The 72,089-nt window shown below is 37.5% G+C and overlaps 5 protein-coding genes across 6 annotated transcripts in view; 3 read left to right on the top strand and 2 right to left on the bottom strand.

Moving 5' to 3' along the window:
- The window catches only part of LOC145775692 (fidgetin-like protein 1), an 11,192-nt gene extending 7,229 nt beyond the window's left edge, over positions 1-3,963 (bottom strand). For both annotated transcript variants that reach the window (XM_082587034.1, XM_082587035.1), the window contains exon 1: positions 3,737-3,963. In XM_082587034.1, the coding sequence (XP_082443160.1) occupies positions 3,737-3,953 (217 nt within the window). In that variant the 5' untranslated portion in view covers positions 3,954-3,963. The remainder of the gene's footprint in view (positions 1-3,736) is intronic.
- Positions 3,964-12,968: 9,005 nt separating this feature from the next.
- Positions 12,969-25,388, top strand: LOC145775716 (fascin-like). Its single transcript, XM_082587070.1, has 8 exons — positions 12,969-13,175; positions 15,287-15,520; positions 15,663-15,925; positions 17,110-17,255; positions 19,444-19,597; positions 20,909-21,055; positions 24,119-24,243; positions 24,611-25,388. The coding sequence occupies exons 1-8, from the start codon at positions 13,002-13,004 to the stop codon at positions 24,817-24,819; spliced, it is 1,452 nt and encodes a 483-aa protein (XP_082443196.1). The 5' UTR covers positions 12,969-13,001; the 3' UTR covers positions 24,820-25,388.
- Positions 25,389-31,431: 6,043 nt separating this feature from the next.
- Positions 31,432-38,827, bottom strand: LOC145775364 (E3 ubiquitin-protein ligase Siah1-like). The gene is made up of 6 exons (XM_082586651.1): positions 38,761-38,827; positions 38,244-38,304; positions 35,869-36,079; positions 35,384-35,593; positions 34,169-34,362; positions 31,432-32,662 (listed from the first exon to the last, which is right to left on the bottom strand). The coding sequence occupies exons 2-6, from the start codon at positions 38,291-38,293 to the stop codon at positions 32,476-32,478; spliced, it is 852 nt and encodes a 283-aa protein (XP_082442777.1). The 5' UTR covers positions 38,294-38,304; positions 38,761-38,827; the 3' UTR covers positions 31,432-32,475.
- A 6,561-nt stretch (positions 38,828-45,388) lies between these two features.
- On the top strand, positions 45,389-47,620 carry LOC145775810 (AP-4 complex subunit beta-1-like). Its single transcript, XM_082587182.1, has one exon. The coding sequence runs from the start codon at positions 45,389-45,391 to the stop codon at positions 47,144-47,146; it is 1,758 nt and encodes a 585-aa protein (XP_082443308.1). The 3' UTR covers positions 47,147-47,620.
- An 86-nt stretch (positions 47,621-47,706) lies between these two features.
- LOC145775557 (ketosamine-3-kinase-like) lies at positions 47,707-53,052 on the top strand. The gene is made up of 3 exons (XM_082586855.1): positions 47,707-47,906; positions 49,608-49,762; positions 50,587-53,052. The coding sequence occupies exons 1-3, from the start codon at positions 47,761-47,763 to the stop codon at positions 51,201-51,203; spliced, it is 918 nt and encodes a 305-aa protein (XP_082442981.1). The 5' UTR covers positions 47,707-47,760; the 3' UTR covers positions 51,204-53,052.
- The last annotated feature ends 19,037 nt before the right edge of the window (positions 53,053-72,089 follow it).

The raw sequence follows: 72,089 nt of genomic DNA, 5'->3' as shown, positions 1-72,089 counted from the left end.
ATTATTAAAATTGGACAATCGGTACCAGAGTTATGACCGTTTAAGTACCCAAATTATGCAGTCACGCATGACTGATTTTTGTTAATTTATTGCCAAATGATACTAGAAAAATGGTGAAAGTTGCTGTCAAGGGGTTTTTGGGGGTAAGGAGTTCAAAAAATATATTGAAAAGTGTCTCAGAGCAACAAAAAAAAAGTTATTAAAAAATTGATACGAACAGTCATGCATGAATGATTTTGTCGCAGTTGCTTCATTCCTACAACGAGATGTATTCCTTAGGCACCACAAACGTTAAATGCCTGGAGTCATATACAGTATAACGTGGAACCGATCATCTCAATGTAGCTAATATCTGGGTACCCATTGCACTTGATGTTAGAATACACGCTTCATTGCTCGGAAAGAGCTCTGATCAAGTGCAAGATGGTCACAGTCCGCCACAATTTCAATAGCATCTCTTACCCAGCATAATGTAGTCTATGTATCTAAATCATGTGGCAAAAATGGATTAAGTCAGCTGAACTTAACGATAACCTTCTGTAATGCATTTCAGGTTTCACTATTGATCAGTTAGCGTTTTCTACTTGTATCTTGTATGATTATATAACGTATTGTATACACTTCTGCTGTCTGATATTCCGTGTGTATTCATGTATCCATCATGGAGCTGAGGAAGAGTAAAATGAACAATGGTGGTTTGCTTGGTAATTTGCAGCCTTTAAAACATTTTAAGGACAATTTAGACCTCCTACTGGAGATGTTCTTCAGAAATACATATATCATCTTCAATTAAATCCTCGTAACCACCAGAGTGGGAAGCTCACAGCTTGGGATACAGCAGTATGTCCAGCAAAAGTATGGCAGCCTGCTTGCATTCCACTGATGACAAAACAAAATATCCAAAACAAAATTGGTCGTTTGGTTGATGAATACAAGAAATACATACATGACAAAAAGGAATCTGCTGCCTTAATTAAATTTCGAGAAACACTGACAACACGATTTATGATATCTGCTAAGAATGTCGAAAATCTTATTAACAAAAACAAAACATTGCTACCAGAAGATAAGGCAGAAGATATACAGTTTCTTAAATTACTTGAAACAAACCAACCAGCATCTCTTGGACCCCTTGATAGAAAGAGGTTGAAACGCTTCACAAATTATGCATTGAAGAATCGAATAAAGGTAATAAAGTATGATGTATGTTTATTCCCAGTATGCTTAACAGCCCAATGATTTTTAAAGTAACATACCTATTAATTTTTGATACTGATGCATAAACAAGACGTTTTTTACAGATAAATGCAGATTCTCAGCCATCTACCTCAGGACTTAATTTCCTCTCCTCGTCATCTTCCCAATAAATTAAGTCGAATCTGCACTGAGAATCTGCATTTATCTGTAAAAAATGTCTTGTTTATGCATCCGTATCAAAAATTAATAGGTATGTTACTTTAAAAATCATTGGGCTGTTAAGCATACTGGGAATAAACATGCATCATACTTTATTATCTTTATTCGATTCTTCAATGCATAATTCGTGAAGCGTTTCAACCTCTTTCTATCAAGGGGTCCAAGAGATGCTGGTTGGTTTGTTTCAAGTAATTTAAGAAACTGTATACCTTCTGCCTTATCTTCTGGTAGCAATGTTTTGTTTTTGTTAATAAGATTTTCGGCATTCTTAGCAGATATCATAAATCGTGTTGTCAGTGTTTCTCGAAATTTAATTAAGGCAGCAGATTCCTTTTTGTCATGTTTGTATTTCTTGTATTCATCAACCAAACGAATAATTTTGTTTTGGATATTTTGTTTGTCAACAGTGGAATGCAAGCAGGCTGCCATACTTTTGCTGGACATACTGCTGTATCCCAAGCTGCGAGCTTCCCACTCTGGTGGTTACGAGGATTTAATTGAAGATGATATATGTATTTCTGAAGAACATCTCCAGTAGTTGGTCTAAATTGTCCTTAAAATGTTTTAAAGGCTGCAAATTACCAAGCAAACCACCATTGTTTATTTTACTCTTCCTCAGCTCCATGATGGATACATGAATACACACGGAATATTAGACAGTAGAAGTGTATACAATACGCTATAGTAATCATGCAAGATACAAGTAGAAAATGCTAACTGATCAATAGTGAAACCTGAAATGCATTACAGAAGGTTATCGTTAAGTTCAGCTGACTTAATCCATTTTTTGCCACATGATTTAGATACATAGACTACATTATGCTGGGTGAGAGATGCTATTGAAATTGTGGCGGACTGTGACCATCTTGCACTTGATCAGAGCTCTTTCCGAGCAATGAAGTGTGTATTCTAACATCAAGTGCAATGGGTACCCAGATATTAGCTACATTGAGATGATCGATTCCACGTTATACTGTATATGACTCCAGGTATTTAACGTTTGTGGTGCCTAAGGAATACATCTCGTTGTAGGAATGAAGCAACTGCGACAAAATCATTCATGCATGACTGTTTGTATCAATTTTTAATAACTTTTTTTTTGTTGCTCTGAGACACTTTTTAATATATTTTTTGAACTCCTTACCCCCAAAAACCCCTTGACAGCAACTTTCACCATTTTTCTAGTATCATTTGGCAATAAATTAACAAAACTCAGTCATGCGTGACTGCATAATTTGGGTACTTAAACGGTCATAACTCTGGTACCGATTGTTTAATTTTAATAATTTTTTTTTTTAATTTTTCAGCAGAAGAAATGCTTTCAGATAATCTAGATATCAGGATACTAGGTTAAAAGTAAAGGGGTTTTAAAGGAGATTTTTGTAATTTTTATGAAAAGTTGTTGCTAAGCAACAGCGAATAACTTCCCAGACGTTGATCGAAAAAAATTTTTATGCATATTTTTGAAATCAGCATTGAAAACCCATGCAGAAAAGTCACAATATAGATGAAAACAAAAAAAAGTCCGGGGATTGGGGAGGTCTAATACTCAGCTTGCATTGACGACATTTTGTTAGCTTGCAACAGCTAGGTTATATACTCATTTGAATAGATTTTCTATTTAAAACAAACAATATGATACAACACTTTTGACGTCTCGTATATAATGTGTTATGTAGACAAGGTAATTGACTTACTCGAACCACATGTATTAAGGGTATGTTCAGTGGCGTATGCAGGATTTTGTTGCTAGGGGAGGGGGCATTTGATATAATTTGACATTTTTGATCAAGAATAGCCTAATGTTACTTCATAGTCTCTTTAGGGTAACGTAGACAATTTGGTGGTAAAATGTAAACTTTTATATAGTTATATATGATTTGACACACTGAATAGAACCTAAATATTCTGATGCCTCAGCTCACAGTGCACACACCTATTTGGCAGGCACCTAAGAACGTGGACCCCTCATAATACCTTTAAATAACAAAACCAACAAACAAAAAACACCATAAATCTTATGTTAATTTCAAACAGTTACTTGTAATTGAACACAAACTATTAACACTTAGAAAGTTGCTATTTTTCCATGCTGGTTGCAATAAAAACACATTGTTTCAAAGCTCAGGTGTTGTCAGCGTTAGGATTATGGTTAAAATTAGGATTTTTTCTTTGCACAGGACTTAATTTTCCAAATCACCAGTTTTGTCTTCAATGGCTTTGCATTTTTCTTAAATTAAGGAATCTGACAACACTAGTAATCTGGGAAAATAGCCACTGCCTAATGCTTAATAGTAAATCTACAATGTGAAATATTCACCATCTACAACTTTATAATAGGATTTTGCTTCTTCATCCAACAGTATATTTGCAAACTGTTCATCTGTGTTGCTGTTGTTTATAGCGACATGAATTTGAGCAACATTATTTCGATGAAAATTTGCAACATCAGTGGACTGATCGTCTGAAGTTTTGTCTTGAAAGTTGCGCTGTTGCCACAAATGCAAATGTTCAAGGCAGCTTTTAGCTTTATTCATACTTGTATGTTATAAAACTCCATATTAGGCTCAACGAAACTGAAACAGTAAATAAATACTGTTGCTCATTCGCAAAAAGTGGAGTAAGATGCACTAAGAATTTATGCAAGAAGTTATGAAGCCATTCAATTCAATACACAGAAGTCCAGTTCAAAAACAAACAAAAAACAAGTTAGATTAAATTAAACTATTATACACCAAAACTTCAGCTTTCACAAGTCAAACTTCCTTCTTTTGTGCCATGCCTGACTGCCTGTTCCAGGCGTTCATGCATACCTAGCTCTTTCCATTTATCCCAGTATTTGATTGTATAAAAACCAGTTGTGGTTGTAAAGTAAAGATGATCCTTGAGGTTATTGAGAAAAGTGAGATGCTGTTTTCCACGAGCTCGTTTTCCTTTGATCTTTCCACAAAAAAAAAGTTTGTTCTAATGGCAGTGGTGCCGAAGTTAGTTGAGGATTGGGGGGATAAATCAACATTTTATCAAATTTTAATTGATTTTGAACATTGGGGGGGATGCATAATTGCATATTTTTATAGGCTACACAATTTTAGTGGTACCGGTATTAAGTGCATTAAACAATCACTGGACCTCGGTAAATTAGCTGCTAACAGCATAACATACAGATAAGAAATCATAGAGATAAAAGTGACTACCAGTGCTCTTGTGAATGACTGCTGCAAGATTAAGAAACAAGCAAAGAAAAATTGGTACCTCCAGCGGGATTCGAACCTATGACTTTCCAATGAATATTATACTTAGTTTTTCCAAAAAAAAAAAACAGAAGTTAATATATATTTTTCTTCTTGTCCTCTCCTTCACTAGAATCACTATACTGAGTGCACTATAGGACAAAGTGACTAGTCAGAAAACTGAAAACAATGCTACAGAAGAAACATCTGCTAAGTTATAACAAAAATAATAACTTTCAAACACATCACAAGAACTTGGTACGGTACCGGTACAACCGAACATATTGCATCTTATGGTAGTGCGCAATGCGCATTGAAAACTCATTAGCAATGCCATTTATGCTGATCAGCATCAATGACTTTAAGAATATTTTGTTGAATGTTGCAAACAATGCTAGCATTCAACCTTTTCTGTCCCAAAATATTTCTCAGCTAATCTACAAAGATTGGAAAACGACCTCTCACAAGCAGCAGAGCTTACCGCCTTACCGAGCAAACTAAGAAGATCTTAATCAGCTGGAGTACTTGAGAATAGAGAGGTTTTTCCAACTCTGACAATGCCTGGTAAGCTCTTTTAGCATTGTACGGAGATTTTGCTTTTGTTGCTTTTCTGAATGAATCAATTTGATAACCCATCGATTGTCTATTCAGCTCTGGATAATTTTTGATCATTTCAGGAACTAAACCAGTCTTGAAAATTTGTGCAAGTTCTTTATATATTATATACTTTGCCGAATTAGAATTCAGGCTACTTTCAAACCGTTCGGTCATTTCAGAGATAAGTCTTTCTATAAACTGATTATAAAGTATTTTATAATGCAGTTGAGTGTCGTCGAGCCTCCACCCAATCTTTCAGGGAGTCTTCTTTGCTGTGGTGCTTGCAAGGGCGTGATAAAATTAGCAGTAAATTTTTCCAGAAATGAAACTGCATTTTTGTATTTGTTCTCAAACTCCAAATCATGATATTTCTCTTGAGTGATTTTCAGGGTCTGAAACAGCTCTTCACAAAAGTCAATATTAAGCTTTTCTCATTGCAATGTGATACTAAATTGCTCCATAAGTGCCAAAGCACTGCAGAGCATGGAATGATACAAAGCACGCATTTAAATTAACTAGACGAAATTCGTTTCTAGCACTAGTTGCAACGTTCATCTGATAAAATTGAAAGTACAATTAACAACAAGATGGTTTATTGCTTCACTGACTTTGTTGATGCGATTATCGTAAAAGTAGAACAGAAGACACTATGGTTACGAGCTGCGATTAAACGCAGGACTGCAGGAGATTAATACAATGAGTGTCCCAGTAAAGTGAGGAAGTAATTTTATGACTTTGCTGTAGCCTACACTCTATCTTATGCTATCCCTATTGCAATTACAGAAATTATTATTCATTGGAGACAATTATTACTGTTACTGGTACTATTACAATAAAAAAAATTCTTTTCGTAAGTGAGAGTGAGAGTGAGACGTTAATCGGTGGGAGATTGGGAGAATGTCTTATTTTTGTTTTTATTTTTCCCGCAAAATGACGCAACACAACAGATTTATCTTTATAGAATTATGTAGGGGGAAATTCATTCATGATAAGTTGAGTTCTATTTTTTCTGTTATTTGCTATCATCTCTATTTGTTAACGAAAGACAATCAAAGATTTATTGCGTTTTACATGGGAAAATTGACTACAACGTTTACCTAGCGAGACTGCAACTGTAAGGTCTCAAGCCTCAAGGTCTTCTCCCTTTTGGTGTAATTATTCAATATCAGCTATTAATCGTCTGAAAGTCGCATATAAAAACTCGTTCAGAATTTTGTTCAAATTGCCTAAAATTTGCAGCATTAGTCACATCCAAGTAAACCACAACGTGAACACTTTTTATGCCCTGCTACGGAAGAGCATTGCTAGCTTTGTAAATCGGTGTTGCAGCTCTTCTAACTCCTTATCAAAGCGTTAATGAACTCTGCGTGTTTCGCTCATTCAATGTATTTACAACATTATAACCGTACAATGCTTGTTGTTTGGTTTTCAATTATTTTATTTGTATGTGTGTGCTGGCGTGTTTCTATGGACCTCTATCTTCTGGTCTGAACCAAATAAATAAATAAATAAATTGTTTTATTTAAGGAGATGGTGAATGGATGATTGCCCCTGATAACACCAGACTACTAATGAGCGTGACGATTAGGCTACTTCAATGACGAGTGGTAGCTTGTGAATCTCAATTTATTTTATTTTCGTGAGTTCGGATTGTCGATGGACGATGAATCAGAGATATCCCTGCGATGAATGACCAGAAAAACGTGTGACACTTGAAGGCACAGACATAAGATTCAGAAATTAAACGAGACCGCACTTAACAAACAAATCTGGTTGCAAATTGGTTAATGATGCGACCGAATGTCAGAACATAATAATAACCATTAACCAGTATCGGATGCGACGGATCGGAATGATGATCCGAATGATTGAAAGTCTGAATTACAAATAAAAAAAATGATAATCTGGAAAAATCTTCTCATCTTCTTGATCTGGAAAAATAAATAATGCCTAACACTGGTTTGTCAAGTATTTACTGTATAGCAATGATTCTCAATCGCGGCCCTCAGCCATTCTTCTTGCGACCTTCATCGATGCAGCAAAAAAGATTATTTGTTCTAGAAGAACTGCCCAAAAAGGAGAGAATACCTGGCTGTCACGTAACTTACGTGCTAGTAAAGAAATATCCTGTAATAACATTTTTCCACACTACGAACACAGAGCAATTAGCTGTGTTTAACAGGGAGTTAAGCCTACGCCAACGTTTAACATTTGTGAGGAATTTTTCCTTTACGTTCCATTTACAGTACCGTACAACAAAAGTGATAGGCTATTTATGTTTCTTGAATGTCGTTCAATTCTTTTAGTAGCTAATTTGAACCCGTCAAAGCTGTGCTCAGTTGCAACAGATGAGTGCCCTTCCAATGTTAGGGAAGAATCAAGGTCTTTATGGATTCGTTAACACATGGATGAAGAAGATAATGTTACCCTCGTGATGTGGCACTACTGCATTTTACACCAAATATCTTTGCAGGGGCGGATCCAGAGGGGGGCGATTGGGGCGATCGCCCCCCCTAAAACCTAAGAAAGTAGCTTTATTTTTCATTTATATGTAGGCTATAGGCTACGATTTGGAAAACGACATATCGAAAGCAATGTTGAATAAGTCTTTCGCCATGTTCAAAGATTAGGTTAGTTAGGCTAAGGTAGGCTATAATAATAACATAGTATTGAGGGCTCCAACTCGTGTCCGAGCATTGGTTTGTCTTCAAATCGAATTTGGCTTTGGATGGTGATGTCGTATGTGGCTTTGGAGGCCCAGTCTATGATGGAAAAGACGTGGGCAAAAGGCACATTGTATGGAGGGCGTGGTAGTTTTAGTTTTTCTTTTCTAATCTTTCGTTTTTCTTGGCCATTTTGTATTCCCTGGTTCTTGGACATTTTGCCTTCCCTGGTTCTTTTTCTCCAGAGCGATCTGTCACTAACATAGTAGCCTATAAGCAGTGCTATTTTCGTAAAAAAAAGCACAGGGCACACTGTCAGATTTGCCAAAATGAAAAATAATACACAACTCGCAAAATAGGCTACTAAGCTTTGTTCTACCATAACATGAATTATCAAAATTGGACGAGAGGTACAAAATTGTTTATTTTTAGAAATCCAGAGGGTATACTATTCGAAAAAGCAGAGAGTATACCCTCGAATACAGCACTGAGTATAAGGCTATTATTTCGTCACATTAGTCTAATTACCGAACGAAATTACTAAAATTTAAAAAAGTTTCCAAACTTTTTGCCGGCACTAGAGCATAGCCGCAACTTTGGCGGTCATACGTGGAACTAAAGCCATTGGAATTCTTACATATGTTTTGAGTTGAAGAAGTGTAATTATGCGAGGTTAATTTGTAAGCTTATTTTTGTAGAGCATTTAATATGATATCTCTCTTTTAGTCTTAAAGGAGCTGAGGATTGAGGAGCGACACCATAATGAAACTATATTGCAGTAGGCTATTACATGCTTTAAAAGTTGTCAGCAACATTAAACGACGCAGATCGCAAGAAACCTTGGATTTTTATATAAAAGAGTGACAGGTTGTGTTTCGAAAGAACCGTTAGAGCATGGTTGTGATGCCAGTTTTGTTAGCACTGAAACTGAACTGACTGGGGAATGTTCTGCTGCCGTCGCTAATGTCAGTGATAGGCCTACCAATAAGACTTCCATTATTCGACAGAATGACGTAGGATGCCACATTGATTCGATTTCTAATATTGATGACTTAACAAAATGCGAGTTTCTAAAGAAACCCTGGAGACCTTCACATGATTTTAATCTGCCATTTTCTACTCGTCATAAAAAAGGAAAGGAAGAAAAAAGATACTGGAACTAGTCCCACTTGGATAAATTTTCATGGTTGGTTTATTCTGATGCCAAAAAAGGACTATTTTGTAAATATTGCAGCTTATTTGTTATTGGCCACGTGTTGAAGGATCTCACAAGCACGTAGGCCTACCCCTTCAAAAACTTGTTACAAAGCCTTTGACTGTTTTTGCGAAGCTTCTTGAAAAAGATGGCGATCTAACAACTCACGAGAAACAGCAGTACCATAGAGATGCAGTGGAAGGGGGTAAAGATTTTCTGAAGACCTTCCACACACCAAGACAACACATTGCGAACCAGTTATAACAACCTCAATGTCTATAGCCTATCAATATTATGCTGTGACATTGCGAAGATAGAATTAATTACCTGTTATTATCTTTCGGTGGCCAATTTTTAAATTGCTGTGGAACAATCAAGAGTGAAACCATCATCTCAACTATAGGCCTAAATACGGCTAGGTTGTTCAGGCTTTAAGTTCAACTTGACATGGCAAGGGCACATCAGCCCTTTATCCCTTCCTTTTTGTTTAACAACAGCATTGTTGAGTTTTTTTTTTAAGTTATAGAATTTCTTATAATTAGTGTTCGAAGTGCTCTCAGAACGCACCAAATTCAACCTAAATTTTCTAGGGGAGACCTCCCGTCGTTGTTCGTGCCAGGCTGATCACTTGTCTGAATGTCAATGACATCGCCCCCCCTAACGTTAATACCTGGATCCGCCCCTGTATCTTTGTTAATTTATTGAAGATGTCTAATGCGATAAAAATCCCAAGATGGTCAGTAAATTGGATTCGCGCTAAACCCCTTGATCATTGCAAATTTTAAAAAATTCTGGCAGATAGTAATGCTGATTGCTGACTATGCAGAGGTGCTCATGTGCATTGCCGTTCGATGGCTAAGCCAGAGCAACAATTAAGTCAACGAATAATTCGAAAGTAGGCCTACACTAAGCTTATTACTGTTAGGCTACTAGCGACATGATTGATGAGATTGAAAGTCGCATTAACGGTATCAACTCTTTCCTGCCCTGATGAAAATATTTGCAACACCCATGGCATTTGGCAATAAACGCAGCAACTGACCCCGGCGATTTTCAGCTGGAGTTGCTTGATTTGCAGTCAGATGTGAAACCAACACAAGCATTCAAATGTGATTAGCCTATTTACTTCACTTTTGGAGTCGAATCCCAAAAGGAAAGTATCCCAACTGACTTGATAGCCAATTTTACATAGACGACGTACCCAGACACAGTGGCGTAGCTAGGGGGGCGGGGGGGGCACGTCTGGGGGCAGCACTTTCAGACTACGATTTTTGATTTTGATTATAATCTGATAAAAAAACGCATTTCATTTTTACATGCTTTTTCTTGAAAGGGCAGCAAAATCTAAATCCGCCCCGGGCGGCACATTCCGGCACATTCCCTAGCTACGCCACTGCCCAGACAACCACTTCTTCTGGTCCAGATCTTTACCAGATCGGGTTCGGATCTGACCAAATCTCTACCAGATAAAGTGAATGTTTAGGAAGTCTGCTTACGTAGCCTAACCCAATAAACAACGCGTGTTGAAGGTACGTTCAGAATTATTAAAAAGAAACTGTAAGCAAGCAAAGTGTAGGCTACTAGTGAGTAAAGGCAGAACATTATAAGTAGGAATAAGTAAAAATCGTAATCATTCAAAGGTTTTAGTTTGTAGGCTACTTAGTCGACTTTTCTTTAAATAGGCTTTCAAATCAGTAGGTTATATTGGCGTTGGCTACCTGGGATGAGAGAGTTGGATTGAGCCACGGATTTAGTATTTGCTTAGTAGGCTAAATAGCAAAGATTGTTAATAATTCCTTTTTGACAGAGCAATCCAAAACATATCACACGCCGTAGTAGCCTAATCTACTTCGTTAATTGCTGAAAAAAATATAAAGGAAGAGTAACAGGCCAATTCCCCCAATCCCCCATGCTCCCTACGCTTTGTGATCTGCCATAGGCCTATGTCATGCATAAGTGATATGTCATTTCATTTCTGCCGTGAATTAAATTTTTGTTACCATAGTTTAACATGGTCTCACGATTTATTTATTTTTTTATTAACTCCGCCCCATGAAAAGTTTCTGCATAGTCTACGCCACTGGCTCCACAGCCCTCCAGATTGTGTTAACCAATGGACGTCTGACGTCTTTTATTTTGGAAAGGATAAGTTCTACTGAGACTCCTGCAAGTCAGTAGTTGTGAACTGACCAAGCGACAACTGAGCAAGTGACAACTGAGCTAGCAACATTTGAGCTAGTGACTGAAATTGGTAAATGATGAAACTAAGTAAGTAGGCTAACAACTGAGCAAGCCATAATTTGGAATGATACTTGATACAAGTCAGTAAAATGAGTTTGGCAAGCGATGACAAAGCAAGTGCGGCGTGAGTAAGTAAATTTCATTTGCTGACTTGGCGTTAGCTGAAATGTAATATTGCTGAGTAGAAGCACTTGCTGAGTTGTCGCATGCTGAGTGGTCCGACGACCCTTTCGACTCCACCCAAGATTTGGTAAATTGGCCAACTTTGTCAAACCTTGCATCCTACAGTAAATTAGAGTTATCACAGACTTTTTTTCGTTTAATCGACGTCTAGAACTAGATTTCACAAACTCGTGACCCAGTGCTCATCACGAGTATATTCAAGCTTCCTTTTTTGTTTTCTGTAATGATGTTAAATATAGTTAACGTTGTCACAGAATGCCGGTATCTCGACTCAAAACGTTTTCAATCACTCCAGAGTCATTGACCTGAAAGCTGATTCAATTTTTTAAGATTTTCTCTTTCTTTGTTCAACAAATGCTTATGTAAATCAGACTAAAATTAAGACCAAACCAGACGCAATCTAATTTAATTTCATCAATACTGAAGCATTCAAAATAAGAGGTGAGCTGAAGAAAGATTAGCAATGACAGTGGTGTGATGATTGCCGTGACTTATCAAATTCGCTTGTATCGATTTCTTTCAGCACAGATTAGTTGTTTTGTAATTAAAAACTTTGCGATGTGTTTTGCCTGGAATAGCGCCACGCAGACGAATTTCTTTTCAAACAGAAAATTAAAGAAGTTTATTGTAGAAAAAACTCAAAAATTGTTATTCTCATCACCGCTTTGCCATTCAAAATCTTGAGTGAATTTTAATAATTTATGTTCGTGGTTGTTCGGCTAGTTTGCCAGTGTTTAAAAGGTGGCAGCATGCAAGCCACTGCTTGCCAGGTGGGAAGGTAACTAAGTTTGTGGTTAGATCAATAATGCTAGACGTTGAATCAATGTAGTAAGTCAAATTATAAATTTAGCATGCGGCGGCATGAAAAGACAGCGTCACATTATATTCCCGAGAGAAGCAAATACTTACTTCCTACGCCGGCTGTCGGCTATACAATTTACACAGATTCAGTTGTTTTAAATATTGTTTTGTGCGGCTTTCAATTTATTCGATTCTGTTTTAAAATGTTTTACAATGTAAGTGTGAATTCTGATACGTGTAGCATCGCACATACTACGAAAGAAGCATTAGTTCTCTTTCAGGAATCTACTAATGACAAAACATTTTTTGAAGAATAGTTTAAACTCACAATGAACATGTTGCAGTTTTCTTGCTAGTGCCAATACATCCAAAGTTTATGTTAGATTATGTCAACTGATATTGAGCTGCACTTTTTCGCATGGACTTTCAAAGTCAGAAGATGCATTTACAAAGAAATTTGTGTTTAAAACGTCAAACATCAAGCGCTGATGAACAGTTTGATTGGCAGACCTATATTTTTTCTGGTAATATTTTGTGGTTTGTACCAACAAACGCTTTGCATGTTACAAAGTATCATTTCAGAAGTTGATGTATTTTTAAACGAGGTGGTTCAAAAGACCTACTTGTTTCTTTTAGGTTTTTAGCTTCAAGATTTAAATTTTATTTTTTTCTATCATGAGTGAATTAAGTGAAGCTCTGCAGTTCACATTTGGACTGAAAAACTCAAGTGGAAAGTATTTAACAGCTGAAACTTTTGGTTTTAAAATAGCCGCGAGTGGAGCAAGTCTAAAAAAGAAGCAAACTTGGAGCTTGGAACAAGAAGCTGATGGCACAGATGTTTACTTCAAAGTGAGTGCCAAAACCTATATTTTTTTGGTCTTATTTGTGTGTTTATTCCAGGGCTGAGGAGTCTGGAGAAAAGTATACGACTCCAACTCTTCGGTTTTTAACGGGCCATCTCCGGCTTCAGCGCTGCCAGGTTTTTCTGAAATTAGTCCTTTTAAATTTAAAAAAATAATAATTTCATTAAACTTGTAATCAAAGTTGCAACGGCGACTTTCACAAAACTGACAAGAACCAACATTTCTATTTTTTGGTAAAGGTCTGGAGCGCAATACTGAGAATAACAAACAATAAGTTGAAAAAGTGTATTGCAACCAATAATGTTATTGTTTATCGTTTTTTATCAAACCGGAGTCGGAGTTGGCCGTTTGTTTCAACGACTCCGACTCCGGACACGCCAAAATCCCACCAACTCCAACTCCACAGCCCTGTTTACTACACACTAACCGTGTGTTCTGCTTTAGTAGACTATTAGGCTGTCACTCAATATGTAGCCTTTCACTCTTCCATTTATTATTCTAATCAGGGGCGTATCCTCAATGGAAGCAAGGGAAGCATTGCTTCCCCTGTCAAAATTGAAAAAAGAGAAGCTGATATTTTTCAGTAAAACGATTTCGTGATTTCTTTACCTAAATGCGATTTAGAACGGTTTTTAACTCATGCCCCCGTATGATTTTGAACTCGGTTTTAATTTTAAAAAAGTTGGAAGCCAACGGAAGCGAAGATTCGTATTGCATCCGTTGCTCTCGTTTTTGCAATAAGAAGAAACAAGTTTGAAAGAAAGGAAAAAAGCAGCGCAAAGTTTTCGCAATTTACGTTTCTTTTAACTAATCGCTGGAAGCGATTTAAAAATTGCTTCCAGTCGCGGAGTTGCCAGATTAGCCAAATTCCGCGAATTAGTTTTTTTTTAAAATAACTTTTCAAAATGCATAATAATCAATATTTCTCTAATATTGTAACCTTACCAGATGAAACCATATTCAACATTGTTCAATACATGTTCTATACTTGTTTAATACTCGTAATGTGGCGGATCAAAACTCATCCGCTACTTTTATAGGCTAACTTGCTATTTTTTGGGCTACTTTCAGAATTATTTTTGCTACAATTTATTAAAATCCACTACAAGTTATAAAATATATATGTAAATTTTATTATTTTTGATAGAAACAGGTAAATATATCCATTTGGCCTTTTTTGTCTAATATTTTCCTTGTTTTGGCCTTTTCTTTGTATTATTTTGGCTTTAAGACTTTTTCATAGTTTGGCAACTCTGCTCTGTTGGAGGTTGTGCCAGTGAGCTCTGTAATGAGAAAATCTAGGGCACTGTTATGGTTATAATATCGGCCTTGTAAGCAAAAGTTTGAGCCAAATGTTGGCTTTACACTGTTATCCTGGCTGGATAGACTTTGGAATAAGACAGGATATGTGAGGTCTAAGCTAGACTTGACTTTGTAGCTGAGTTTTTGGTGTTCTCTAATTATAGTCGCATTTTTGCCCGTTTGTGTGTAAGAGCTACCTTTAATAAGTTAATAGCTGTTTATCTGCTAATAAATTTCATACAAAAATTACCCTAAAAGTGTTTCCAGAAAGCATTATAATTCATTATTTGAGTGTAATTTTGCAAAAATTTTCCGGGGGAGCATGCCCCCGGACCCCCCTAGAAAACACGTGCCTTCGGCACGCTCTATTCCCCCACGAGTTTTATTGCTTCCCTTGCTCAACCAACCAGGATACGCCACTGATTCTAATAGCAGTCTATATCACTCAAGTAGGCTACAAGTGCGTTGAAATTGTTGAGAAATTGATATTCTTTCTAATTTTTTTTTTTTTTGACTTCCTGCTTTCCTGACCACTCAATTGGAAAACCGGCTTTCCAAACGAAGAAGCGATAGAAAGATCAAGCGACGACTTTTCGAAGCTCGTCATGAGCAACACATCACACGAACATCGCTTCATCGATCATGAGGCACCTGATGGATGAGCTTGCTTTCGGGCAACAGCGCAGAAATCTCAAGCGAAAACTTTACATTGGTTTATGGGCATTTACATAGGCCACTGTTAGTCGTGTTTTTACAAGACGGTAGTCTGTAATACGCATTGTTTTAACATTTCAGAGTTTCTTGGGCCGGTATCTTGGAGCAGATAAAAATGGTGTCGTTACTTGCGACACAGAGGAACCTGGAGAAGAAAATGCTTTTCAAGTAGAAGCTACTAGTGATGGAAGGTGGGCCATTAAAAGCTCTAAACACGGAAGATACTTCGGTGGCAACGCTGATAACTTATCTTGCTATGAAAAAACCTTGGGACCAGCATACTTATGGATTGTCCACTTGGCCATGCATCCACAGGTTAGAGAAATTTACCCACAGTAGAGCAGTGAAATAAACGTGCTACTTTTTAAAGTAAAATTAAATACCATCAAGCTAGATTGAAATCTAACCATCTGTAGGCTATCAAGGTTTTATCAGTCTGTTCCAAATTCATTTTTAGGTGACACTTTACAACTCTAGACGTAAGAGTTACGCACACGTAAATGAAGAAGCTGATGAAGTGCAAATGACGAAACGGACACCATGGGGAACAAGTACTTTAATCACGATTGTCTTTCATGGCAAGGGATACGCTCTCGTTACATCTGATAACCGATATCTAGCCAATGATGGTTCACTGAGAAAAACAATAGAAGACGAAACTTTGTTTTTGGTTGAATTTTATGCAGGAAATATTGCATTCAAGTCTATTGCTGATGGCAAGTGAGTCTACGTTAATGTAAAGGAAGCAGTAGGCTTACATTTTCATCAGCATTTCGATAATCTCATTATAGTTAGGGTAGGTTACGTTTATGCGTCAATACGTGGCCGCGTTTATGCTACCGATTATCATACACTTTTAAACAAATGACAAAGGAGGCCAGTTGGTTCAAAAGCAGTAGCCTATGTTAGATAGCCAACTTACTATCCTTATAATTGGTAACATACACCCAAACCAAGTGCTCAACCTCGATTTGATGAAAACGTGTTTGGAAGCATGCATTTTGCATGTATTACTGTATAACTTAATATATAAAATAGCGGACTGATAGGCTACTCTAAATATAACAAAACTTAATCAAGTTTGCAGACATAAATATGCCACTAGACCAGCGGTTCTCAACCAGTGGGCCATGGCCCACTGATGGGCCAGGGAAACATTTTGAGATGGGCCACAGACCAATATAAAAAAAGATATATTTAATTAAGAATTTAGTTTCATTCATTTGTTATCATTTGAGTTTTGTGCAAAGGTGTGTGTTTTGTACCCACGTATCAGTAAAGAATGGATCAAAGTGCTGTTGCCTTTCAGCAGTAGCCTACGTATTTATGTGAAGTAGGCTTTTCCACTTTGTTGCAGATGGAAACAAAGGCTCGAAACCGATTAAATGTGGAAGATGGTATACGTTGTGCCCTCTTTTTAACCCCTCCAAACATTGGTGTGTTGGTCGATAATGTTCAGCAGCAACTAATGCACGGTTGAATAAATAATCTATCTTAAAATATGTTCTGCTGTTTTTTGTTCTAACTAAACCTATTTTATACTTTTTTCTTTCATAAAAATTTATTGGGCCGCAGAACTTTTATGGCAACGAAAATGGGCCACGTAAGAAAAAAGGTTGAGAACCACTGCATTAGACTAAATGGTATTTGAATTACAACAACGTTAAATTTTATTTGTACAAGTTTAGGAAAATAGCCCTAAGAATTTATTTGAGGCGAAAAAAAACGTTTGGGATGGTTACTGGTTATTTGAGATACAGTATAACATATTAAGTAATTACAACGTTTTTACTAGCATATCATCAATCACCGATTGTGTACGCCCATACAAAAAAGTAATGTAAAAAATATAATTATAAATTTATAATGTATTGGCCTTGGTAACATTGTGTTGCTTTATTTAGATATTTAGCTCCAAATGGACCACAAGGAGCTCTTCAATGTCGCAAAGGCTCAGCAGGAAAAGACGAGTATTTTGCTCTTGTAGACTCCAACCCACAAATTACTTTATTTTCGAAATCTAAAGGAAAATATGTTTCGGGAAGACAAGGTAGCCTATTAGAGATTTTTGTTATGCTTTTAACGAATGCGTTTTTGTTAAATTCTATAAGATCTCGTGGGCTCAGTGGCAGAGTCATTTACAATTCGCCGTTTATTTTTGTAATCCTCCATTCGATTCCAGCTTGGGCATACTAAAGTACTAAACATATAAAGAATATTACAGTTTGTTTTCTTAGTTGAAAGTCGGGTCGATAGTGTCTTCTTAGTTTACATCCTAAATTTAACACCTGATTTGAAAAACATATCGTCTCTGAAAACATTATAACAGACACAGCTTCTCCTTGAACATCACTTTTCAGGTCGCCAGACGTAAAAGAAACTTACAAGTTTTTCTTGATGCCTTGACTGGTGTTTAACATTGCATTAACACTTGCAGAGCGACAATAAATAAATCACACCCACAATTATTTGTTAAACAATGGTAATCACTTACTTCTGGCCTATTGTATCGGAACCCTTCTCACTTTTCTTGAAATGCTTTTCACAGTTCCATAGCTGACTATGACATGGCCAGCCTACACATGACTTTGTGGTAAAATGAATGGGATAGAACGCAAAATATGTTCCAGCAAGGAAGAACTGGCCCTGGCATGTCAGAAGGCAAAATGGTGCAAAAACACCGTTTCCCACAGTTTAACATTGACAAAACTAATTCCATTTGACAACGTTGAATTAATTTAATCACACAGCCTAAGCTTGCCTTTCAGAATGTTTAGATATCAAAATTACGCTTATAGTTGTTGATATTTTGTCGTTAAATTGCATCTATTGTGGTATTGCAAGCTAAGTGGCTCGAAAGAAGACACCAATCACGAAATTCCACTTTCGTGATAATTTAAAACGTTAAATATAATTAGATATACCTCAGCTTGTCAGATTTGATTTGAAGTTCTGTGCATGATTTGATTGAATGTCTCAGATGACAAATTACGTTGGCAAGTAAGTTAGTTAATTTTGGTGACTGATTGAGCTCGACTGGTCGTATTGTAAATACGATGAATAAGCGTATTAATTAATCGTCATTTCAATGACGTAATGTCAATGACGTCAATGAGTTAAGTCAGATTTCTACACAATCCACGTTGAAAAGTTTAGGTCACGTAACTGTAACATAGACTAAAATTTGCTCCAGACTGGTACCACTCAAACATACCGTTAGCATGATGATTGTAATGACCTAGTGCTTAATATTCAAAGTAACTTATGTGCCTTGAATTTTAAACCTTTCACCAAGAACGAATTACAATAAATTTGAGAAATTCGTTCTTTTCGTGGTTTCTAAATAACTTCATTTACATTATTTATTCGGAATAGGCTTAACATTTTGTTGACACCACCTTTTTCCACAACGATATTTTAACTTTTTCAACATGCACAAACAGTTTACAAAAATAAGTTTGATTTGGTGCTGCTTTGTTGATGTGTTAACTTATTCTATTCTCATTGGCTTACTTCCCTGAACGGTCTATAAACGTTGACCAAGTGAAAGTTATTATTTGCTATTACATTTACTTGTCGACATGAGAAAAATATGAAATAAACCGCCCGAAACCAACAAAACGCCCGCAACCAAGGTAAACGCCAAAAAAGCGTACAAGAATAAATATCTCATTGTGTTTTTTGTCAGGGCTGTGAGGGATTTTGGTGTATCCGGAGTCGGAGTTGGCCAGTTATAGCCTACTGTAAACTGAGGAGTTGGAGTCGTGTATTTTTCGCCTGATTCCACAGCTTTGTCAGGGCTGTGAAGTCGGAGGGATTTTGACGAGTCAGAAGTCGGAGTCGTATAATTTTCGCCCGACTCCCAAGCCTTGTTTTTTGTAACTTATTAGCGGGAAAGTGTTTCTGAGCGGTGACAATGGATAACAAATCAAAATGGAAAATGAGATTACGCAAAAGTAACGCAATAGCCTACACATGCAAGTCCGCATCATTTTAAATCAAAGTAACAAACTAAAATACAGTATGTTATTACCCTAAGCGTCAAGCACAACATTACTGGCTTTAGCTTTCCCTAGTTGTAGGATTATTTTGTGAATTTCACTACACCAGAGATGGTATAAAACGTGAAAGTCTGCCACATCAGCAACGCCCAAGCTCATCTGCGGTGTGACATTTCCTTATATGGACAGTATTGTTCGTGATGAAAGAAGTAATCAATTTAACACGTGACGCAACAGGTCTTCAGCTTTCGGCCAACCAAATAGAAGGGGGGGAGAGTGAAACATTTCAACTGGAAATGGATGCAAACAAAGACGGCGTTTACTTCAGAAACGACAAAGATAAATACTGGAGATTATCTGGACAAGGCATAAGCGCTGACGTTGATAACACGTAAGTCGCCACTCGTAAAAAAGTTAAACCATAAAAAAATAAGTTACATCTCAGGTCCTTCAATAGCGATTCTAAAAAAAAAATTGGGAGGGGCATTAAATTTTCAACAAACTAAAATTTTATTTGTAAAACAAAATGAACAATGCAAAAGTAAAAGGTCCGCAAAATAAAACATTATCCTAAAGCAAGGGTCGGGGGAGAGAGGGACTTTATCCCTCAAAATTTTTAAAAAAATGTAACCTTATTGTAATGAGGTTTTGGGCATTTTAAGACGCAGTAGGCTAGGCTGCCTGATTTTTTTTTTTTTTATTAAGACGCAGTTTTCAAATTTGAACAAACTCTTAAAAAAACGACTTCTTCAAGTTAAGTTTCAAATCACTTTTATATCGTGGAATATGCATTATTTTCTAAGTTTTTATACAACACATAAAAATTTCTTCCTTTTTAATCCATAGCGTAAGCCCTGCGTGCTCATTGAGGTGGAAAAGGGAAAAACCTAGAACATCACATAACTCAGGCGAAAGAGAAATTGAAAAAGAAAACTAATCGGGAAAAAATGATGGTTTGCGAAAATGAGAGAACTTGTATACCTGGGACTGGTGTATAAGTCCCCCCCCCACCCCCCTTGGTAACTCATGACAAAGACAGGACTCAATGGACATGGCTCTTTCGCCTTAGTTGTGTGATGTTCTAGGCGTTACCTTTGATAAGATTAATAAATGTGATTGAGCGAGCGAAGCGAGAAAAGTTTGCAAAAAGGGAAAAAATGAAATGTTTTTTTTAATTTTTGTGGGGGAGGGGGAAGTGGAGTGGCACGTGATCAAGTGCACCCTCCTGAATCCCTGAATCCGCTATTGCTCACATTGCTGAGTCAGGCCTGTGCTGAACTTTTTTTTCACTCATAGTTAAACATTATCACGTCATTAATCAATTTATGTTTTCTATCGAGTTAGTCTAGTAACTTTCCACAAAATAGCTTAAAAATGGCATTTTAAATCGGAAATGCGAAAACTGTTTCCCGGAGATGCGTTCGGATGTTACATTATTTGTGTATGGATCATTTTTAGAGTTAGCTGCAACTTAGCGTAATAAGCTGTGCTGTACATTCCCAAGGCTTTTAATCAACATTGTAGTTTGCACGTAGCTCAATTATCAGCTTTGAGCCATTCTAGACGGAGATGCGAGAACTAGTTGGTTCTCATTTGTACAGTAAGCTTGCTGGCATCAATCCAGCAAAAACTTAAGCATTTTAACATTTAGCATTAAACATTTAGCCAGACAAAGAAATCAACAAATGTGCCGTGCTTACAGATCACCGGAAGCATGCTTTCAAGTAGAGTGGCACGGACGATTTATCAACCTGAAGGCTTCAAACGGGAAATACGTACATGTGCTCCCTTCAGGGCATCTCGCAGTCAGCGAAGCCCCGGAAGACTTCATTTTTCGACTAACTAATCGGTATGGATGATGGTAAACTATGGAAACTAATAATAACAGTAGACTGTTTTTAAAAGTAATAGGCTACTGTGATAAGATTATAACAACGGTAGTAAACGATTATAACAAGTGCAGTGAACGCAGTGCCGGTCTTTGGGGTGTGCGAACCGTGCGATCGCACAGGGCCCGCAAATTAGGGGGCCCGCAATTTACTCAGAAAATGCAGTAATTTTTGTCATTTCCAATGGAAAAAATTTAATTCGATTCACAAGCAAGTACCGGTATCCTTGAAGTCAGTTGCGGCTTTAAGTTGAGGCAAGTACTGAGATTGTCGCGTCGGGCCACCTTTACAAGCTCACATGCTTTTAGGTCACCCACGACATTTCACTATGTGCCAAATAGTTAACATTGCAGTGTGACAACAAAATTTCATTTTGTGGCAATCGCGTTTAAATAAAATACATGTTACTTTCAATACAAAACCATCGCTATTATGCCATATAGGCTATATGTAGTTTTAAAACTAAACATTTCAAGAGCCCGGATTTTTAAGCGCCATGTATCAAATTGCTTAATATTCTATAAATTCAGGAAACTTCACTCTTGTGAAAATTTAAATGCATGTTACTTCCAGTATTAAACTATCATTATTATGCCCTATGCATGTAATTTTTAAAATCTATTATTGAGGGGCCCAGTTTTTTTCAAAACGCCATGTACCAAATGTGTAACATTGCTCAGTGACAACATAAACCAAAAATTTCAATCTAGTAGCAACTGTTCAGTTCAGTTTATTTTTTGTTTTGTTGGCGAAAAAGAAAGACACAAAAAGCAAAAACACAATAAACACAAATAATTCGCACCACAAGGATGGTAGCGAAAGACCAAAAGGTCACCAAAGATCTTATCCTTTTGAACATGATCTTATCCTTTTGACAAAAAACATGATCTTATCCTTTTGCTATGCCACTGGACAGCACCATTTTACAGTAATATTCATACCCAAATTTTTGTGGAACATGCTCTCAGAATGCACCAAAATCAAAGTAATTTTTCAAAATTGTCTGGGGGAGGCCCCCCAGACCCCCCCGCCTATGGGTGTCGCCTTCGACGAACACGCCGTCAGGCTTCGCCTGCCGGCCGTCAAAACCCCCTCTCCCCTTTCAAAATACCTGTCTACGCTACTGAATTGGATCATTGTCATTGGGGCCCGCAAAACATATTCCGCACAGGGCCCGAAATACCCTAAGACCGGCACTGAGTGAACGTAACAGTAAAGCTTCCTTAAACCAAACAATTTTAACACACCGATTTTAAATTTGAAGTCCACTATTAAACATCGTTTATTACAACCATAGCCTTCTTCTTCTCTCGTTTGACTTGTAGTAGCTTAGATTGGCAATGCCTCCTCGTGCCGTACGAGTACGAACCATAGCCGTACGAGACCAAACCATTTTGGGGGGCAGAACGTAAATTTGCCCAAATCTGCACGCTTTTATAGAAGTTGCCCAAATATAATGTATGCGATGCATGATAACAGTGAAAAACTAACATAACAAGATCACCAGCTAGCTAGAATTCCTTACCCAAGTAATCAAGATAGAACAACTAAATTCATCTTTGAATATACCTTGCTTGTGCATTGCTCGATGCTTCTGCACTTTGGCATGGTAGGTAGGAGTAACATTTAGGAGTATTATATACTTCAGCAGTAGCATTTTAAATGTTGGTGAAATTAATATGACACAGTTGCATATACAAACTAAATATTTATTTTGGGGCGCAACTGCATCATTTTGGATAGTTTTATAAAAGTAACCAAACAAAGCTAAGCAACACCACAACATTAACATTACATTTAACAGGTAGCTACAGTATAACATTTTTTCGTTAAATGTTGTGGTGTTGCTTAGCTATGTCCATTTATGGTTGAAAAAGTACTGTAACCTCTCCACCGGAATTGTTTTATAAAAGTATTCACCAGATTTATATAAATTCATATTTTGTAGTTGCCCAAATCGAGATGATGCATTTATGGATATTAGGTCTATGAAAAAAATTAAAGACTTTGTAAATTTTGATGCCGAGGCAACTGCATCATGCCAATTTGGGCAGTTTTATAAATAGACTATGATCAGATAATTTCCTATTTTTTTGTTGCCCAAATCTAAACGATACAGTTATGTAAATGGGAAAAATTAATGAATTTGTTCATTTTGGGAAAACTGCCTCACGCTAATTTGGGCAGTTGCATAAACAGACTAATCAGATAATGTCGTGTTTTCAGCTGCCCAAATCAACACGATGCATTTGTAAAAATTAATAAAATTAGCTATAGCAAATTTTGTGTTTTGATTTGGGCAGATTCACAAAAGTATTAGAGACATATTTTGGTGGCTGCCCAAATTGGCATGATGCAGTTGGTTAAATGCATTTCGTACTACAGTTTGATCACCATACAATACATCAATACGGGTGCGCCAAATGAAAATTTTGCGGCATATTTCTTGTGCAAATATGAGGCTGTAGCCTACGTACCGTACTTACTTTGATAGGTAAAAGATATGAATTTGTAGTTTTTCTTAATTCATGCAATTTTGATTTTTGATTTCTTAATTCATGCAATTTTTTCTTAATTCATGCCAACAGTAGCAATTTTTGCCCTAATAATTGCAAGATTTTGCCCGAATTTGCGACGTTTTGAAACAACAGGAGGGGCAGCTGCCCCCCCCCCCCTGCCCTCCTGGCTCGTACGGCTATGATTACAACAACTGGCTTTTTCAAAATTTGTTTTGAAAATTAAATTGAACTGTAATAAGTCATCACCATCCGATATTAGATTGTTAAGTTATTGTATACAATTCTTATCATAATTCTAGCCTATTGTTTTTACTGTTGTAGCCTTGTAAATAATCTAAATCTTTTCAGTTTCTTTGTAATCATGCGAAAACAACAGCTTAAAACGAAGCGACAATACTGTGGCGTAGCTTACGTTATTTTAACTTAAGCTATTGCTGTTCAGAGAAGTTTTTCTTAGTTTTGTCTAAAGACTTGCGCCAACCATGGTACCAACTTTTAATACAGGCCTCTGATTGTATTCCGAGGGGAATATGGTTTCATTGGTGGCAAAGGTGGTAAGCTGGATGGAAACCGAGCCACTTACGACATCTACCAGATGGAAGAAAAAGAAGGCGCTTACTCGATAAGAGGTAGAAAATAGTCTGTTTAATATCTTTATTTTGAAAAGTGAAATGTAGAAAGCTCACCGACTCTACTTGTCAACCAATGTCCAACAAATTATTGCTTCGTTAAATCATCTCCACCTACTATTGGTAGCTTAGCCTACCGTTTTTCCACGACATGTCGTATTTTCTGCTTGATAGCCTTAGTTACACGATATAGTAGGCTAGAATACAACTCAGTAAACTTTTAGTTTTTGTGAGTTAAGGGCATTAGGCTATTGGCAGAATGGTAGGCTAAACTATGTAGGCTATGCCATTTTTACATTTGCCAATAAAGAATAAACACGGTTTAACTTGTTAAACATATGGTAGCAGTAATGCACTTTAATTGCAGCACCAAGCGGGAAGTATTGGACGGTTGAGGAAGATAAGAAACTGACAGCGAATGGTGAAGCTCCGCAATATTTTGTGATTGAGCTTGAAAAGGGAAGTCGTATTGCCATCAAACCAGAAAAAGGAGGGGGTTACATCACTAGCGATCATGTAGGAATTTTGAAAGCAAACGGAGAAACCAAGGACAAGACGACACTTTGGGAATACTAGTTATGAAATGGTTGGTAGGCCGATCCTACTTGGAACGCAACTTATGACGTTGTATGATGATCACGTGACTGACGTTCTTCATTAAAAGCTGCTGAATATTTCGTCAATATTATAATATTCAAATGCTATAAACTTTTGTAGTTGCCATGTTTTGTTTATTCAAGCCTTGTTTCCCTGTGCAACATTGCTACATAATTGATTGAGTTTCGCTTTTAGCAGCATGATTGTTGCTTACTTCACAGTGTAGATACTGACGATCTGTTTAAGCCTGATGCTGACATGTACTGATTGCTACATGTACTGATTAGCAACTGGGTGTTTCATCAAGTAGGCTAGCTTAGCCTACTAAGCTAATCGTGCTAGGTAGCCTATCTACGAAGCAATCACAATTGAGTTTCGAGCTTGATTCAATATTGAAACATTTGTATGTTTGATTTTGTACCAAATTTTAAGATGTTTATCTTGAATGTGCCATTGTTACAAAAACAAACGCATGATTTTACATTCCAGTGTTTTCTTAAATATTTCATTTAACCATGCCACACAATATACCAACGTGCATTAGCCTACTCTGGACTGTCTTCCGATGTCAACAAATCAAAGTGTCTGTGATTCAACTGAAGTAGCCTAGTTCAGTGGTTCTCAACTTTTTTCTTTTGTGGCCCATTTTCATTGCACAAAAATTCTTGTGGCCCTTTAACGATTTATGCAAGAAAAAAACTGCAAAATACAGTAGGTTTAAAAACAAAAAACGGCAGAATATAACTTATTTCAAAACAGATTATTTATTCAACCGTGCATCAATGAGATGCGTGCTCCTGAACATTATTGACCAATTTAGATTATTTAGGTAAATTTACATTTCATCTCAATTCCTTCCAACACGATTATTCTTCCCTTCAAGTTAAAAGCTCTCCTTATGGAGCCAAGTGGTTCCCTATATGAAAACCACAATGTTGCAGTTGCTTAAAATCAACGTCTGTATATTATGCAACAAAAGACATTGATTACGTTACGCCACCAAAGTTATTATTTCAATAATTAGAACGAAAGTTACCATTTTGCAGCAAATTACAGCAGCACCATTCATTGTTGGTACAGTCAAAACAACTAAACAAAACACACAAGTGTAAAATTAACTATAAGTTAGTAACACAAATAAAACTAAAATTTTCACTAACTCTGGAAAATTTTTAAGCAGGTCTGTGGCCCACCACAAACTTTTTCCATGGCCCACCGATTGAGAACCGCTGGCCTAGTTCAATGTACAGTAGGCTGTTGCAGTTAGCTTAACACTTAGGATGAGTTTTGGTTTTTAAATGATTTAAGCCGCACTTCGGTACACAACCGAAAGTGTTGCATTGAAATGGCAATGGAAGATTCTTACATAGGAAAAGTGAGGGGCCTATGGCACGTTTTGCATTTCGGCTGTAGATTAAATATTTGAAACTTTTGTCTTAAAACTATAGCCTACGGGACTGACCTACTGTCACCTGCCTACCTTACACCTATTAGACTCAAACTTCACGCAATTTTAGATTTAGGTTTTGTTTGTACAATAGTATCCAGGTTTAGACTACACCCGGTGATTAAAGATTTAAATTAAATGGACGGGAAGGCAAGGAAGCCAATCTTCGTATTAGTCCAGTCGTTGAAGCGAAAAAAAGGGCAGAACCTTGACTTAATTGGTGTAAAGCTGAAACTTTGCACATTGTTGCTGTTGATTATGTACATTGACCAAAAAAAAATCCCCGTGAAAATCTTTTGGTGAAAAAATGTTATCCGCCTTTTTCGAAATCCGCCATTTTTTTTCTCAAATTGGCGGATAAACAAAATTCGAATATTTTTCCGAAGTATCGTCATACTACGGCTTCTTTAAAATATGATATAATATTTGTCACAATTAATTAGCAAGTAGGTACTCAATAACAACTATATTTTGACTTTAAACAAAGTGACATTAACAAAATATTATATAATAGCCTACGCTAATGTATAATAGTTCAAAAAACGATAAATTTGTTCACTTATAGTCAGGTCAATATATGGTTTGATTCCTACAAAAGGTTTTCCAACGGTTTTTTTCTAGTATTTACCATCAAGATTAATGTATTAAAAATCTAGGAGAATCAGAGCACCGGAAAGTTGTCATTTTCAAGATGGCCGCAAAAACAGTATAATGACAATAATTCACTTAATATTCATGCTAGAGCTCTAATTCTGGCGTCTATCCCTAGGTTTAAGGTGGTAAGGAATTCATTAAAACAATTCAAAATGAAATTAACTAATTAGTTTAATGGAAAGACTTAGGCCTATATGAAACAAAACTAATAGTGAAAGACTGACAGTACAAGAATCGCAGACCACTTATTAAGTTATTTACATTCAGTTGCTTAATAAGTCCTGGTCATCATCTTCATCCAGTAATGACTGATTGTACGTATTGTCACAGGTATCAAGTTGCACTGTCCACATGCTGAGGTACAGGGTAGATTATTCTGCCTACACCTGGCAGTGCTACAGGCAGTTGTACAGTTGCAGTGGATAATCTGTAAGACGGAAACTGGGTCCGCATTCATGTCCGACTCTGTTGTCACAAACTGACTGCCTTCCAGTTTCCAACCCCACCCGCAAGTTTCCATATCACTCTCCTGTCCTAGCCAGACCATTATTTGGTAGTAAACCCTTAGACAGTGAAATTTTGTTGATGACTCAGTAGGTGGTACAAATGATTGGGAAGAGACTACTTTTTTTCTTAGTAGCCTACTCTGTAGTAGTGCAATGACGAGAGCGAATCCGTCCGCGTGCCCCCAAAAATCACAGCCATCGCTTGACAATCTTTGTTCACAATGGATGCTGCTGTCTGGTATGGAAGAAGGAGGTAATTGGCACATCAGTCTTTCAGAATAGCATCACCCTTTACCAGCTTGTGAAAGACAGATTTTCTTACCCACACCACAGATTCTTGATGTTGTGTCACATCCAGTGCAGGCATGTAGAAAAAGTAACTGGGAACATAATTCTTCACCCATCACCATTTTCAGTTCGTTTATATGATACACTTTGTCAGCATTTTCCTTGTCGGAACGGAAATATAGATCTCTGTTTACTTGTTGCGCATAATGAAGAAGCAGGACCAACAGAGCTGTGTCTTCTCCAATCAACGTTGTCGAGTGTGACACTGCACTAAGAACAGCAGCCTTCACAATCGGAACATCAGCATCCCCTGGGGCATTGATCACTTCGCAGCCTTTAGGCTACCCCGAAGTGTTTTACTGATCGAATAGGTCTATCTTTTTTTTTTTATTCATGTTCATGTACATTAACGTTATCCTCGGCCACAACACCATTCACAATATTCCTCAGAGAGTTTGATCTTGAGAAAAAGGTACATAACCAGCCAGTGATGTCTTCTGCGCTTCATTGGCAAAGCGGAGGTGCATGATTTCAATCCTAGTCTTCTCTGTGATGTTGAGTTGTGATATGTTGTGCCTTGGAATCATACGGTTTGCTTTATGACCCGGTGTCAAGGCAGCAATCATTCCCATCCCGTGGAAAGTCCCCTTCCCATCCAGGGTGATAATATTATGATCAACATTGTCAGCTGCAAATAACATTGTACTTTCGAGTAGGTCTATGTTCTTCAGAACAATAGATTCTGACGCTACACAATCAGCTGCATTCTTTTCAAACCTCAGGACTTCAGCGTAAGAAGAACAATATCCCATATTGTGTAAAGTATCAACAAGAAATCTCGACCTGTACAAATGATGTCCTTGAACAACAAGACCAATTTGCAATGGTGCAATCACCGCTCGTGGTCTGACGATCTGGTCGGTCGAGTGGTGAAAACGACAGCTTGGCCAATACTAGCAACCTTTTGCTTTGTGTCTTTTCCTACAAATAAAGTAATGGCAAGCCAAAATAAGGGGAGCAGCTGACTCGAAGACTATATGTCACTTCACTGCTTCCTGTCGTCTGTTGTATCGCATCTGCGATCGCAGTGTTACTATATGTTATGTATCGCAATGGGCGCACATAAAACACGATTGCTATTATTATTGAGTACGTCTGTGCTTGGATAGTGATCATTACCAGATGGAACATCATTTTAGATGAGCCTTGCCGCAGTTATAACTATTTCTCTCTTTTGTGACTCTCCGTCATCCTCATGCTTTGCTTTTAGGTAATGAGATCGGAGGAATTCGGATGTCTTCTCTCTCATAGTGACAATGTCATGAAGGCCCTGACCTTCAGTTATATAAATAGATTCATCGATTGAGTCTTCAGATATTTTGATCCATAAGGAAGGCAATCATCATTTGCTAAAAACTTCTTCATTTTAGATCTGAGGTCTGATATCGTTAACTGTTCTTCATCATTCTGTTCAAGATGTGAACACATCTTTAGAGATGCCTGATCCTGTTCCTCATCCTTCGGTCGCCCAGATTTTCGACGTTTTGCCTCAATACTCTGCCGCATTACAAGGTTACGTTAAATCCATATATAAAATTAACACTACAAGAATGATGGTATAAACACAGTGCAGCATGCAAATCGCCACCGTATTATTCAATACGACCTTTCGTGGCGAATGACCAATCGACAGAACGTCTCTCACAACACTCTAATATAGTCCTTGCAAAAACATCTGTTTTAACAAAACTAAAGCCAGGTCTGTCCGTGAGAACTCGAGTCCCACATGGCCACAAAAAAAACAATGAGTCTTACTGCCGAAATTGCCATCCAGAATTCGAACACTTCGTTTGCTCGTGACGCAGGACCCACTTTCCTCTCTGTTCTTCTTAAGCTATATATCGATAGGGTTAGTGTAACGTTTAGGCCTACGACAGTCTATGTGTACTTATCGACCAGCTGTCGCAATAGTGTTGTCCCCTCTATTAGTACTGGCAGCATTAATCCCATCAGCACCCTTTTGACACAGTATACTGTAGGCTTCAGAAGCTTGAAATTCCTTGTCACAGATCGTAATTTCTTTGCAGGCATTTTCCCTGAACCCTTTTCCGTGTATCCGTAAACTTCCTCCGGCAATCACGGTGGACCAAAACTTTGCCAATGTGAAATAATTGCAGTATGAAATTTACTTTTAAATGAGCACCAACACTAACAATAATTTCATAAAAATTGAATATTTCAGTATTTGTACATGCGTCATTTTGAAAAAAATGGCGGAATTTCGAAAATAGCGGATAACTTTTTTTCACCAAAAAATTTTCACGGGGATTTTTTTTTGGTCATTGTACACAATGAACAGAACCAATGTGCAAAATTTCAGCTTTACACCAATTAAGTCAAGGTAAAACCCTTCAACGACTGGTCTATATCCACCTTCAGACATGCTTTTAAGTGTCTTGCCAAAGACACAGCCACATGCTCTTGAGCGGTGTCGAACCGGCGCCCTTTCGAACGTCGTTCTTACACGCGGTCAATCTCCGTGATCAGGTCTTCGTTAGCAGTCTTTCGTGAGCCTTTATAAGTAAGCTATGCGAAACTGCCAAGATAGAGCTTTCTTAAGAGAAGAGTCGAGAATAAAGATCCCCACATTCAATCTTTGCATGGTACATTGTGCATGAACAAAGAACATTAAATAAAGCTTTGGTAACTAGATCACTTTGTTGAACCACCGCAGACATATAAAACTGAGAAACATCAATGGGCTTCACAGATTTTCCATTTTGTTTAAGAGAAAAAATATAAGGACATTACATAAATAAAATTTCAAACGTTTTCAACGTTATTCAGTTTTACATGTTTGTGATAGCCAACAACATACCAAGCATTGTGAGAAAGCTTATGCAACAAAACTGATAATAGCCTATATGCATTGAGAAGTCAAAAATAACTCATTTTAGTTTTTTGTAACTGTTCAGAATTTCACTTATAAAACCAACCAAATTTTTGATCATTTAATGAAGCGGGGATGCAATTAATCAGATATAGCCTACCAACATTGGCTATTTGTTTACAAAGCCAACGGTAAATACAACTTATTGAAAGGTAAAGCGCAACAAAAATTATTAAGAGAAGTGAATTTCTACACCGATTCTTTTTTTGCAGAGTTGCTCCAAGATCGAAATTTCAGTTTAGAGATCGATCTTGGCTATGTCACTGCTGTAACCTACCCTCCACCCAGATTTTAGTTGAGAAGTGGGACTCTGAAATTACGTGACAAATTGCAGCCAGTTTCATCTACTTGACTGAGCGTTTGCTTTAGCAGTAGTCCTACACAAATGCATCTCATATTTTTACATCACTCCGACTTCTTGTAAGAGTAGATATTGATAACAATGTACAATTGCAAGCAAACAAAATAGTTTATAACGCAAACCTGACTATTGGCGAAGAGTATACTTTTTTTCAAATATATTGAGTAAACTGAAGCCTTAAAATTCACATTTTTTGAAAAGACCAATCAAGAAATTCAGCACTGACACTTTTAAAGTAGGCTACGCCGCTTTCTATTGGCTCTACTCACTTCAAAACTTAACTCTAGCAATTGTTGGGCTATCTTTCGCAATGCACTTTCCTCCATTAACACCTTGCACATCACTTTTTCAAAAGAGAAAAAAACTTTCAAAAAATCAACTACTCTCTAGCTTCGTAAGTTGGACCAACAATACTATTGTAGTATTAAAAACAAGCTTTTTAGCGTTCACAATATTTCTGTTACTACGCCTTATCTGAAGCGATTGTTGATTACAAACAAATCATATTATAGAAGCTTCTCCAAAATTGTGTAATCATTGAATTGAAACGAGCAGTACACAAAATATGCAAGAACCAGAAGTACGTGTTGTTGTTCTAAAAGCTTAATGCTACAAGCTTACAACCGAACTTGTATAGATAGTGTCAAAATATTTTGAAGGCATCCAGAACAAAACTTACGTTTTTTTAGAGTTGCACATAAAAAGATCACACAAAAAAATATACTTTTAAAAGATTTGGGCAAAAACCAAAGAGTTATGGAACTGTAAAGTTTGAAGCAGCGTAGTTGCTGCCACACGAAATACATATACATACAGTGTATAATATGAAACACGCAAGTTGGTATATCGTCTACTTAAAATTACAGCAAGTTTAAAATAACAATTAAATAAAATTAACAAAACTTAAAACTAACACATTTTGAGGGACTTGTTTATACTCTTGCAGCAGTGCAACAGAAGCAGACCTGATAACTATCGTTTCGCATTTCGTTGTCTCAAGGTCTGCAGGGTGACAACACGAAATATTCTAGACAGCAAATCAGTCGCTTTTTAGATTGATTCAAGGTCTACTCTAGACTAGAGACAATGTAAAAAACGACCGATTTGTTGTCTGTGAGAGGACAACCTGGTACGTCAAGCAATGTGCAACAAAAACAAAAGTTTTAGAAAAATCAGTTAAAGAGCATAGCTCTTATGAAAATAAACTGAACCTTTTGGCGCAATACCTTACAGTATACCAAGATTATTGATATCAACAAAACACAAAGTGCTGTAGTTGGTTGGATGAATGTCAGTAAAATGTAAATGGTAAGTGTCACAAAAATAGCATAAGACCTTGGACCATACTTGGACAGCGCACCACAATTCGCTTTAACAAAGTTAAGCTAATTGCAAAGCAAAACTTTTCGCCTTTACTGTCTATAAAGCATCACGAGCAATTGCACATGGACACAGTGACATTTATCCCAAGGTTTCCTTTATCTGCAAACATATGTGCGATGGCCGAGTCGAAGACCAAGCAATCGCTGTTCATGATAGCAGAAGAGACGCCTTCATGAATTGACCTCGGCGTGGCTTCCCATGTCAGACGACGCTTTGGTCCGTTTAACTCCAATCTGAAAGGAAATTTGTTTACGGTCAAAGCCGGTATCCATTCATCTGGAAAGCAATAAAAATATCGCAGTCGGTCTCAACGGGATCAGGACATTCTGTCACGGCTGACCTGTCGCAGGGACATCTCACCGCAGGGAACATACTTATGTTTACCAATGTTTAACTCCCATTACAACCTTTTCTCTAGAGTACTAGACACTTGCTGCGACGCACTTATACTTTAAATTTAAAGTAACTTCTTTATGTATTATAGGATAGTTAGCTTGTTAAAATTTAGTGATGGTGCAAAAAATTGTGTTGAAGAACTGTGTTCAAATTACCGTACTATAGCGTTGCTCTCTGCTGAGATTGTTTGAAGAAAAATATTTCAAAAGGAAACGTCCGTTCGATAAAAACGTCCTTTGCCTTCTGACATTAGCCTACTGTACGACCGAAGAAATATCTCAGACTTTCGTTCGTTTTCCAAACAAGATGCGTTTGGGCAATACGTATCGGTATAACCACTTTTGAGCATTTCTAAATTTCTTGTGAGATTTTGCACAAAAAGTCGCTGTCTCAACAGTATCAAATTGCATTATAATTACAGGATATAATGCTTTTATCAAAAACTAATAATTTTTGAAATCGAAAATTATCTGAGGTGCCCATTCTCATAGGAATGACGCGCAAGGGTCAAAGCTAACAGATGACGTCCGCATTTTTTATATTGAATTCATGTTACCGTGCCTAACACGATCATGCCCTTTGAAAGTAAAAAGAAACACATTAACTTATTTGATACAACAATTTTTATCGGCAAAGTTTGATTGGGTGGTAATGATGATGCATCTACTGTTTTAAACTCAGAGCGTAAAATGAATTTCAAAAATAAAAAGTGTTGACAAAAACCCGGGAAGTTTTTGGACGTCGAGGTTCTACAGTTTTTCGCACCAATCCATTATAAGAACGTTTGGAAACAAACTCTTTATTTACTGGTTTGTAGCTGCTACAAATACTATACAGTAGTATTCTATATATAATGTAATCACCACAGGCAGGTTTCCAAAAATGTTAAATTAAGTTTCTAAGTTTGTCTGAAGTTTCCTAGTATCTTTAGAACAACAACGTGTGAGAAGCTATGAAACCATCTTAACGTTGCGGATGTCCGCCACAGTAAGTTATTGGACATCATTGAAGAGTTACGTCTTCTGAAGCTACTGTAATGACATGCTATGGAATTACCCTACTGTAAATGTACAAAATTTAACGTATAATCGGGTGGTTGCGTTGTTCACTTGCTCAACAAAGTGGCGCCGTAAAATGTCCATAGCTTGTGCCCTGAATTGCAAGCGTCATCAACTAATAGAAGAAAAAAACATGGTCAAAAAATTCAATCAAAAACGTAACAAACCAGTTTACAAGGTTTTTGCAACAAAAAACAAATTGACAACTCTTACTTAGTACAAATGCCTTGTGACGGTTACTTATTTTCAACACATTAATAACTAGCACAGAGATGAAAAACTAACCTATACGCAAAGTTGGCTGCTTGCTTTCTAGTACCAATGAGTTGAACTATGGCAAAGAATTGTTGGCAGCCATCTAGCTTCTCTTGCTTTTCTAATACGAGCATAAAGTGATGCCCAAAACAAGATTGCATCATCACCCAATCCACTGCTCCAGGTAAATTGATGTCAGTTGCAAGAAAAACAATATCTTCACCCTAAAACATTTCCAATGTAGCAATGAGTAAATTTTGGGAAATTATCTGTTGTTTAATGACTAGACTGTAGAAAACTATATCTTTGAACCAACGAAGACTTGTTAAAAGGTTATCTTGGCCCTTTTGCATTCTTGAAAAAGCCTTGAATCACTAACGCGGGTTAGTCAATGAGATCCACCAATTTAATTTGCAGCTTTTTAAAATGTTGCTACTTGGTGCTAATCAGCAGAGTGCTGTCCTTGAATTGAGTTACTCAAGTGTGCACACTGAGAGTTGAACCAGTTTTGTTTGGGATGCTTTGTAAAACGCATCTGATACATGACATTTCTTTCTACTGTATAATATATATATATATTATAATAATGTAGTAGTTAGTATGAATGTGATATCATAAGTACAAAACTGATATTGTCAGCATTTTTAAACCTTTTGATCACATAGGCTACATACTATGTATAATTGTATATATATGTTAAACCCACTGAAGTTACTTTGTTTTGTAAGTTTGTGATAGGCTACATATTAAATGCAGAGGTAACTTAATACTTTCAAAAGGTAAAAATGTTACATTAGGTACGGTAATAATTTGCATTCATCGAATGCTGACATTTGCACAATCTAATCTAGGGGTCTCAAATTGCTCTGAGGTCCAAATGAAGATAGACGGCGGCCACATGTTTGAGACCTTTGATCTAATCTCTAACATAATTTAAAGAACGAATTTCGCCAATAATAAGCACCTTCAGATAACATCCAACCGTCGCACGTCCAACCTTCACAATAAGGAAAACAAAAAACCAACTAGAATGTAACAACGAAAAAATAAACCAAAAAGAAAAAAGTGAAAAAATACCTATAAAATGAACAAATAAAGCAAACTCTAATGCTAAATTGTTGCGCATGTATGATATTCTATTTTCTGTGTATAATACGATTACATAAATTTCAAACCAAACCAGAGTAAAACCATTGAAAACAACAATAACATAAAAATGATAAAAACACAGTATTTTATTCCTACTTGTAAATTAGTGATTGATTTATGTGCTGTCATTAAGTGCGGCATAACTGCATCCAAAGTGCCCTGCCATTTACATGATGCTCCAGGACACGGGCATGAATAAGGGCGAAATTCACAAGTTTCTTCATGCTCTGTTTTTTGTGTATAACGTAAAGTTACTTCACAGCCAGAAGATGCATATTTGCAGGGAAAGTCAACAGTCATTGCAACCTACAAAATTTTGCAAAAACAAAAATAGGTTATGGTATAAATAAGGTACATCGTGAAAGAAAGCAGAAGTTGTAAATAAGGGTTGATTTTAAAACCAGCATCCTGTAACATAATCCCGTTTTTTACAAAACAATCACAAAGAAATTCTCTTATGCAGGCAGAGATTTTTTCTGGAATCACCTCCACTCTAGTTGTGCATAAAAATAATTGAAGAATCAAGTCTTGTAACTTAACTGCAATAACATTACAGTAAGTTGCAATTCAAAGATGCTAACCTTCTCCATCCCAAGATTTCGAATATTTCCCAAAGTCCCACGACATGTTGGACAGCATGTTAACTTTGGTCTGCAACTTCCACAAACTAAGTGTCCACTTTGACATTGCAAGATTGGTGGAAGAACATAGTCAAAGCACACAGGACATTCAAACAAACTGGCAAGGTCACTTCCTGATGATGTAAGATTGCCACCACTCACATCCATAGGCCTGCATATGATAAATATATACTAGTGTATGGTATGAAGTACATTGTTGTCTTTACAAATATTGGCTGATGTTATATCCAAACTGCATTACTACCTGAAAGCTAAAAGTAATTTAACAAATTATGGCAGAAATAGAGAGAAAATATTAAATATATCTTGTGATACAAAGGATGGAAAGTTTTGAATAGGTAATTAAACTATTCTGGACAGTTAAACTGTATTTAAATGCATTTGAATTTAGTATTCTTGATGCCTTACTTGATAATGAAGACTACAAAGCAAACATCGTGCAATCTGTATTATATTAAAATGATAATGATCACCACAATGCAATCTTGCAGCAAAAATTTCTCTTGAAAATAGATAGAAAGTTTCCGTGCGATAAAAACAAATCCACAGATTGTGAAAAAAAGGCATCAAAACATTTCATCCAATAGAATGGAGAATTTTTTTTGATATTAAGGTGAGGCTTTTTAATTTAAGGTGTACCGTATGCTTATACATTATTTATTGGCAAATGAGCCATTTTATATTAAATTCTAGAGATGTACCAATATATCAGTAACAGGCCACGAAACAATTTTTCTGGCGGCCAAACATGTTCGACTGAATCAAGCTGTTTGGCGGCCAATCGCAAGCACATGGCGGCCATTTTTTTACACCATTTGGCACCTCTGCTCTAACTGGTTTTCATTCTTTTCTGTTCGGATTTATCGCATCAATAAAGTGTATTGTGATGTCACTTGCATCTTGCCTATCGTCAGACATCAACTGCTTGGTCATCAATAATATTAACAAATTCAAGCATAAACAGTGTGTATTGTGATTTATCGGGTGCTTTGACTGCTTTCTAATCCTTTGTGGTTATAATCGGCAAAGTACTTCATTCACAAGGCCGCTTGAGTAAAATTTTCTCGGAACTTCATGGCGGACAAATGCAGTCAATGGAAGCCTTGGAAGGGCGACACAAAATTTTAGATTTTGCAGGTTAATCACGGCCATGGCCCCAACGGCCACCTTCAGTTTCGAGGCCTGAGTATCAATGATATCCCAGTCTCCATTCATGGTAACCTTTTACTATTAGACACTACCGTACTATTATGATATAGCAATGCAGTAGAGATTGAGTTAAGATTGAATCTTTAAAAAGGGACAATGAATCTTTACAAATAAATTAACCATTACAAAGCTTTTTCATAGTTTTATACAGGGCCGTTACGAGGATAATTTGGGCCCAGTACAAATGAGATCATCAGGCTCCAAATCAAGGCACTTCTAAGAAACATGCATTATATCCAAAAAAGATATTATGGTTTCGTCAAATTTTTGGGCCTCTTGAAAAAATACGGGCACTTAAATTAATCCCGGCTCAGGTCCAAAGATATCTCCTGGACCCTCTGTCAATGCTACTGGTTTTATGGAAATAAGGTCAAACTTAGCACTTGATTTAACTCAAGTCTTGCAAATACCGAAACTGCTTCTTTTTGCAATTTTAAAGTATTGGCAAAATATTGGTACCGTACATCAGTATGGGCCTAAAAAATCATATCGGTATAAGTGAAAATATTGGTATTGGTATATCTCTATTAAATTTGAAGACTGTCTCATATTATGGACTTCTCTTAAATTTGATCCCTTCATTTAATTTGTACATATACGTAGTTATGACTAGAGACGTGATTTCATAATTTTTGTTTATCAACATACTTGTTTTTCGTTTTGTTTTTCATATCTTTATCCTGCATTGTGGGAAAGCGGACTTGAGCGCTATGCATCGTTGTACGCCTTCCGACGTACACCTGACCCACGCTGCAGTCGACGGCAATGTCTGTTTCCAGTTGTCTACTCTAATTATGACTTAAATTGGTACTACCCATTACTCGAAATCGATCACTGGGTAGAGGCAATTATCGTAAAGTGTCTTGCCCGGAGAAACAACAGCAAGTGCGGGTGGCTGGAGTAGAACATGCAGGCTCTCGACTGCGAGCCCAACACGCTAACCACTCGGTCACTGCTGCCGACACTGCTTACGGTACTTGCCGACACTGCTTACGGTACTTGCCGACACTGCTTACTTTAAGAGCTGCATAGTGTAGATGATGTATTGTACGTATCCTGCTTTAGTTCAATTTACTAGCAATAAAAATGCAACGTCATCTTCTTACCTTTCTGAGGTTGCAGAACTAAAATCAGCTGCACTTTTTTGACGACTCATTGCAATATTTTCTGCAATAGCAGGAATGACCCAGTGAATAATATCATGGTAAAATACAAAACAAGCTGACTTTACACCAATCTCTGCTAGAACAAAATAACCACTGTCAGTTCAACGACGCCTATACGGTAATATATGCCCAATATGATTGCAAAGTATTTTTTTCTTTTCTTGTCAATGAGATTCCTCGATTCTTACAGACTTTAGAGGATTTCTATCTTTTAAGTAGGCTACATAGATATACAGTAAACTTCTCTTAATTTTTTAAACAGGAAACATTACATTGTCACATTTGATTTAGAGAGTCCCCTGCAGAGAGTGCAGAGTGTTCTCATTTTTAGGGAATTTGTCCCTAGATTGGAAATTTTACGCCTACTTAGGGACAAAGTTAGAGAAATGAGTAATTTAGAAAAATTTTTTGCATGGGGCACTTGTTGCACTGATAGAGAATGTAGGGTGCAATGTACCTTGTGCTAAGCATTTAATTTTTTACATCTTTTTGAACTGATCCAGTGATCCATCCTCCATAATTCTGGCAGAATAATCTTGTCTATCCCCCTAAAAAAGTCATCCGTGAATAAGTGCGAGGCATAAAATGCGATTTAACCTACTTTTTGTTTTTTGTTTTATTATCTTTATCCTGCATTGCGGAAAGCGGACTTGAGCGCTATGAGGGACAGAGCGCTATGCATCGGTGTACGCCTTCCGACGTACACTTACACCTTCGTAAAATCTTAAATCAAATTATAATTCGCAATAGTCAATACGATTCACTTATATTTAGCATGCATCAAATTCAGCATTAAATTTTCTTTCCAGGGATGTGCATTGTGCACCAATAGGTGGGCGTTTGCACGAAACTCCCAGCAGAACGGATCAAAGATCGAGAGTAATTTACGATAATCATAACAATAATAATACGATTTTTGCATAATTGACACCTCTTCAATAAATCTAAAAAAACTATAATCCGCAACACGTGCCACTTATATTTTACATGCATCGGATTCAGTATTAAATTATCTTTCCAGCGATGTGAACTTGTCAGAAGTAGGTGGGCATTATTAGAAGGAACTCTCAGCAGAACGATTCAAAAATGGAGGATGTTTATTTAAGATAATCATAAAAATGATACAAATTTTGCATAATTGACACATCTCCAATAAATCTCAAATAAAACTATAACAAAGATGGAAAAGATATTTAGGATAATCAATGAAATAATACGATTTTTGCATGATTGGTATCTCTCCAATAAATCTTAAATAAAACTACAATCCGCAACAAAATGTTTAGTTGAATTGATGCAAATTGGTGAATTTTAAATCATTCTAGGGGCTTATATTGAACACTCGACGTTGTTTTAATGTTTTTATTGTAAAACATAGTAAAATTGTCAAATCTACATATATTCCGCTTTAAGATTATGTTTTGAGATGTGGATTTGTGCATTTTTAAGATTATGTTTTTCAAACACTGTTTTATTGATGCATATTTCAATCCTTTTGGTTTTGTCAACTTTTCCTTTTGTTGGTGTAAAATACATGTGTTTACTTTATCGCTCTCTACATGTTCGCGCCAGCAATGAAAAATAAAATAGAATTAAAACTGAATTTATCACCATTATTCCGCCGCTTTTCATGATTTCCTACTCTTTTTTCTTCCCAATAATAGTTGCGTCCTTTCGATGACGTCATGTTGAGAGAGAAAGAGAGAGATGTTTGTTTATTTGCCTTTCTAATACGAGTCGAGAAAAAGAAACACAATTACAGACAAATCAAAATATGGCAATAGAAAGGTCTGGCAGCACCGAACAACCTTGCGGTTAATGGAAAAACCTAGAACATCACACAACTAAGGCGAAAGAGAAAATTGAATTGAGTCCTGTCTTTGTCATGAGTTACCAAGGGGGGTGGAGAGGACTTATATACCAGTCCCAGGTATGCAATTCTCCCCCCACCCCCCTTGGTAATGGTAACTCATGACAAAGACAGGACTCAATGGACATGGCTTTTTCGCCTTAGTTGTGTGATGTTCTAGACGTTACCGCGGTTAACCAGTCAGACATCAGGCATCATACATTGCAGCGTCAGACATTACAAATTTTACATTAGCTAAATCAATAAACAGCATGATTCAACAGTAGCTTCGAAATCGAAATGAAACATATGAGATTTTGTATGAAAATGAATCAAGACCAGCTAGGAAAACATGAGCATAATAATGAATCACATCGGGTGATGATGATGGCGTATGAGCGATCTTTCCAGGCTAGATTGGAGGGCAGGAAATCTTCAGCCACTCAGCAGTCTCGTCGTCCAGGATTCTCAGACCATGCGCACCGTGTGGAGGCTGGTGCGTTAGGCAGTGGTGGATGACATGGTCTGCGGTCTGTTCCGTGGCACCACACTCGCATTCTGATGAAGGAGCCAGGCCCCACTTGTGCATGTCCGAACGAAAGCGGCCGACGCCAGTTTGCAGGCGGTTAAGCCTGACCCAGTGAGTGAGATCGGATAAGAACACAAAGTACACAAATACGAGGTTACATGTAGATAAAATAATTAAACTGAATAATTTTAACTATTTAATAAAAATTTAACAAGGATATTTTTTTAAGTTTTTTAAACAAGGTTGGAGGTGGAGAATTGGCCGCCCCAAGTGACACTTGATTGGTAATGTTGCGTAGTTCAAATACTGCATTCAAAGAAATGAAGTTACATATTTGTTATTTTGTTTGCATTGTAATTATCTCAATTTTTACACATTGATCGTTCTTTTTTTGCAAGTACTTACTAAATTCAGTGTAAAATTATAAGATCCAGATATGTTAGACACAAGTATATATATATCTGTGTGATGTATAATAAGTACCGTATATAACTGTGTGATGTGCAGTCTAACCATAGAAAGAGCTCAACACCTGTTCTCCTGGGCCACATTGAAACAGGCTTTTGCCTGAGGATGGGTTTCTTTTATGTCCGGTTGTCTTTCTCCATTCTGTTATTCTGTTCAGTGTAATTTCTGTTCTCCATTCTGTTATTCTGTTCAAATTCAGTGTAAAATTATAAGATCCAGATATGTTAGACACAAGTATATATATATCTGTGTGATGTATAATAAATATATAACTGTGTGATGTGCAGTCTAACCATAGAAAGAGCTCAACACCTGTTCTCCTGGGCCACATTGAAACAGGCTTTTGCCTGAGGATGGGTTTCTTTTATGTCCGGTTGTCTTTCTCTATTCTGTTTTGCCTGAGGATGGGTTTCTTTTATGTCCGGTTGTCTTTCTCCATTCTGTTACTGTTATTTTTTTATTCACTTGTTGATTTATTCATATCAGTTTGTATCCTCTGGGGATCCTTCTCTTGTATCATGGCCCAATCCTATAGATGTTTGCTGGTACACCCCTTCATTTTCTTTGAAAGTTAATATGAACATTGACATTTCTCTGCTTTAAGCAGATCTGTCAAGCATGTTAAGAATAATACATTATGTTCTAATAGGACAACCTAAAATTGTAATCACAGATAAAAGAGTAATTAACTCTACAAGTTACCACTACTATGGTGCATGGCCTACAACACTAAACCTTAGTGTATTACCAGTATGTCAGGACAAACAATATGTCAATTGTGATGTCATCAACAAGCAATATTGTAAATTGTGATGTCATAGACAAAAATCTTGAACAATGAGTGTAAAAAAGTACAAAATTTGCAAGTCAGAAAATCTAGCTTTTATCATAGTAGTTATCAAAATTAATTCATATTTTTTATTTGACATGAAAGAGTATTGGTATAAGTATAAAACATGTAAATTTCAGTTCTTAATTTTCATACCCATTTTTTTTATAGGCCCCCAAAGTTTGGCCTCCTAAAAATGCATGTATCGAATTGAAATCTCTATAATCATATCAAGCATTTCTCTGACGACTTTTTAATCTATATTTTTGGATTCCTTGGGTCTTAAAATGTCTGTCTAGCAATTTTTAGCCATGATTGTATGATCGTAGGTTAAGAAATTAGAAATATGACAAGAAATTGGACAAAATCACTGAAGCGGAACAGGCAAAAATGGTGATTTTTCTAATGCCCATAACTCCACCAATGTTTAAAATTTTTCAAATTTTTTTTTGCATTCTTCATGTTTCTTTGACATCTACAAGTATGCCAAATTTCAATAAAATCTATAACATGTGGTGTAATTTTTCCAAAAAATTTGCTCATTTGGCATGGAATGACCCAGTATCAACAGAAATGAATTGGTCAAGTGTGTAAGGCTACAGCTGTAGCATACAATACACTGTAGGCATAATTGACAGGTGAGGGGCTGACCATAATAGATGTAGAGAGGTCAGGTTGCAAATTGCAGACCTTTTATTGACACAGTGTGGACATGGGGGGGTAAGTGAGTCATTTTTTGCAATTTCATGAGGATGTCATTTATAGACAGCTCATAAGCTCTAAATAGAATAGTGGTGGCTGGTATACAAGTCCTCCCCCCCCCCCCCCCCCCTTGGCAACTCATGACAAAGAGGTATTGACTAAAACATGTGGATTGAAGTGTGTGAACAGTAAAGCAAAGGTAAAGTAGTTTCACCCTATATGTTTGGTCGAGTCCTGTCTTTGTCATGAGTTACCAAGGAGGGGGGGACTCCAGATAGTGTTTGGTAATGTTTCATATTTAGGTTAGTCATGCAGTGTCAACTTTCTCTTTGTGTGCCAACCAATAGTAACTTATGTCACACAAGAAGCTTTTATGATTGCTTGCCAGGAAATCTGAACTGGATACTGTAGGCTAAGCTGATCATATATATATAACATAACTTTGTAAAATTTAATGATTCACTTGCACCATTTCAGTAGCTGTTCTAATTTGTATCACTTTTTTGTTAATTTTATTTATACTTCTGCTCATCACATCACATTGCTGTTCTAAGCAGTTTAATTTTTTCTTTTTATTTCTTATGTGTTTTTTTTTCAACATGCTGACTTGCTTAATGTGAAGTTATGGAATTTATAAGCTATCCCATATAGCAGTGTTTCCCACTCGTTTTCGTGTCGTTACCCAAATAAACGTAGCGAATGACATATTACTTTTAATATTTCACTTCATAAAAGAACTTCATCATTATGATCATAATTTTATTGTTTTATTTATTACTTTTCAGTATGTTTTTAGACACAATCACTGCAAGAAAAAATATCGTTTTCAGTGTGTTCTAGCTCAATTCCGCGAGAAAATAACAGAACTGGCCACTCTGGTAACTAGCCTAGCAGAATACAATATGCCACAAACATACAGAATACATTGCAACGTCACAAATGAAAAACAAACGCCTTTTGTATGAGCTGCCACTGGTGGCAACCATTGTTTGTAACTGCCTTACTGCAGGTCCCACTTCAGATGGAAAATATTTTTTGGAGTGATTGCTTGTAATGGAGAACAACATTTATTTTTTAGTGGGGTTGTGGTGCCGCATTACCCCCTAAAGTATCGCATAATAACACTCAAAAGATATTTCACATGGTCAGTAAAGGCAATTTAATCATTTAGCTGTGTAGTAGTTCTTTGATTACAATATGTTTTATATATTCCGAAGAAATAATATCTTATATATAGGAGTTATTGCTGTTGAATACAATATCATCTTCAATAACTGTGACATACAGTAGGCTACACTTAAGTAGTCTAGATGACCATGTAAAGTAAGAGAAGGGCAATAAATGGGGTCCACGTCTTTTAGGCGCTGACAGTTAGACGCTGGTCTAATAGGCGCGCACACTGTGGCGTCTGGATATTTAGGTGCGGAGCACTGTGGCGTCCGGTCATTTAAGTGCTATTCCTAGTGAAGTCTGTAGATTGTATCAAATATATTGTTTTGTTAATGCGTGTGCGTTGTTGGTCATGGCTTCAGTGAGTGAAGTTGCTTAAACCGGCAATGCTTTTTCACACAAAATGTTATTTTTTTGAATGCTTTTTCCGAAACCGGCAATGCTTTTTCACAAAATGTTATATTGAACAGAAAAATACGTTGTTTTAATGCGTGTGCGTTGTTGGTCATGGCTTCAGTGAGCTGCTTACACGGCAATGCTTTTTCACACAAAACGTTATATTATAATTTTAAGCAAAAAGTTTACGTAATTTAGCCTACAGTCTTTTTGATTGAGAAATTCCAAAGTAAGGGGTTGCCTAGTCAGTTTTGACTGCCAATTCCAATGAGTGAAAGAAAAAAAATCCACTGCGTCCCCATCTTTAAAAAGTCCTCATCTGATAACTGCGCCGCCAAAATATTTTTTTTTAATTAGCCAAAAAAGGACAGGCAAAGACTATGGATCTGCCATCATTTACATTTTTTTTGCTTGAAATAGGCTACTTTTTAACCTTGGACGTAGGGATACTTCCTTGGTCATCATGGCAAAAATCCCAAGGCGTGTGTATACGTCCGTGGTCGCGAAAGAGTTAACTAAAAATGAACTCAATAATGTTCGGAAGCTTGAATAATTTATTGATAAAGCTTTCACCAACGCAAACTTGGACTAACAACAAATAAAACAATAATAAATCAATAAAACAACAATATATTTTTCTGTTTAATATAACATTTTGTGTGAAAAGCATTGCCAGTTTAAGCAGCTTCACTCACGAAAGCCATGATATAATTTTCTGGCAAGCTGCCAAGCTAATACAATCTACAGACTTTACTAGGAATAGCACTTAAATGACCGGGCGCCACAGTGCTCCGCACCTAAATATCCAGACGCCACAGTGTGCGCGCCTATTAGACCAGCGTCTAACTGTCAGCGCCTAAAAGACTTGCTCCCAATAAATGTCATACGAAATTATCAAATGGATCAAGAAGCAACTGCTCATTTGTGTAGTAAATTTAGCATAAATATGACCAGCATTTTTTTTTATAAAGTTTGTAGCCTACATATCTTGCTCGATTTTTAATGTTTGTAAACTTGTTCATTACAGAATTGGAACATATTTAAGCAAATTATGCTCAGTTAATTGAAATAAATTCTTATCAAAAGTCAACCATAAGTATTTTTTTGTAATCAAAATATTCTATTATTGTTGATACCGTACTATGACTGATACTTCTGTTTCTCTCCGAAGCAAATTGTCAAGAGTGCTGGAGTTGGATCCAGTAATTCATAGCAATGAACAGCTAAAAGCACTTGAAGAAGTTTTTGTTTCAGGTCATGGATATAAATTGCAAGATTATCAAGAAGTTGTAGTAGACATTGTCAGACTAAGTTTTAGTAAAGACGTTCGCCTGAAGAAGCTAGTTTACTTTTACTTGACATTGGTTGTGAAATGCAATCCTGATATCTTTCTTCATGCAACCAATTCTGCTTCAAATGATCTTTCAGATCCTAATCCTATTATTCGAAGTAGTACTCTGAGGTCAATAACTGAACTTCCTTTAATAGTTGATGTCACTTTTGACTATATATGTGAGGCCATTTTAGTTGGTCTTAAAGACAGTAGTGCCAATGTTCGCTGCAGTGCAATAAGTGGAGTGACACAAGTTTACAGCAAAAAACGTACACTTGACTCAGACTACTTTTCTAGGATGTTAGATCAAGTAAAAACTATGATTCAAACTGAACCGGATCCTTCCGCTGTTGTAAAATGTATGGAATGTCTTGCTGTGTGTAGCAAAAAAGATGACACCATTCAGCAATTGATTATGTCTTTAATTGAGCGAATAACAATGCTTGATTCTTGTCTTGCATTAACCGTATTACACCATGCAAGTATGTCATTAGTGCATGAAGAGCTATCAGAAGACAAAGTATTTAGCATATTGAATGCAGTGGAATCTATGAAAAGTTCATCTACTAGCTATAGCATGATTTTAGAAACATTGTCATTGATGTTAAAAGTCTCTTGTTTGGTTGAAAACATACAAAATGATATATTGCTCCAAATCGTTTCCAGTTTAATTTCTTTGTTTTCTGTTAGTAATAAAGATGTAGCTTATCTTGTTTTGTGTAATTTGCTTGCTTTAGATAATTTTTCTGATGTTGTAAAAGAAAGAATAATTAAGGATATGGATTGTTTTTTGGTGCTATATGATGATTCGGCTCATGTGATTGAAAAAAAAATTGAAATTTTGTGTTTTTGCGCCACTGAACAAACAGCAGAAAAAATTTATCACAACATTAAGCCATATCTACATAAAAACCAATTGAAAAATGTAGTTGAAGTTGCTTTTAATGCACTAGAAAATGTGTACAAATTTCTTCCGACTTTATGCATTGATACTTTATTCTGTTTACTGTATTCTAAATCCACCACAGTTGCAGAATGTTCTGTTGTTTGCTTGTACCGCATCATAGTTATGCAAAAACCTCAAACCAAAAGTTGCTTGATCTCTGTAAAAATGCTAGACGCATTGTTGAATAGCTGTAGTGCATTGCAGTCTCAAAAGCCAAAATCATGCTTCTTTTGGCTAATGACTTTTTCTGAAGATAAATCCCAAGTTAAGGCCATTTCCAAAATGTTAAATGTTGATCTATTGGGAAGTAGTGATGTGTCTTTGGACTGTGCTAAGTACCAACAGTGTATGTTTGCAGTTACGTTTAAATTTTTTGTGAAATGGCCTTGTTTATTCAAACTTCATGTTAAAAAAGCTGTTTCTCAAGCTTTATCCTTGCAGCAACACAGTTTTTTGCAAGAGCAAGCAAAACTGTATTATGTTTTGTTGAAAAAGGATGCTTCACGTTTGAAACTTTTGCTAGATTCATCGGAATATTTCAACTTTGTCTTGCAAGACACAAAAGTCAATAAAAGTCATTATTTCAACATTATTAAACTTGTGTCTGTACCTTTAAGCTAATGTCATAAGTTCCAGTACTAACATCTTAAGTTATGAATGGTATATTTATAACCATGGTTTTCATAAATCCGTATTCCGTATGCTATGTAATCCATATGCTTTTCATATTTCTAAATATTAATATACAGTAGAATTCGCCTATAGTGACACCTGTTGCAAAGTCCCTTCTGCATACGCAACAGTTGAGTAGAATTCAGCTATAGTGACACTTCGGTTATGGTGACACTTTTTCCGCGGTCCCTTCAGGTGTCACTATAGGCGAATTCTACTGTAGTAATATTCAGTAAAAATATGTATATACTCAGTCAATTACCAAGATTTTCTGCTTTATTTTATATTGTTAGTTCATTGAATTGTGGCTAACATCCTTTACATTATTGAAGAGTTGACCGCATATAATTTTGCATTTATTCTGTGTTGTGTATTTATGTTTACTGTATTCCACACTTAATTACTACTGTATATTTTTCCTATGCATCAGTTGCCAATGTAGTATAATGCCACAGTTGACGACTCATAATATAGTATTACGAATTAGATATAATTCATTGAAGCTGTCGTGATCATTGAAACTAACTCCAAGTAACAGGCCATAGCTCAACACATCTTTCAGCATGGAAAATTTGCTCAAAAGGGAGCTTGCTTGCTCATCAGTGAAGTTACATGGTGGGGCAGCACAAGGTTGTATTAACAATGGAAGTGGTTTTCTTGCGGATGGTAAAAAAATCTTTGTAAAATCCAATAGGAAAAACGGTGCAAGGTAAATTTGCTTCTAAAAAATTCACATACTGTGATTTTTTCAGTAAATTTTGGTAATTATTGTTTAAGCAGGAATCTATGTTCTGTTTTTGGGGAGCAAGTCTTTTAGGCGCAGACAGTTAGGCGCCGGTCAAATAGGCGCGCACACTGTGGCGCCCGTTCATTTAGGTGCTATTCCTAGTAAAGTCTGCAGATTGTATCAGCTTGGCAGGTAGGGCAATGCTTTTCACACAAAATGTTTTATTGAACAGAAAAATATGTTGTTTTGTTAATGTGCGACTGCGCGTGCATTTATTTGTTGTTGGTGTTATGTGAAGCTGCTTTATCCGGCAATGCTTTTCACACAAAATGTTATATTGAAGTGAGTGAAGCTGCTTACACCGGCAATGCTTTTCACACAAAATGTGGTATTGAACAGAAAAATATATTGTTTTTTTAATGCGCATGTTCGGCATTTATTTGTTGTTAGTCCAGGTTTGCGTCGGCGAAAGCTTTATCAATAAATTATTCAAGTTTCGGAACATGACAGAGTTCACTTTTAGCTAAGTCAAATAATAAGGGTCCACGTCTATTAGGCGCAGACAGTTAGGCGCTGGTCAAATAGGCGCGCACACTGTGGCGTCTGGATATTTAGGTGCGTAGCACTGTGGCGCCCGTTCATTTAGGTGCTACTCCTAGTAAAGTCTGCAGATTGTATTAGCTCAGCTTTAGCAAAACCTAGTCGGGGTTTTGATGGAAAACTAAGTTACTCTTCACTCAAGCGAAGCCTACCACCCACTTGAATATAGGCTACGGTATATTTTTTGCTGATGTTTAGTGTAGTTACTATTTGACTTATATAACTAAAAGTGAACTCAGTCATGTTCGGAAACTTGAATAATTTATTGATAAAGCTTTTGCCAACGCAAACCTGGACTAACAACAAATAAATGCTGAACACGTCTATTAAAAAAACAACATGTTTTTCTGTTCAATATAAGATTTTGTGTGAAAAGCATTGCCGGTTTAAGCAGCTTCACTCACCGAAGCCATGACATATTTTTCTATTCAATACAACGTTTTGTGTGAAAAGCATTGCCAGATAAAGCAGCTTCACTCACTGAAGCTATGACTAACAACAAATAAATGCACGGCTGCACGCGCATTAACAAAACAACATATTTTTCTGTTCAATATAACATTTTGTGTGAAAAGCATTGCCCTACCTGCCAAGTTGATACAATCTGCAGACTTTACTAGGAATAGCACCTAAATGAACGAGCGCCACGGTGCTCCGCACCTAAACATCCAGATGCCACAGTGTGCGCGCCTATTTGACCGGCGCCTAAAAGACTTGCTCCCAATAATAACTACACTAAACAAAGTAAACATCAGTAAAAAATATACCGTAGCTTATATTCAAGCGGGTGGTAGACTTGAGTGAAGAGTAACTTAGTTATCCGTCAAAACCCCCAACTAGGTTTTGCCAAAGCTGAGCTGATATTATCTGCAAACTTTACTAGGAATAGCACCTAAATGAACGGGCGCCACAGTTCTCCGCACCTAAATATTCTGATGCCACAGTGTGCGCACCTATTTGACCGGCGCCTAACTGTCTGCGCCTAAAAGACGTGGACCCTGTTTTTGGTACACAATTCCTTGCTGTTAAACATATTAATTGCACAGTGTTCGTTTGCTTCATGAAGCGGCACTTTATTTTAAGGTTGATGTTTGATGGAGAGTTTGCGAGTTTGGCAAAAATAAATGAGACTGGAACCGTCCGAGTACCTCTACCTATCAAAGTCTTTGAAGAAGGAAATGAATGTTACTTTGTTGCGGAATACCTTGACATGCATTCTTTAAGCCAACAAGCTGGAAGTTAGTACGTATCATATATGCTGGGTGTTTGCAAGTATTTATTTTGCCTGGTGTTTGATATTGATGCCATCGATCTTAGAGTGACGTGTTTGGTTGTTTTTGTGGTACTGTATATTCAAAAAATCTCTTTTCAAGCTCTTGATTATGGAAGTTTTTTATACTTGCGCAAGCCTGCCTTTAATCACGTACGCAGCTTTAAAACTGACAGTTTGAAGTGGTTCGTGTGGTTGTACTATTCAATTTACTACATGCAGTTGGAGTTGACGCACGCTTTTGCAAAGCACATAAACGAATGCTAAACCAATATCTTTCCTACACGACACTTAGGCGCAGTCACGCAGATAGGTGTCCTTTCTGTCATTATCGGGAAATTTAGGTATTGACTCGCTATGGCGTGTGCCACTTTAGTGCTGATACTGTGTATCCGCTGTATCTATCGCAGATGTGCATTGCGTTCAGCGCTTACAATGCAGACAATATCAGCGCAGCCGTATGGAGGCGTAACCGAGTATCATGAAAAAGATGTATTTTATTGGGTGCTAGAGACGGTGTATTTTATTTATAAACAGGTCATGATCACATGAAACAGGAAAAACATAAAAATACACTTCACTCGGAATAACGTCTAATTCGTCCTACGCCGCAGTAAGGCCACAGTGACGTTTTTCGATTATATATCTCTACCATTACTTTCAAGCATGAGCAACACGATTTTCTTGTAAACTGTAATCAAAAGTTAATAGTTTATAACCTAAAGTAGATTGCTGTTACACTTAAAAATAAAATGTTCAGAGCTGTTTTCGTTAAAATTGCATTTGTTTTAGAACTTGGAGAAAAGGTTGCTCAAATGCATTTACACAATCAAGTAATGAAGACTAGTGCAATGAAACATGAAAATTTTGTTGGAAGGAAAAGTGCGTACATTGGAAAATTTGGGTTTGATGTGACCACATGTTGCGGATTCCTTCCAACACGAAATGATTGGATGGACAATTGGATAGAATTTTATGTTCAAAATAAACTTTTAGTCCGAATTAATCACATTGAAACGAACACCGGAGATAGAAGTTTGAAGAATTTGTGGCCACAAGTGGAACGTAATATTTCTAAACTATTTCCAACTGATTTAGACATAGTGCCTTCGCTGCTCCATGGGGATTTATGGAGTGGAAACGCTGCAGAAGTAGAATCGGAACCGTGTATTTTTGATCCAGGTAGCTTTTACGGCCACTCAGAATTTGAGCTGTCTATTGCGCACATGTTTGGAGGGTTCTCAAACCAATTTTTCTCTTCCTATCATGCTTTAATTCCAAAAGCCTCTGGGTTCGAACGGCGCCAAACACTTTATCAACTTTTTCATTATCTAAATCATTGGGATCATTTCGGTAGTGGATATAAATCGCAGTCGATTTCTCTTATGGAAGAAATTGCAAAATTGTGATGAGGTTTGTCTTTGGTTCGCTGCCTGACTGTTTTTCCAGCAAAAAAAAATCGGAAAGCAGAGGAAAACTGTGCAGAGTTGTCATAACTTTTGCTTATTCACGTCTGGCCAGCTTTGTAAAAGACTAGGTACCATGTTATTGCTGGACATTAGTAGCCCACATTTGGCTAACATCACTGACGTGTAATGGGTCAACCCCAACTGAACTGGTTAAGTTTGTTGTTTCTGGCTGTATAAGAATTAACCAACACTGAAAAAAAATTTGTTAACTCATATATTTCATCTAGGGAGAAATTTTATAATCTTTCAATATTTCGTTGCAACATGGACGCAATTGGTCCCTTGCTTGTCAAACTGCCATTAAATCACGCTTCTGGTGCTGATAAAATTTCAGCTGAACATCTTGTTTATGCTGATTATTCTATTCGTTTTTATATTAGTGTACTTTTTAATATGTGTCATTATATATGTGTACCTACTCGTACCAAATTTTTGCTTGGACACTGTCTTAGTCCCGGCTGTAAAGAATTTGAATGGCGACATTCAAGATTCAGATAACTATAGACCTATTGCTGTAGCCACAGTAATTTTAAAACTGTTTCAACGTTTTATTTTGAGTCATCTATTGCCTTTATTGAATACCAGTGACAATCAATTTGGGTTTAAGTCTGGTCATAGTTTTGACATGAGTGTATTTTTATTAAAACAAGCAGTGTCCTCTTATATCAGTCATGACACTCCTGTATATTTTGTCTTTTTAGTTGCTTCAAAAGCCTTCGACAAAGTCAATCATCATTTATTGTTTAAAACGCTTATCACACGAAACGTGCTTATGTATTTTGTTCGTTTATTGGAATACTGGTATAGTAAACAAACCGTGCAAGTGAGGTGGGGAGGTCACCTGTTCCAATCATTTAATGCGTCCAATGGAGTCAGACAAGACGGGGTGTTAAGCCCCTATCTTTTTGCCGTATATATTGATCAGCTTTCTTGTGAGCTCAATACAACAAAAGTTGGTTGCTATGTCAGAAACTCTTGTTTGAATCATATTATGTTTGCTGATGACATTTTCTGCATCTCGCCTAGTTTGTGTGGCTTACAAAATTTGTTAGATGTTTGCTACAAGTATGCTGTTGAACATGAAATTACTTTCAACTCTAAAAAGTCATTTGGTACGCCTATGTTATTCTCCCAAAAAAACTTTTATCTTTCACGTGCTCCTCTGCTACATCTAGGTAAATCTGAAATTGTGTTCACAGACTCTGTAAAATATCTGGGTGTATTTATTGAGAGTTCTCTCTCAGATGAAAATGATATTTCATGGCAGGTACGCTCTCGGTACTGTACTGCAAACAATGCAAAATCTCATTTTGCTAAATGCTCACCCGCTGTAAAAAAAACATTGTATGTCGTTTTACGCATCCCAGTTGTGGAACAAGTGTAGATTATCTAGTATAAAACGATTACGTGTTGCTTACAACGATTCTTTCAGAATATTGCACAATTTGCCTCGTTATGTCAGCGCCCGTGAATATCAAGTAATAAATAATATAACAACGTTTGATGCTTTATTGAGGAGAAACATGTTTCGTTTATTAACAGAATTTGTTTATAACACTTCTCAAATCGCTTTATATCAGACCTGATGTCATCTAATTGTTTTTATCGTTCTGAATACTTTCAACTCTTCCAACGCTCATTGTATGTTAATTTGTAACAGTAAGTTAGATATTTGGTGAGCTCATAAACTGACGACATCCAAAGTGGCTCTCTATGACTTTTATGCATTTGCAGTTTGTGTATTATTTCGTTGTTTTGTTTTGGATATGGACAGCTTTGTCTGACGCAAATAAATAATAATAATAAGAGAAAACAATGCAGTAGGCTATGTATAGGCCTATGACATACGTAGCGAAGGTCCACATTAGGGTGGATCGTTTTTTAACTTTTTTTCTTAATCGCTTATTAATAGTGCGGAAAAGTTGTGCACTGACATTGTAAGCATAACACAAAAAAAATTCAAAAGTTTTAATATCTTGGGTTGCCCCAAAGAAGTTGAAATATTGGAAAAAGTGGAAAATTTCCAAAAAAATTATTTTTTGTTTTAGTTTTTAATCGCTTGTTAAGAGCGCGGAAAAGCTGTGCACTGACATTGTAAGCACAACACAAATAAAAATTTCAAAAGTTTTAATATCTTGGGTTGCCCCAAAGAAGTTGAAAAAGTGGAAAATTTCCAAAAAATTTATTTGTTTTGGTTCTTAAATCGCTTGTTAAGAGCGCGGAAAAGCTGTGCACTAATATTGTAAGCACAACACAAAAAAAAATTCAAAAATTTTAATATCTTGGGTTGCCCCAAAGAAAATTTTCGAAAATCAATATTTACTTCGCATTGCTGATGTCATGGTTGTCTGTATCCTGTTTAATAACATGAACATTCACCAACATTTGCTGCCTTCTCCTTAGTGCGGGCCTATTGTGTGTTATGTGTATGCAACACAGCACACACTTGACTTACTGCAGGTTTCAAGCTGTATCTCTCTCACGCAGCTACACGGATCGCAAATCGATCTCATGACGACGACCATAACTCTAATTTCGTCCCACTATACTAGACCACCAGACTTGTAGCATCTGCTGCATTGCACGACGTAGGTATGGTAATGGTTATTGGTTAGTGCTGATAAAACTGGTATTATTGATAAAATTTGCAGTTGCCAGAACAAGGTTCAAACGAAGAAGAAGAAGAGATTGATAAAAACAAAGTTCGGAGATCAAGAAGTAGAGATCGAGAAGAATTGCAAGAGTCCAGGTCGGACGTTTCACACAATTTGTATTTTGATGGCAGACAAGACACAAAAGATTGAAGTAAATGATCATGGGGTGTCTCACAGAAGATCTGTTGTTGAAGAGCATGTGTGTATTATCGCCGAACCTGGATCTCAGTATTTAAGTCCAACCGCAGGAACAGACAGAAGCATTGCCGACTCCATAATATCAGAAGTTCATAATAGTTCAGGCCCTTAGGGGCAAAAATGAGCATCTTTAGGCTAAACGTGTTACACGATGTTGTTTTGCATTTTTTTGTAGTTGATGAATCTAACTTCAATTTTAGTGGGTGCTGCAACTTTTTGGGTCACGTGATCACCCCCAAATCGGGGATTCCCCCCAAGTTAATTTTGAGCACTTTTCACGGCTTTTCTATGCAATTAGATACGTTATTTTTTTTACATTTGGACTGACTGCCAATAGAAAATACACGAGATAAAAGTCACACAAAATTATGTTATTAATGACGTCATGTATTAATTTTTTGCTTGTTTTTTCTTATTGTAGTCGCTTGTTTGTTGTTGGTGTTACTTTTTTGGTTACAATAAGTTACCAATGGTTTTTCAACTGATTTGATTAGTATTGAGTGTCAGTACTAACATATTCAAAATTTTAAGGAATCCAACTTCCGGAAAGTGGTTATTTTCAATATAGCTTCCAAGATGGCCGCCAAACCATTGAACAAAACAGTAAATTGACCATAACTCGGTCATCATATGACCAAAACATGTAGTTTTGGTGTCTATGGCGGTTGGCGGCACCACATACTGCAACAGAGGCATCCGTGACAACCTTGACACCTCGCTCGACTGCTTGCGTGTGGCAGGGGAAATTGAGAGAATGTTGGCTTGTGTTAATGTTTTTGCACGACCACAGTTCTCTGTTGCCAGTTTCATAGTTATTGGAGGTTCGGTTTTGTCGTTATCGGTTTGCCAGCATATCATATCAACATAACTGACAGCGTTAAAATTGAATTTTGGCAGTTTGAAGCGCCGTATTTCAGCATAAACAGGAGTTTCTCGTGCAAGCAGTATACGGCGTATTCCTAGCTCACGCACATGTGATTCTTTGTCAAACAGCATTGATAAAAGTCTGTTTTCGCTGTGATCAAAAATCCATTTCTTTGAATAACAGGGTCGACAATGGCCTTTAGTTCATCCGACAGGTAGCAAGATTTGCTGCTGTTTTGCCATAGATGAAAAGCACCGCTGATACAGAGTAGATTACACTTTATTTCGAACCACATAGGAGCATATACCTTCATAATGACAATGGTAGCCAGCGCTTTTAAATTATCAGAGGGTTCTGTAGTCCCCATATAAAACGCAGAATGCGATTCCCCACAGTTAGCCAGCGTGAGTGATTAAGCTTACCTGGACTTCTTGTGGCGAGTGAACTGGGAATTTCTCCTGTACAAACGCAATGACAAATGTCCCGGAGGTATCTTTGATCTGTGCTTAAATCGGTCACACCCATATGAGGGAAATTACTTGGTATTGATTCAAATCGTCTGAAAGGCATTTTATCACATGTAAGTAAAGCCTTTCCAATCTGTCCGGAAAACCCACGAGGACTAGTTGTACTGCCATCCAAAAACTCAAAAAGATGCTGTCACAGGCAGTGTCGGATTAACCAAGTGCGGGGCCTGTAGCAGATTGATTTGATGTAGCCTACAGATAATACCCGAGAAGTAATTGAATATTTTATAGATTTGATGTACATTCTACAACGGTGGTTCTCAAACTTTTTCAAAAAATTTGTTGAACGGTCCCTTTGCGATTTTTTCAACGACTCACGGTCCACCAAAAACTAAAGGCAAATTAGCGCAAAAACTGTAAATAATAATTTATTTCTTACATGGAATTAAAAATGCGCATGTCAATAAAATGGGTGCACCTGCTTGGGTGTTATCAGTTCTATGTTAGGTTCTGTTTGCTTCAATTTGATCTTGATATTATGCATTACATCCAACATGTTTTGAGCTAGGTATCAATGGGATATTGACTTCTGTATCTTTAACACCACCTGCGACAAAATTTTTTCCGATAGCTCAGATATTCTCCTACTCACAGTGTCGTTTGACAGAGACACTTGCTTCAGCTTTTGAGCTTCAGATTTTCCCAAAACGTTTGATGCAGTAACTTGGCAAAAAGGCAAGTTCAGTTGTTCTCCGATGGTGTGAGGCTTCTTAGCGATAGCTATTTTTCTTGCAACTTCGTAGGATGCCCTTAACCCTGCAGTATTTTCCTTCCATTGATCACTAGTGTTATCCAGTGTTATATCGACGGCGTCAAATTGACATTGAATTTTGAATTATTTTTTTTATTTTTTATTATTTATTTGTATCAGACAAGGTTGTCCATATTAAAACCAAAACACAAAAAAAACAAAAAGACAAGACGTAAGGAATCACTTGGATGACATGTGCAACAAATCATTATAGTGCTTAAAAAATGTCGTTTTATAGAAAGAGTCCGAGGACATTAATGCTATGATAAGAGAATTGAGAGATTTGTAACAACGTTGCACAAAGGCATAAACTGTTTTCCGCAACCCAAAGGATTTTCTACAGTTAAATGTAGCCTAATGTCATGTTGCTTAGCAAAGTCTTGGCAGATTTCAACCAATTCACGTTGACGTCGTCAACGTACAGCACTGGTGCTATCAAATCTTGACCTAACTAAACTATTAGCTTGCCGTTTAAAAAAATCTGCATCTTTGTTTTGATAATCTGGAATTCTGGATGATGTGTCACCAAATGTCTTTTCAGCTTGCTAGGTTTTAGAGCAGAACTTGCTAAAACTTTACAGAGCATGGCACGCACTGCGGTTTTTCTTCTCCTCCAGAATGTATCACAGTGAAACCAAATTGAATATAGGAATCATTGAATCTTAATTTTTTTCGAGGCTGACCCATTTTCACTTTTTGTAGTCAAATTTAAGTTAAAAATTTAATTAGTAAAGTTAAAAAGTTATTACTTTTTGGCTAATTTGACTAAGGCTTAAAAAGCTAGAAGTTCGGAAAGGCATTCAATTCAAAACTTAAATCAATAAAAGTAACCAGCCTTAATCAACTTCGCCTAACTCCTTTTTAGTCAAGTATATTTCGTAATTCTGTTCTTGATCTGGTAAACACGAGTGTTGTGGGAGTACGTCACCACTATGCACTCCTTGATGTCACAAAGGCGATAGAAACAAAACAAAGAATATCACAATGAAACGAAAGGCCAGGCTTAAAAAACTGTGTGAGGGGATGCCAAGCCAGCTTTCTAAAATATACCTTTTAACTTTGGTTTGGAAAATAAGCTGCCTGAAAATTTTTACTTTCCACTATTTTTTTTTCTTCGGGAACGTGTTAATTTTTTTGAAAGGTGCTTTGCGGTCCCAGAAAATTGTCTCACGGACCCCAAAAGGACCGCGGACCCCAGTTTGAGAACCGCTGTAATCTACAACAACAAAAATAACAAAAGTCTAATGTAATGTTTTATTTGCAAGGAGAAATCCAAAACTTCAACAATATCATTCAAAGGTCTTTTCGACGCATTTCGATCTCTGCAAATTTGACAGTTATTTCAGATGAGTTCAGTGACTTCAGAATGTCATTTTCAATATTCAAAAGAGTTACATGTGTTGCCGCTCTTGCCCCATCGTGTTTCGCAGATAGTTTTTAATCAACTTCAATTTTGAAAATGATCTCTCTCCAGTACAATTAGTTACCATCATACATAGATAAATGCGCAACAAATTGTCAATGTTAGGAAACGTGGTGTCAATATTGTTTTCTTTAATCAAAATGAAATAGTTGAATTCTGGAGAGGAGCAATTAATAGCAATGTGCTTTACGAATTCTGAAAACTGAAGTAGTTCATCTTTCATCCGTCTTCCAAATCCTGGGAATAGGCTATGCTTCTAAAAGTCTGTCAGCCCTTTCTTGGATCTGCGCAGGTGTTAGGTCAAGCAGATTTCGCAAAAAAATAAACCGTGTGTTAAATTGGGTGTATGCCTTGCGACGTTGCTCCAGCACAGATTGTAGGCTGTCCAATACTGCAAGGAAAACTTCCATCCGGAATCTGTCTTTGTTTAGAATTAGATGATTGATTATTATCCATTGCATCTGGAACTTAACTGCCACTGCCTACATTCTCATCGCGCCTTCGATTTCGGACAATTCTTCTTGTGCTTGTTGGTCGGTAATCCGGTAGGGGAAGGTGGGGTAAAGTGGAATGTCTAAGAGTTAATTCAGTACAGTTCACTGATTTTGCCAAAAAAATTAACTTTTTTTATTTGAGCGTTAACTCTAACATATTTCGACAATTTTTAAAGTGCACTTTTGATGACTGCCAGCTTTTTTATATAATTTTTTTTAATTTTAAAATTACCTCCAATAGTCCACTTTACCCCACATATGTGGGGTAAACTGGACCGTTGTAAGTTTTGAGCAAATTCCGTAATTTTTTTCCACGCAATCAAATTATTTACAACTAGCATCATTAGCAAAGACATTGTGAAACTTCACAACTGCAGTTCATAAGTCCATTACGAATCAAACTTTGAAGAATTTTTTTAAAAACGGAGTTCACAGATAAAGTTGTCATCCTCTTCATTGCAACCAGCACAGGCTTCATACGCCCACAGGATGTCCTTTGGTGATAACGAGGCATTCTGAAAAACAAGAATATAACTAAGTTAAGAACCAGCTCGTCTACTCGATCATGATTGGTGGGATATTCCGCCCCGTTAACTCAGTGGTTACGAGCCCGGCTCAAGATTACACGGCGCTGGTTCCACTCTCGGGATGTGCGCTTGCGCAACGCATTTCAGGACTGTTCTCCATTTAGCGGCACTTAATGGATGGAATAATTTCAGGCAACAACACCTCAGCAATCGGAAACTTCACTCAGCCAATCTCGGTAACCGGCCCTGCGTCAAGAGCCTCTACAAGTGTGCGAAACTACCAGGAATAGCCTATCAAGGCTTTGTCAGTCCGAGGATAAAGATTCAATAACCAACCAACCATATCAGAACAACTATCCACTTGAGTGCTAATTAGGCCTACACAGCTGTTGTGTAAAATAAGCTACAAGATTATAAGTAACACAGCACCTAATTCGGTCAAGAAATCATAAACAAGAAAAAATATTTATGACGGGGTAAAGTGGATCAACACTGGTCCACTTTACCCCACCTCTACATTACTACTAATTTAACTGTTGGTCAATTTTAGGCTAGTCAGCAACAAGAGTGAATCTACGTAATGCGTACGTGATATAGTGAGGCTCATTTTTATTATTCAAAAAAACTTCTACCTTATGTACATAAGATACAATTTAAGTTACCATACATACCTTTCAATAGATCAGAGGGTGCCAAAAGTAATTTCCGCGCTTTTTTGTGTCTTCTAAACCATGAAACCTTGAATAATGGTGTGTGCAGCTACTTTTCGTCATGCTTCACTAAACTTAATGGTATCCGCACAATAGTGAAACTTTAATAGCAAAAAACGGCGGGGTTCCACTTTACCCCGTTGGTCCGCTTTACCCCACCTTCCCCTACTTGAGTCAGCTTCTGCGCCTCTGACTCAAATTTAGCGAATTGTTCTGGCTAAGTTCAGTACAAAAAATGCCAGTTCTCTCAATCACGAAATAGCTAGTTAGAATTTACTTACAATTTTCTCTCAGAAGCAATAGGCTAAATCAGTGGTTAGCGCGTTGGGCTCGCAGTCGAGAACCTGCATGTTCGACTCCAGCCACCCGCACTTGCTGTTGTTTCTCTGGGCAAGAAACTTTACGATAATTGCCTCTACCCAGTGATCGATTTCAAGTAATGGGTAGTTCCAAATTTAAGTCATAAGTAGAGTAGACAACCGGATACAGACATTGCCGTCGGCTGCAGCGTGGGTCAAGTGTGCGTTGGAAGGCGTACACCCAGTGGCGTACGCAGGGGGGGCCATTGGGCCATGCCCCCCCCCCCCCCTTAAAAATGGTTTAGTAGTTAACGACGTAGATTAAGGCATTTAATATGTTTTGCATTGCTCTGTCAAAGCAATCACTGTAACAATGTTGTTTTATAGACTAAACCAATACGAAATACATGGCCCAATCCACCTACCCCACCCCAGGTATGCCAATGTAGAATAGTGTTCTGTAAGCCTATTATAGTGATTAGTGAGAGAGAAATGGATAAAGTCTAAACTAAAACCATACTGGGATATCATGAAGACGTCTGGGATATCAATGGCCAGTGGCGTAGCCTAGAGGGAGGGGGGGGTTACAACCCCACTTTGGCACGCGTGTGACGTCACGATATTGAGAATGATGCTTTCAGTCTAAAAAAAACTTGCCTAATTTTAAACAAAACTGCATTAAAAGAGCGAGTTTTGCCAATACCAAACATTCAAACATCTCAGCCAGGAATTAACAACAAGAAAACATAGAGACTTAGCTTTATTTCCGAAAAATGCCGAAGAAAACATGATCTTATCCTTTTGCTATGCCACCTGACAGCACCATTTTACAGGAATATTCATACCCACATTTTTTGTTGAAAATGCTCTCAGAATGCACCAAATTCAAAGTAATTTTTCAAAATTTTCTGGGGGAGGCCCCCCAGACCCCCTGCCGCTGGGTGTCGTCTTAAGCGAAAACGCCATCGGGCTTCGCCCGCCGGTCGTCAAAGCCTCCCCTTTCAAAATTTCTGGCTACGCTACTCTCAATGGCCCCCCCTTGAGAAAATCCTGCGTACGCCACTGCGTACACCGATGCATAGCGCTCAAGTCCGCTTTCCCGCAATGCAGGATAAAGATATGAAAAACAAACAAACAAACAGTTCAAATCAAATGTCCTCGCCTCTTCCAATACAAGAGGAACTATTTACATAAATAACTAACCTTAAAATCGTACACAAGAAACGATTAAATTCTTCCTTGTGACAGCACAATGCGTGCAGTTGCCATTCTCTCGAATGTTCCCTCAAACAACTAGGACTAGCATCGTGGGCTAGTGGCATTCGAACAGGCAGTTGCCTCCAGCGGAAATTACCGTTTTTTTAAGTTTAGAATAATTAAGAAGGGACAAGACGTTGGGACTAGTAATTCAATCCTACAATTATAACGTTTTCCTTTGCCATTCCAGTTTGCAAGCCATAAATTACTTGCAATGTTCGACACTTTTTTGTAAAAAAAAATGTTTTGCTCGCCAAGCGCGGGGCCTTGTGAAACGCGGGGCCCGTAGCAGCTGCTACATCTGCTACTATAGTTAATCCGGCGCTGGCTGCAGGGGTATATCGTTTGCGTGGAGTTGACATACCAACCATTGCAGCAGTTTTCGAAACTCTAATTCCAACAGTCGGATAACACCGCCTGCATGACCCGTATTTACCACAGTACCATCACACCGCACGGCTGTTATTAAGCTGGTGTCTGTTCCTCTATCATGAACTGCTGATATTATGGAGTCCGCAATGCTTCTGGCTGTTCGCGCGGTTGGACTTACCTGGCCAAAATACTGAGATCCAGGTTCGGCGATAATAATACACACATGCTCTTCAACAACAGATCTTCTATGAGACACCCCATGGTCGTGTACTTCAATCTTTAGTGTCTTGTCTTTTCTGTCATCAAAATACAAACCGTGTAAAACGTCCGACCTGGACTCTTGCAATTCTTTCGATTTCTACTTCTTGATCTCCGAACTTTGTTTCTATCAATAATACCAGTTTTATCAGCACTAACCATTACCATACCTACGTCGTGCAATGCAGCAGACGCTACAGCGGCCGCTGCTCGATCAGAGATGACATAGCGATCCCACATAAGTGCCATCGAACGCATCGCCACAGGTCTGGTGGTCTAGTATAGTGGGACGAAGTTAGAGTCATGGTCGTCGTCATGAGATCGATTTGCGATCCGTGTGGCTGCGTGAGAGAGATACAGCTTGTAACCAGCAGTAGCTGCGTAAGAGAGATACAGCTTGAAACCTGCAGTAAGTCAAGTGTGTGCTGTGTTGCCTACACATAACACACAATAGGCCCGCACTAAGGGGAAGGAAGCAAACGTTGGTGAATGTTCATGTTATTAAACAGGATACAGACAACCATGACATCAGCAATGCGAAGTAAATATTGATTTTCAGAAATTTTCTGAAGCGGTTAAAAACTAAAAACAAAAAATAACATTTTTGAAAATTTTCCACTTTTTCCAATATTTCAACTTCTTTGGGGCAACCCAAGATATTAAAATCTTTGAAAATTGTTTTTTGTGTTGTGCTTACAATGTCAGTGCACAACTTTTCCGCACTATTAATTAGCGATTAAAAAAAAAAGTTGAAAAACGATCCACCCTACTATGGAGGTCATAGTTGGTAATATTTAATTGTGCATGACAGTGTGGAATTTGGACCAGTTATTTCACCTATTTTGTATGTTTTGTTGTGCAGAATTTTTCAGTAAATGAGGAGGAGTTATTAAGCTACCAGCTATAGGCCTACTGGTATTATTGATCAAAAAAGATTACATCTGGAAGTACCGTAATAAAGTATTTTATGTGCTCTATACTTATTGAGGTCATGATGCCCACTCGACAGTTTCAAAAGGGATATATGGAAAATGGGACACGGAGTTCAAAGCTGCTACGAATATGCAAAATAAAAACTTATTCAGCCAACCTACTTCCAGGGAGTAGGCCTATATATATCTTTGATTTGAGGAATCCTTTGTTGTAGGCTGTTATAGGCTACACTCGTTGTATTTGCTTAATAATTTAGCCTACTGTTTATCAGTGTAATTTACCTGAAAGTAAAAACGGTTAACTTTTAGGCTACAACCTTCCGTTTCTTCATTCTTAGTTGCATTGCGAGTGTTAAACCACTGATCAGCCTACGTTTTTAACACGGACCCCTCTGATACTTTTTTGGTTTGTGGAAAGCCTTTTTGTGGCACAGTCTGAACAAAATAGGCTGAAATTGAAATGAACAGGTAAACAAATTAAACTTTTATTACTTTCGTTGTAATTTATACACTAAACAAAAATTCCTTAATAAAGGAGAGCTAAATCCTAACCCTTATTTTTTGTTATCCCGACTCCGGGACCGCTCGAGCGTGAGCGCGCGCCGTCCGACCACCACGGGCCTGACACGCTCCGCGAGCGACGGCCTCGATCAGGGGGACTCGGGCCGCCGCGCGCCCGAGTCTGTACGCCACAGGTCGAGCCGCTCCGAAAGCGGCCCGATTCGGCGCTGGGCTCAACGGTCTCGCTTCACTCGCCGTTACTGAGGGAATCCTCGTTAGCTTCACCGCTTAGTAATATTCTTAAATTCGGCGGGTGCTCTTGTCCGATCTCAGGTCGCGTTTCTTCTTTCCGTCTCCTGGCCAAGTGCGGCGCCGCTGCGCTCTTTCCGTCCGTGATTGGCGCGGCGGGAGCGCGCGTTCGGCCTCGTTTTGACGCGTTTGACGCGGCGTTCGGTCGCCGACCCGCACCCGGGAGGCACGTTCGTTTGGTGAAACTCTGAGCCGGGCGCGGTCAAGGGATTCAACCCCTATTCGTCCTTTAAAAAAGATCGATGAAATAGCCTACTGATAAAGTTTCCTATTAAGCTACTATTTTATTGGTTTATTTGCTTCAGATGTGCACACATGTTACACATCCATATAAAATTACAGAAGAAAAAAACAAACTGAGGAAAATGCACGTACAGGAGAAAGACTACAAACATCTCAATCTTCCTTGTAGGCTACAATTTACAAGCAACATCACAAAATTTTGATCTTAGATAGATATTAGTATTTAGCAGGGCATAAACTAGATTGTTTTCGGAGTCTGTGCTGCGTGACAGAAAATTATACACATTTTTTTCTCAATAGAGCAGCAATTAGGTTAGTAGGCTAGTTCACAACGAACTCGGTGAGTGCTCACACTTTCATATCTATGCAAAGCAAACACACGTCTGTAGGCTTTATTGTAAGCAACTTTAAACTTCCTTTTCCATAGCAAAAAAATTGGTCCACAGGTGTGAATTATAAAGAGGCATAGGCAATAAACTCGAAACACAGCTCCTTTTACGTACAAACGAAGGCACATTATTAGCGGCACAATACAAAGCTCTGATTTGTCTTATTACATCACTATCATCTCACAACATGTTATCAATAAACACACCAAGATATTTAGTTGACTGCACAAACTCAACGTGTTTACCTTGAAGGATCATTACGAAATCATACTGTAAGTTCATTCGTTTGATGCTGAAACAAATGCAGTGTGTCTTTGATGCATTAAACATTACATTGTGATAGTTGGTAGCCTACGGTATATTGAGAGCAAGCTGACAAAATGACTCGGAGACCTTTCAGACTTGGGGCAAAACAACATATATCGTCACAGTGGCGGATTTAGGGCAAAATTTTAGGGGGCGCCAAAGAAGTATGGAACAACTTCGCCGCAAATGGCTTGGGAAACTTTTTTGCGTTTCTATCAATAAAATTGCCTATCTAAGTCAGATAGGCTACCAGTCATTCCCACATCACAAATCAACACCACAAGTGACAATCAGTTGTAAAGTTGAGGCAATGCCATAATGCCGCTCGTGGAAATTAAAAGCAATAACAAACGTGAAATGATAATTTAAATATTTTCCACTAAAACTTTAGGCTATACAACAGTGATTGCTCCAAGTGAATGAAAAGGGGTAACTACCAAAATTCATTTCAATAAATCACCAACCTAGAGTGCAGGGGCGCCGGAAGCGGGGGGGCAGGGGGGCGAATGCCCCCCTGCCCTCAAATTTTCTGCAGATGGAGGGGCAGGGGGGGCAATGGTGCCTTTTTAAAGTCATGTAAGCTACTGCACATTTTGCAATATAACAATTTCTGCTATTCGCTTTTAGCCTAATTATAATCTTTCATTTTTGCCTCAAAATAATATTTACGGCACAAAATTTTGCAACACAGTATACAGGCCTTAAAACTCGTTTTTTTTTTCGGCAGCCATCATAGCCTACCGGGAGCTCCTTCTCGGCGGCCAAATCTGCGTGCTTGGAGGCCAAAATACAAAATAAAAATAACGATAGCACAAGTAAATAGAGTTAAACTTGCAACAATGCTAAAATGATCACTTAGCGTTGTGAAGTCTGGGCCTGGGCGACGTCCTACAATAGAATCGTTGCACCACGCAATAACTGCTTTATCGGGATTGTAATCCAGTAGCCTACTATTCAAAGTTTGAATATTCAATATTCAAAATTTGAATTTCAAACGACACTTGCACGAGTGTATCCAATGTGGCTGATTTTATAGAAGTTCGCCACTCTCCTAGAATTCTTTTTAACAACGAAAAACAACGTTCGACATGTGTTGACGATGACGGCAAGGTAATACAAGTATTTTAATAATTAAAACATTACTTGTAGGCTTTAACTGCCCTTTATCAAAACTGACGATGCACTAGCAAGTGCGAAATATTTTTTCTGTTACATCTACTGACATCTGATCCCTGTTGCCTTAGCAATTGAGGTTTTAGCTATTTCAATGATGTACATTACTAAAAGACATTACTAAAAGAAGCGTAATTTTTGCAAAATATGATAAAAAAATGTTTTCCCCATTGATGTCAACTAACTTAGTTCTCCTTTTTAACAACGGTTCAATGTCCGACAACATCGAATCGACATAAAAACGACAAAATTGCCAGTCGATGTAAATTAGCACTTCGCAAGACTTTGTTAAAATATACGTCGGGAATTACAAACAAGACTTACAGCGCTGGTGATCGCAGCATATGGATATATTCCATCAATAACAAATATTCCCCGCACAATGTAACAGTGGCGATTATTACGCGCTGACCTAATTTTGCGTCACTCTTTGATACTACATATTTTCGACAGTTAATCCACGATCATTCTATTGAGAAATTAAATAATTGGCTAGAAGAGACCGGTGGCCAAACTTGGCCGATTGAGGAGGTAGCACCGGCGGTTCATTCAAGCACTACTTTAAGGCTTGACAGTAGGTTACATCATTATAACATAGCATGGTGCCCTTCTTTGTATACCGGATTATCATTATCGCTATATTTTATCTTAAAACTTGAAAAAAAATTGGCCTTTTAGTAAACAAAAGTGCCCTTTTTTCGTAATCTTGCCCCCCCAGTCAAAAATCGTTCCGGCGCCCCTGCTAGAGTGCCTGAAGCTCACTGGTGCATAGCCCAAAAAAATGCATTATAAAGAACATTCAAACGGTGAGGCCTAGGTGTTAGTACAAGTGAGTGGTAGGCAGTGTTGGGCGCGATAACTCATTTTTCAGTTAAGCGATAACGATAATCGATAAACGAAAAATGCCTAAAGCGATAACGATAAACGATAAATCAAAAAAAAGTTAAGCGATAACGATAAACGATAAATTATCGCCGATAATGTCCGATAACGATAATTTTTTTTCTCGATTGGCGCTGCCCCATCCCATGCAGCACGAACTGTTTTCATCAACATGACGAAAAATCGAACATAATATACTGTAAAGGGACAAAACTTTTTGTAAGTTATGCATGAATAGAATCGCAACAGCGGCAGTAGGTATCAATCTTCAACCTCTTGATCCAGAATCAAACCACTGAGGTAACCGCCGTGCTTATAATTATACCTTCAGATACCAGTTGGATGCTTTTATCAATTGGGTTACACTGCCGCTTACGTGCAGTAGGCAAAATAATTAAATCAAATGAAACTACCATAAAAAATTTCAAACTTTGTATTTTGCTTTCTGCTTAAAGGGCTGTTTACAGCAAAGTCAGCAATAATTAAAAAAATTCCAAAAAACGCAAAATGCTTGAAAATTTATCAGTAATCTTAAGCGTTATTGGTAGTAAAAATATGCATACTGTGAAATCCATCAAACTTGTCAAATTAGTCGTGTTTGTTCAAGAACAATAACATAATTATCGTAATATACTGATAATCTCAGATAAATTTTTCTGTTTTCTTTGTGAACACCATCAAACAATGGCAGAACGCTGAGTTGTTGAAATAAGAATTACAATATAGGCACTGTATTATTAGTGGAAATAAAAATATTTGATTGAGCGTTGGCTATGTCGCATAGGTAAATCATCGTCGTATTCAGGTTTACGCCCGGTGGTTGAAGATTTAGATTAAGTGGACGGGAAGGCAAGGAAGCCAATCTTCATGTCCACCTTCAGGCATGCCTTTAAGTGTCCTGCCCTTTCGATTGCCGTTCCAGCGCTCTCACCACTCGGCTATGCAGCATAAGTAAATGAGAAAGGTTATACTGTATTTAGCATAATTTTACCACGCAACTCGATACGCAACTGTATGCTCATGAGCGGTGTCGAACCGGCGCCCTTTCGATTGCCGTTCCAGCGCTGTCACCACTCGTCTATGCAGCATAGGTAAATGAGAAAGGTTATACTGTATTTAGCATAATTTTACCACGCAACTCGAACTCGATGCGCCTATTGTAATGCAAAAACTACTACAAGATGCAAAAAGTGTGATGTCGGTCTGCATGTCAAATGCTTCAAGCAGTGCCGGATTAACCATTAGGCAAAGTAGGCACGTGCCTACAAGGCCAGTCAAAAATCCAGGCCACTTTAAAATCAGTAAAAATTTAGTCATGTTTTCAAAATAATTATTTTTTAAATTAATAAGTAGGCCTATTCATCTTAATAGCTCTGTTTTTCCAGATGAATTAAAGGTTGTAAAAATCGTAATTTCGCAAAAATAGCAAAAATTTTCCATAGACTAGTTTTATAGTGCAATTGAAGCTGTGACTTGTGAACCGTTTCTTATCGGACGTTTTATGCTTCTAAGAAAGAAAAAATTAAGTTGTTAGTTGATTATTGATATGAACTTTCTAGCCTAATGTTGTGATTTAGCGCAGGGTGGTCTAACCCAAACGCAATGCAAAAATCGTAATTTTGCAAAAATCGCAAAATTTTTCCATAGACTAGTTTTATGGTGCAATTGAAGCTGTGACTTGTGAACCGTTTCTTATCGGACGTTTTATGCTTTCAAGAAGAAAAAATGTAAGTTGTTAGTTGATTATTGATATGAACTTTCTAGCTTAATGTTGTGGTTTAGAGCAGGGTGGTGTAACCCAAACGCGGGTCGCATGCGGCCCGCGGACATATTTTGTGCTGCCTACAGAGCACTTTTGATGCACAAGAAACCATTGGGTACCACAAGTTTCAAAGTGCTCTCCAGGAAATCTCTGGGGATGCTACTCAGAATGGCAGCACACGAAATAAAGCAAGTGCATTGGCCAAACACATGAACACCCTTGAAGTTGCCCTATTGTGCATACTTTGGAACAATATTTATATTTTGCAGCGCTTCAATACTAGTAGCAAGTTGCTTCAAAGTTCCACTATCGAACTGACACTAGCCATTGGTCTGCTGAAGCTTGGATAAATTCTTGGATGAGTGCAGAGAGAATTTTGACTGTTATGAGCAGCAGGCACGTGATCGCTGTGGCAGCAGCATATATAAATCTGAAAGTCGGCAAGCACCAAAGCGGCAGAAGCATGTCAGTGATGGAGCTGCTACAGGTGATGTGGAAGAAATGTCGGGCCAGCAAAAATTTACAATCAACACGTTTTATGTGATCATCGACCAACTGAAGAGTGCACCACAGAAACGTATCGATGCATATTCCATGGTGCTGCAGAGGTTTGGAGTTTTGACTGAGTACGACTCCATGTCTGTTGAAGACATCGATGTTGCTGTTGCAGGTTTGATTGGTGTGTATTCAAAGGACCTGTCTTCCGCCTTCCCATCAGAATTTCGTCAGTTTATGTGCTGGTATAAAGAGCAAAGACGTGATGAAACAACAGCAACAGGAAGTGCCCAGAAGATGTTTAAAATGCTGCACACTACTGGTGGTTATAATGCATTTCCGAACACTGAAATAGCACTTAGAATGTGCTTGTCTCTAATGGCTACGAATTGCTCGGGGGAACGCTCGTTTTCACAACTGAAACGAATTAAAGACGTTAAACGATCAACAATGTGTCAACAACGTCTTAGTACACTGACACTTTTGTGTATTGAAAGCGATCTACCTACTCCGTAAGATTGACCTCCAAAAACTAGTTAACGAGTTTTCAATCGCAAAAACGCGCAAAGGTGCTATTTAATTAGGCATATGACCAAGTTTTTGCACGGTACCCTGTGTTATAGTTGCAACAACGATCTTTGTGACAATGATTTGGCAACACTGATAATTCTAATTTTTTAGTTGGCAACCTTGATTTTCGGGCCACTTATAAAATGTGCCTACAGGCCAGCAGACTCTTAATCCGGCACTGGCTTCAAGCAATATCATATTCTGCAATGACTTGTTTCAGTGATGGTGGTGCGAAAGACCATGTTTCCGATGTAAAAGCGGCCTCGTATTGCGACACTTTCATAAACCACTTGCCAATTTTTTTCGCTTCGCTTCAAAGGAATCTGTACCGCCTGTGCGCTTACATTTTAATTGTAAAACTCACTCGCGATTGCCGATTGCAGCAAAACAACAAGAGACTTGTTGCATGCATTTCATTGCATTGCAATTTGCAACTCTAAAAATTATTGTGTTGTCAGGGCCGTCGCTGCAGGGGGCGTGCCCCTCCCATGACAACGACCTGTACACACACACTTCACGCACTGAAGATGAACTGGTTTTAATTTTAGTTTCATGAACTAGGTGGCTAGTAAAAGTATTACTTTTCATTGTCTTTCCACTTGTGTGTTGATCCGAAATAAAATTTATCGGCGATTAATTATCGGCGATAATCAAATATTGCCTTTGGCGATAACGATAAACGATAACTGAAAAAATAATTAAGCGATAACGATAAACGATAAAAATTTATCGCCGATAATTATCGCCGATAAATTATCGCCGATAATGCCCATCACTGGTGGTAGGCTACTCAGTTAACATATTGCAAATAAAAAAATAATTCAAATATGAACAAAGCGCTTGTAGCAATAAGAGTCTACTATTTCTATTTTGTAGAATAAGCGAAATCGGGCCTATGCCCTATCAGCAAAACAAAATATTGTGAACTGACAATGATGCAATTGAGCAAAAGAACAATACGATTAAACTACTTGTACAGGAACAAAACCAACAAAAGAAAAAGGTTGGAAAAATTTCGTTTCGATTTGAATAAGTTCGTTTCGAACAACCATAATTTTTACCTACATTTAAATGGACAAAAAAAGTTGAACATCTGGCAACAGGGACGACATCGACGTGGGACGGTAAGCACTTTAATAGCAAAGTTTCAGTAATTGTCAAGAAAACCTGGAGCCAATCAGAAGCTACGTTGTCTGTGACGTAAGAACGTAAAAAACGACAAAATTTCAGTACTCTGTCGAGAGGTATGCAAATACAGACATATTGTCTACTATCAACGGTGAAACTGCGCATGATATTGTGGTTGCAGACTGTTTTTAACTAATGTAGGATGTTAGTTACAGTTAGTTTGATCTACAAATTTCTGAGGCTTAGGTTAGCATGACTACAAGGAGTTAAAAGAAGATGTGAGTTTTCAAATTACTAAGGATTTGATTAGTTTATAGTTTGAAGTAGTGGTCTTTAAAGTTCATAAGTTTCAATGTACCAAGTATATAGGCTACAGCAGCTTAATAATTGAAGGGTTTAATTACTAAATATTTGTGGAAGCTTTAAGCTGAAGTAGGCTTGAAATTAGTACCGTAATTGGCAGATGCTACTTAGCCAGCATCATTTCCAAAAACATTGATTGATCAACTAATTCAGTTGACAGTTATTTAAAAAAAAGTCTATAAAGTTGTTTTATTTAGTGATACAACAAAACGGTGATAGGTTTCAATCTGTGATACTCAAAATAGCCACTCCCTAAAATAATTTATAAACAAAGAGCATAATTATTAGCAAGACAAATTTGAGTACCGGTAAGTATGTAGGTTCATTAATTTAAAGCAACAATGTCACAAAGGTTAAGTCCTGAGATTTAACTTAAAACTAGTTAGGCTGAAGGAAGATACAGCAGAATCAGATACCGTAACAGAATCAGATACCGTAACTTAATCAGATACCGTAACTATATACCGTAACAGTAGCACTTGACTGGAAATTTGAATCAAACCCCACTGGGAAATGTTTTCCTAGCTGCCTCCACCCTCTACACCAGGGGTCGGCAACCTACGGCCCGCGGGCCGGATCTGGCCCGCCAAGCAAAATTATCCGGCCCGCAGCATTTTTGCAAATTGTAGTTGGCGGGCCAAAACAAACATCCCATTATTTTATGCTGCCATTTGGTTTTACATAACAGAATTAAGATTACTAAATGTTATGTAAAACTTTCGCAATTTTTACTTTTCCATATTTATCCATAACGCTCACTTGTAATCACGTAGCCTGTGTACTTATGCCGCAACAATGCTTAGTTAGGGCATTGTCGCCATTTTGAATTTCCTTGATATTCTTTCTCTGCAAACTGCATTTTAGAGATAATTAGGCTGTGGCTATATTTACACTATAATATAGTGTATCTGCACATTACACTATATAGTGTATCTATAAAGTGCTCTGCTTGTGCAAGATATAAATGTACAACATAGCTTCTGATTGGCTCCAGGTTTTCTCGACAGTGTACTGAGATTTTGTTGTTAAAGTGCTTACCGTGTCTTGGCATTTGAGACAGCGCCTCAAGTGGTGGTAGAGTACTTTTGCATGTGTGAGATTATAAATGTTCATAAAATCCAAGACTGTGTACCAGAGGAATATGCCCAGTTGTTGGAGTTAGCTGTTCGTGGAGGTTTATCTGCTCCTACAGATGCTTGACTGCACTACATTATTTTCTATATGTTTGTGTAGAGATCCTACCCCAATCAAGGAACTTCAAACATCCTCCGAAACCAGGCAACAATGAGCGACTTGGCAGTCGCGATACCCCCCTTTCAAGGGTTAATATGCTTGCCCGTGGCAGCAGGGGACCTGGAGCCACGAGCTTGTATTGTAATAAGCCGAAGAGTGCACTGTAGCACTGTGAAAAGCATAAACAATTCTAAAAGCAAACATT

The sequence above is a fragment of the Aplidium turbinatum genome, chromosome 8, assembly GCF_918807975.1.
Source record: "Aplidium turbinatum chromosome 8, kaAplTurb1.1, whole genome shotgun sequence".
In the NCBI taxonomy this organism is placed as follows: domain Eukaryota; kingdom Metazoa; phylum Chordata; class Ascidiacea; order Aplousobranchia; family Polyclinidae; genus Aplidium; species Aplidium turbinatum.
This window is presented reverse-complemented; position numbering and strand designations above follow the sequence as displayed.

What these genes read in the sequence shown, in the direction of transcription:
- LOC145775810 (XM_082587182.1), top strand. Translation starts at nt 45,389, where the DNA reads ATGACTGATACTTCTGTTTCTCTCCGAAGCAAATTGTCAAGAGTGCTG.
- LOC145775364 (XM_082586651.1), bottom strand. Translation starts at nt 38,293, where the DNA reads ATGAGTCGTCAAAAAAGTGCAGCTGATTTTAGTTCTGCAACCTCAGAA. An exon ending in AGTTCTGCAACCTCAGAAAG is followed by an intron (nt 36,080 to 38,243) that starts GTAAGAAGATGA and finishes TATCATATGCAG; the next exon opens with GCCTATGGATGTGAGTGGTG. An exon ending in GCAGCCAACTTTGCGTATAG is followed by an intron (nt 32,663 to 34,168) that starts GTTAGTTTTTCA and finishes ATTTCCTTTCAG; the next exon opens with ATTGGAGTTAAACGGACCAA.
- LOC145775557 (XM_082586855.1), top strand. Translation starts at nt 47,761, where the DNA reads ATGGAAAATTTGCTCAAAAGGGAGCTTGCTTGCTCATCAGTGAAGTTA. An exon ending in AATAGGAAAAACGGTGCAAG is followed by an intron (nt 47,907 to 49,607) that starts GTAAATTTGCTT and finishes CTTTATTTTAAG; the next exon opens with GTTGATGTTTGATGGAGAGT. An exon ending in TTTAAGCCAACAAGCTGGAA is followed by an intron (nt 49,763 to 50,586) that starts GTTAGTACGTAT and finishes CATTTGTTTTAG; the next exon opens with AACTTGGAGAAAAGGTTGCT.
- LOC145775716 (XM_082587070.1), top strand. Translation starts at nt 13,002, where the DNA reads ATGAGTGAATTAAGTGAAGCTCTGCAGTTCACATTTGGACTGAAAAAC. An exon ending in ATTTTTCGACTAACTAATCG is followed by an intron (nt 21,056 to 24,118) that starts GTATGGATGATG and finishes CTTTTAATACAG; the next exon opens with GCCTCTGATTGTATTCCGAG. An exon ending in AGGCGCTTACTCGATAAGAG is followed by an intron (nt 24,244 to 24,610) that starts GTAGAAAATAGT and finishes CTTTAATTGCAG; the next exon opens with CACCAAGCGGGAAGTATTGG.